General features: G+C 34.6%; 2 long non-coding RNA genes across 2 annotated transcripts; one reads left to right on the plus strand and one right to left on the minus strand.

The window, feature by feature from the left end:
- Nucleotides 1–9,649: 9,649 nt before the first annotated feature.
- Nucleotides 9,650–15,453, plus strand: LOC107897749 (uncharacterized). Its single transcript, XR_001684268.2, has 3 exons — nt 9,650–10,058; nt 10,205–11,129; nt 11,218–15,453. It is a non-coding gene; the product is annotated as an uncharacterized lncRNA (long non-coding RNA).
- A 10,052-nt stretch (nt 15,454–25,505) lies between these two features.
- Nucleotides 25,506–26,662, minus strand: LOC107897750 (uncharacterized). Its single transcript, XR_001684269.2, has 2 exons — nt 26,329–26,662; nt 25,506–26,030 (listed from the first exon to the last, which is right to left on the minus strand). It is a non-coding gene; the product is annotated as an uncharacterized lncRNA (long non-coding RNA).
- Between the last annotated feature and the right edge of the window lie 45,427 nt (nt 26,663–72,089).

The raw sequence follows: 72,089 nt of genomic DNA on the forward strand, positions 1-72,089 counted from the left end.
AACTTCGAAATGGCATGTATAGGACTACCCTTTTGTTGTGGGTCATGGACCCTTTGGACTTGTATAATTTTGGATAGCCATGCGAAAATGGCTTATATATGTTTGAGTATAATGTTATAATCATTTGGTATGGATATGGTTATTGAGAGGTGTGGATATGCTTAACAAGAATTGGCCATGGGAATGGTTAATCACTATCATAAATTGTGCTATTTATGCTAAAAGGGCTAGTTGAATCATGGAAACTATGAAATAGGTAAAGTCTACCTTAAAGGCAGATGCTGACAGCAGCAGTGATGTAGATTTGGAAAATCACTAAAAATAGTAGGAAGGGAATTAAATAGTGAATAAATTATGTAAACGAACCTTGATGAATCTATTTTGATAGGAAAGTAACGAAACGATCATATGGACAGTATGTTAAGAGATATTCAGGTTCTTGTAAGACAGGGCCAGAACGGTTTCTGGATTCCCTATTTCGACTTTGGAAATTCATTATAAATTAACCGGAGATAATTAGGAGTCATTCCATATATGTATAGATTCCTCTTTGAGTCTAGTTTCTATAGAAACAAACGACATCAGTATTGAAGCCCTGTACAGGGAGATATCCAAGTCGTAATGCGCAAAGGTCAGTGTAGTCGATCCCTGTAACATGGGAGACTTTGACTAATAAACTGTACTAATTGGCCCAACCAAAAATTCTATAAAAAAATATGTAGATGGGAATATGAGTCTAGTTTCAGGGAAAATTTACGGAACTGGATTCCGAGTTTCTGAACTCAAGATATGATTTTTTTAGCGACTAGTACGCAGAGTGGCAGTGTCTGGAAAATTTTTTTATAAGTGGTTTAAAGTTTGTTAACACCTCGTGTTCGACTCCGGTGACGGTCTCGGGTTCGGGGTGTTACAGACAATCTCAGATGAAGTGATCTAGCTAACCACATTTGTAACAAGCTTTACTATTTTTATTCCAGCATTCTCTGAAATGTCGTTTCCCACATTGCTGACACTCAGGTTCGTTGTCTTTCACACTGCCAACACTCGATACTGATGTAGCTTGAGCTTTAAAACCTGAGTATAGTTTTCTATGATCTCTATTCGAATATTCATTTGAAGCATGTGGGCGAGTGTACGACTCTCTAGATTTCCTTGCTGATGATTGATATGGCTTACTCACTAATCGTTTTTCTCGAGTCTCTAACTTCTGAATCCGCCTTTCTCTTTTCTTTGCTAAGATCCTCAGCTTTACAATCCCTTTCAACCAGAGCGACAAATTATTTTAACTCTAAAATTCTGACTAGTAGTTTTATATCTTCAACCCATCAACGAATCGCTTGCACATTATTTCTTCAGTAGACACATACTCTCGGCGTACTTGCTTAACCAAACAAATTCTCTTTCATACTCGGTGACAGTCATACGGCACTACTTTAACTCTAGAAACTCTTTATACTTTTTATCAAAAAATCGCTGACTTATATATTTCTTTTAAAACTCCGTCTGAATAAATTCCCAGGTCACTCGTTCTCTCAGAACCATAGATATCAGTGTGTTCCACCATTGATATGCGGTGTCTCTCAGCAAGGATACATCACATTTAATACATTAATCAGGTGTATAGGACAATTCATTGAATACTCGAATCATATTTTTAAGCCAGAACTCAGTTCTCTCAGTATCATCATAAACAGTAGCCCAGAACTCTTGAGCCCTAAGATTACGTATCTTATCTACTGGTGGTTTGTTCAATCGTATCAGATCTACAACTTGAGGAACAATAGGGATTTGTTGAGGAATAGGTAAGGGTAGGGGTTGTTGAACAGTTGGATTCATCCGGACATATTGTGTGAACCATTCGTTTATCAATTGGAAAAAGGCTTCTTTAGACTCACCTCCGTGACTACTCGACATGGGTCTAGAATCAGATGGCACCGTTCCTTGAGTGAGAGCGGGTGCATTACTCTCTATGTCATCAGCTACAGCTCGTTCGGGATCTATTACTATACGAAAACACAATTTAAGCTGTTAGGAATAATCACACTATCGCAGAGTACATATATATGACATGTATAGCTAGACTCTCACACACGCTACGTTGGCCCTAGATTCGACTAAATCGTAGCTCTAATATCAATAAAATATAACACCCCTAACCCTTACCCGTTGCCGAAGTAGGGTTACAAGGTATTACCGATCAATTCACAATGTAAGGCATACATTTATCAACCATAAAGCATTCATTCTCATAAATCATTCAACAAACTCACATTGTCCCTTATAAGGGCCTACGAGGCCTTAAACATGCTTTAGAAATGGTTCAGGACTAAACTGATATCATACAGAATTTTGAAATCTTAATAAAATTTTAACCATACAAGGGTCACATGCCCGTGTGAATAGGCCATGTGCCTCACACGGCTCCAGACACACCCGTGTCTCAGGCCATGTGGAAATAGGGCAAACATACTTACTTGCATCACATAGCCAAAGAGAAGCCCGTGTGTCAAACCATGTGAAAACTGGAGAGTATACTGACTTATACAACATGGCCAAGTCACATGCCCGTGTGCTAGGCCGTGTGCTAATTAGGGGGTATATTGACTTGTACCACACGGCCAATCACACGTCCATGTGTGAGATCGTGTAGAGCATACTAACTTCATTTTAATAACAACATCAGGGGGCACACGACCGTGTAACAAGACCGTGTGTCACACATGGCTGAGACACACGCTTGTGTCTCTGCCCGTGTGGACAAAAATAGGCCATTTCCAAGGCCAATTTTCCATCCCAACTCATGTTCACCTAAACAACCAAAATGGTACCATTTCATCAATAAATTAGGTAGCCAAAAACATCAACCAAATGCACAATTCATATCATTATAATCTCATCTATACCAAAACTCAATAAACTCAATTCACTATCATTTACTTAGCCAATTACACGCCAAAACAATACCAAACAATACGGATCATTTACCATAATTCAGATAACCATTTGAACAACTATGAAACCTTAACCACATTCCTACAAAACATATCAAAATAAGCCATTACTCATGGCTATATATTTACATACCAAACCATGTACATGTACAAGCCATTTCTAAAAGCTAAACACACATCAATATTAACATCATTTACAAGCCAACTTTCATGGCTATAATCAAAACCAAAATACCACATCTAGCGTATACATGCCATATACCAAAGATGTTTAACTCAAAAGTACCAACTAAAATGTTTGATAGTGCGATGATGTTCCCGACAACTCCTGGATCCGAGCTAGCCTTGATTCACTATACAACATAGAAAAATCACACAAAGTAAGCTCGTAGCTTAGTAAGCTCGTATGTAAATAACTTAATTCATCAAATAAATGTAAATCTGTAACGCTCTAAATTTTATTAAATCATTTCTGTAGGTATTTGACGAATGTGTATCTACTTCAGTGGTTAAGTGTCTTAGGAGGTGATTGAGAGGTCCCAAGTTCAAGCCTTAGCTTAGGGAAAATTTTGGTATTTTGATGAATAAAGCCTTACTCTTGTTCAGTGGGCTTAAGTTAAAAGCTGGTAGGATTATATCAGAATGGGTCTGCTGGTCTAGTGGTTAAGTGGCAAGGGAGTATGCCTGAGAACCCAAGTTCTAGTCATGGGTGTGGCATTAATTTTACTGTTAAGTCATGCGGACATTTTAGTTGGACTAAAACACTCAAGGGGGTAGGGTTTATCAGATGTTTTCTTTTCTTTCCTTTTTTTTTGTTCACTACTATTTCTTCATTCCCCCTAAAACCCCTTTGCTGTCGGAATCCTTTTCTTTTTCCCCTTCCCTTTGTTTTTCTTTTTTCGATAAGCTTGGGCGCATTACTAGCGGTTCTATCATTTCGGTAAGTATCACCTTAATTATGTTTCGTGATTTCCTTTAGAGATTATTTAAGAGGGATTTTGCTTGTTGTTTAGGGAATATCCAAGGCTTTGTAGATCAGTAACCGAGTTCTAAACAGTAAGGAAACACCATTCTTCATTAAAGGTAAGTAGATCTTTCTTTTGGGATTTGGCAATTCTTAAGGATGTCAATTTAAGTGATTGATTTTGGGCTTGGTATTATCGATGTTAGGCTTTGGGGTTCTCATGGTTGGATTAGCGGTGAAAATGAACCTGGTGTGTACTTCAATTACGCAGAAAATGAGTTTCGACAAAAGCTGAAAAGTGGCCTGTCGACGCCACAGGGCGTGTGGTAGCCTGCCTCGTGAGACACAGGCATGCCACTGATGAGCCAGGCCGTACGCGCGCCACACAGGCACGACGAACACGGGCGTGTGATGGATTGTAGGCCGTGTGCGAGGCACATGGGTAGGGCACACGGGCTTGTGAGCCCAATTTTGCTGATTTGTTCTATAAGGTTGCACGGCTCACCTAAGTCGACTGTGACCTGACTGTAGGGGCGGCAAGCGTTACTTAGTCCCTATACTCTGATTGGTTATTGAAAAGTATGATATTATAAGCATGTGTATCTGTCTGATTCTGTAAATCTGCTTTGACATGATGTTGATAAGATATGTTTATGATGCATTGCATAGGGTTAGGATTGTTGTGAAGAGAAGGAAGTCTGAGAGGCGATTAGCCTATTATCTGGCAGCTAAGCTACACACTTATGATATGTGCTGCGATACGGTACTTTATAGTGTGTAGGGTTGGATGGGTCGATTATATCCCCATATACAGTGTGCAAGGATAGGTGGGTCGATTTTATCCCCACATGGTGTGTTGGGTTGGATGGAGATGGTGTGCAGGGTTGGTGGGCATGTTTTCTGATATCTGATATGTTATGCATGTGATATATGTATGGTTAAGGTCGAATAACTGTAATCTATTATCTACTTGTATGCATGCTGTTTGTGGAGATGTACACACTGAGTTTGCGAAAACTCACCCCTTTGTTTATTTTATCTATCAGGTAATCCTCAGTAGTAGACGGATCGGTGCGACGGAGGCTCGATGGTGACCACTGGTAGACATTTAATGATTTTATGAGTAACCTTTATTTTTTTCCTGCCTTACCTTAAAAGTTATTTTTGGGATTGATTATGTATTCGGACTTGAACTGTGTATTATTTGGGGATTTTAAATTGATAAATTATTGATTTAAGAATTAATGACGTTTTATCTTCCGCGTTTATGAAATGTTTCCACTTGATATTTGGAATAGGGATTTCACGACTTAAGTAATGATAACAAACTGGAAAACTTTTCAACTCGCTAAGGTTTTTCTAAAAAGCACTCACATGTAACGTCGCTAGATTCGGCCATAGCGTCTAGGCTGGGTTTAAGGGTGTTACAAAATCAATAAATTTCACATTAACTACAAACCTTTCTCATGTCTTAAAACATGATTAAATACCATCTCATTGAACTTTCTCTATTTAATACTCGAATAGTTTCTGTACTAACCTTTTTCTTAACCACATCATTTGTTTACCCGTTGGACCATTCGGAATAGAAATTGAATACTCAATAGTCTCATACGATAAGTACCTATACCATGGCCCGTAGCCAAATCAAGGTAACTTATCCGAAAAACAATTATCATGGTCCGAAGCCAAATCATCCGATATGCATGCCCCGAAGCCAAATCGGTATAATTTGCACCCGAAGTGCTAATATCATGGCCCGAAGCCAACTCAACTTATCATCTAATAACAAGACACATGTAACCAAATCTATTCCTAAAGTTCAACTAGGACTTTACACTTTTCGTTTCTATCATCGAATGCATTCGTAGAGTCGTTTTCATAATTCTAACATAATCCATAATCTCATAATCACAGTTTATACAATATCAAATCTTTTAACATACTTTTATAATGAAATTACCACATACGAGCTTACCTCGAGTATGAAAATGGCGAAATGAGTCAGTTACTCAATAATCTTGCCTTTCCCTGGATGTAATTTTGGATTCCTCTTTTCTTGATCTAAATATATTCAAAATTAACTTATTCAATCTCATATTCTTTCAATTTAATCCAAAACATACATTTTGGCCTTTTTACACTTTAGCCGCTAAATTTTCGCATTTAATCAGTTTAGCACCTATTTCACAAATACACAAAATTCACATAATTTCATTAAACCCAAGCTTGGCCAAATTACACATAGGTCCCTAACAACCCAAAACTTTCATTTATTTCACATTTTAACCACTCAATTTGCATATTTCACAATTTAATCCCTATTTGGCATTTTCATCAAAAATCACTTTGCAAAACATGAAACTCTATCATCAAGCTTTCATATTTCATCTTCAAATACCAAAGAATGCATAAACTCATCAATGGAAACTCTTAAAATCTTTAACAGTTTCAAAATTAAAGGTACAGGCTAGCTAGATTAAACTGCAACGATTACAAAAACATAAAAATCATAAAAAAAACATATCAAAAATCGTACCTTAATTGCTTGAATTTGCCTAGCTAAATGAAAAACCCTATCTTAGCTTCTTCTTCTTTTAATTTTCGATGCCTGAAGATGAGAATGAAGCTTTAATTAGCTTTGTTTTATTTATTTTAACCTTTAATAACCAAATTACTAAACTAGCCTTATTATAAATCATTTAATATCATCTATTTAATGTCCATATAAGTCCACTAACATTTAAAATGGCCTAATTACCATTTAAGGCCATCATATTTAAAAGCCAAAGCTATTTGACAACTTTAACAAGTAGAATGCAACTTTTACATTTTACGCGATTTAGTCATTTTTCTCAAATTGAACAATTAAACAATAAAATTAGCTCACGAAATTTTCACACATACATGCTATCATGTTGTAAATACCAAAAATAATATTAAAATAATTTTGCAACATCATATTTGTGGTTCTAAAACCACTGTTCTGTTTTAGCTAAAACTGGGCTATTACAAAAGGCTTTTATCCTATTGTGGTAAATACGTTCTTCTTAAAGTTGTTTTACAATCCTTACCCACTTATGCTCTCTCAATTTTTCTTATCACCAGGAGCATGATTGATGAGTTGATCTCGAGAATGAGAAGCTATTAGTGGGCTCACAAGAATAAATGTTGCGGATAGGCGATGATGGCATATGATGCCTTGTGTATGCCAAAAGGTATGGGTGGCCTTGGATTCAGAGATCTAAGGTTTTTCAACATTGCGTTGCTCAGGAGATAAGTGTGGTGGCTCGTAAACCATAGAGATACCTTATGCTACCATGTTATTAGCTCTAAATACTTCCCAAATTGTGATGTGTTCCACCCGAAGATAATTGACTAACCTTCTTATTCATGGACGAGCATTATGACTACGACTAAAGCCCTTGAGGTTGGTTTCAGTTGGCAGGTTAGGGACGACAAGAAAGCAAGGATCAGATTGGATAGATGGGGTTTTAAAGGTCTCGACGATGACTCCTTGAAGGATCTTAGTAGCGGGATTTAGGAGAGGGTTGTTCGCAACTTGTAGGAACCTAATAATAGTGTGTGGGGTAGAGCCCGTGTGCGAAAGCTATATGGTGACTTCTTGGGTGATCAGATTTGTACTCTATTGATTATTCGAGATGGGCCGTTGGATAGGGCCATATGGTTCCATAACAGGACCGACTATTACTGTACAAAATCCGGTTACTCTTGACTTATCCTTAATAAGATTGGGTGTGGTCTGGATCATCTATATTGGCGTACTATTTGGAAACTCCACATCCTCCCCAAGAACCGCATATTTACGTGGTGGGTTGGTCACAATTTACTCCTGATTAATGTTAGAATTTCCTCGGTTTATCAAGGCTTTAATCACGAGTGCTTGAGATGTGGGATGGAGAAAAAATAACCATTCATGCCATTAAAGATTGCTCTAAGGCTCGTGAAATTCTTTCCCTTGGTGGGCTCGATGGTAGGTTGCTCGACTATGAGTTTGAAAGGTGCATCGATTGGTTGAAGGAGGCGACTCAGCTCATGGACAAAAAAGCTTTTGAGGAATTCATAACGGTTTTGTGGAATGTGTGAAATAGATGAAATAATTCTATTTTTCGTGGCAATGAGGAAGATGCAAAGGTTGTTTGGGAGTCGGCTAAAACTCTAGGGGATGATTTTAGGATTCACAACCTCATCAATGCTCTAATGATTCCTAAGACCCCTAAGATCCATAAGTGGGAAAAGCCTTCTTTGAATTTTGTCAAAATTAATGTCAATGCGGTGATTGTTGATACATCAATCGAAATATGGGTGATAGCCCTTGATAGTGACAGTTTTGTGTTAGGCCATCTTTCGGAGTATAGGGAGAGTCGGATGAAAGTGGATTGGGTAGAGGTTGATGCGTGGATTAATTGGGCCTATAATAATAATGTTGTGAGGGCTATCTTTGAAACCGATTGTGAAAGCTTAGTAAATCGCATTAAAAAACATCATGAAGACATCACTATTTTTGGCTATCAGTTAAAAGAGATTGTTGGACTTCTTTACTGAAGCTAAGATTAATTGGATTGATCATACAAGTAATAGAGTCACGGATAGTCTTAGTAAGCTAGCTTTGAACAAACAATGTACTCTTTCCTTTAGTATGGAGTATCCTTATGATATCCATGAGCTTGTAATGATTGATTCATATTAATTTGAGGTAATGGCCTTTATGCCCTTTTATTGTAAAAAATAAGTTTAAATATAATAATAATAATAATAACAATTAATAAATCCTTAAAATATAAAAGTTTTAATAATATTTTTTTTTGTCTTGTGCGCTAACTTGACATCTCCTTCTACTTACATAGAAAATGATTAATTACATGCCAAATTATATAAAAGCTCATGTCCAAAAGTAATTAAAATATAGAGTAAAATATATCGATTAAGTGAATTATAATCTATTTATTATATTTTGATAATTAGTTTTCATCATATAATATATATCATATTTTGTACAAAGATACTTTAAACAATATTGCACTATTACTTAAATTATGATTCAACTATGTCTATTCATAAAATATTATTTACATTAAATATGTTATATATTTTTTATCTTTTATTTAAAAATTAAATGTGTATACCACATGCAATGCATGTGAAGAAGAAGACTAGTATATATAAAAACACGAATTTAAAAAATATTTGAATTGATAAGAATGTTTTTTATTATTTATTATATTACTAAATTAACATTATATAAAAAAATAAGTTTTTATTTTTTAAAATTATAGAGTTTTTATTCAACTAATAGTTGAGTTGAAGTTGAATTCAACATATTAATAATAAGTAATATTAAATAATTGTTAATAATATATATCATTTAATTATTGTTACAATTATACAATAATTAAAATTCAGATTTATCAATATAAATAATATTCAACACTTAAACATTTTTAAACAAATAACATCTAAATAATATCACTAAAAATAGAGATTATTAGCATTGGTAAGTTTGAAGTATCTAAAAAACAATGAAGTATTAAAGTATTAGTTATTCGAAAGGTAAATTTCAAGTCATATTCAAATGATAATGTCAATAAATGATTGTTTAAATTAATGATGAAGTAAAATTATTATATTCTTTCATCATACATTTATTTTTATTTTTTTGCAAATAGATACTGATATCCATTTAAAACAGCACAAGGCTCAAAGTGGTTAGACACAATAAAGAGAAACAAAGATGAATAGACAGAAAAATTAAATAAAACAAACAAAACAACACACCGAAAAAACCAAAACCATTAACTCAAACCACTCTTCACCACAAATGAATCGCCGCCAAGAATATCATCCAAAAAACAATTCATCTTCCCTAAAACAAATTTGAAACCACAACGCCGAGCAAGGAAGAAAACTTTTAAATCCAACCATGAAGATTCAAAAGAACCTTCTCCATCTTCAAAGTGAGCAAAGACCTAACAACCGATCTGGACCCAAGTCATCCAATCCTCAACTATCGCCTTCTTTACTATTTCCAGAGGTGAAAAATCCCAAACGCAAAGAATCTTTCGTCGTCGCCCTTCGACCACCAGAAGATGTGCCGCCCGATTAGCTACCCTTGGCACAAAATGGTAAGATACTTTATCAAACTGTCTTTCAAGTACACTGATACTGGTACTTTATCAAACTGTCTTTCAAGTACACGGATACTGTTAATAATCGGCCCCAAAAGAGATCGATCTTCTCCTCCTGAATGAAGCTTTTTAATTGTTGTCAGAGAATCCCCTTCCAATAGAATCCTACAAAAACCCATTTCCTCTACAAAGATCAGCGCCATTTCATAAGCACGAGCTTCAGCAATAAAAGCATCAACCACATCACCATATGGGTAAGTGCAAGCACGTAGAAAAACCCTCTTATTATTTCTTACTAGAACAGCTGCATAAGAAATTCTAGATTCTTTTAGAAATGAGGCTTCAAAATTCAATTTAAACGTACCACCATCAGGAGGACGCCATAAATGCTGTCTCATAGGAATAGAAACAGATTTTAGGTTCGATTAACACAAGGCGATATCCTGGCAATAGCCTCGAATAAATCCTAGGAGATCCTACATAGAAAACTTTGAACTTTCATGAATCAATTTATTTCTCCAATGCCATAATGCCCATAGTGATATAATAAGAATCTATCGATTAGGAACATCTGCTGCAAACAAGTTTTTAACAAATTTGTCTTTGAAATTTGAGGTATTCTCGAGTGGATAGACCCTGATGTTGAGAGAGGTCCATAACTACTTTAAGACACCACAATTCCACAGTAAATGGTCAGAATCCTCCAAATCTGCTTTACAGAGAGGTCAGACACCATCCACAGTCAATCGTCGTTTGAGAAGATTGTTATAGTAAGGCACAAAATTGTTGAAGAGTCGCCACATGTTTATCTTAATTTTAGCAGGAATATGTAAAGCCTAGAGCATTTTGTAGAAATCACTCTATTTATCACTTATGAGCGAATGTTGCCCGTTATTTTGTACTTGATTTGTAATCAAAACATGATACCCATTCTTCACAGTGTATTCCCCAGTAATCTCATGTTTCCAGATCAATAAATCATTCGACCTGTGGCGAGAGATCAAAATGGAGAAGATACGGTCTGCTTGATCTTTGTCAAACAAATGGCAGACTACTCCCTTGTTCCAGGTATTAGTTTCAGCATCGATCAATTGATTCACTGAACTTCAGGATGTATTAACACATTGCACTGATAGTCGGTTTTTCCCATGCCCAGGCAACCAAGGATCATTCCAAATGTTCATACTTTCCCCATTACCAATACGCCATATCAACCCATCAGCAATCAATGCTCGAGCACTGCACAGACTTCTCCAGGTAAACAAAAGGTAAGAACCTACTTTTGCTGAGAAAATATCTGTGAACGGAAAATAACGGGCTTTCAAAACCTTCAATAATAGACAATTAGGATGGAAAAAATACGCCAGACTTACTTAGCTAATAAGGCTCGATTAAATAAAAACAAATCCCTAAAACCCATCCCCCCAGCACACTTGGGTTTACATAAATCACTCCAATTACTCCAATGAATCCCTCTTGATGTTTTATTGTTTGACCACTAGAATTTATTTAAAAGGCCCTCAATTTTATGACATAGCATTTTTGGTAAGGCAAAGCATAGCATTTTTGGTAAGGCAAAGCATTATATAATATAAACAGGGATAGCTTGTAGGACCGACATAATAAAAACTTCTTTACCTCCCATAGAGAATTAATGCAAGTTCCAGCCTTCAATTCTCTTCCTAAAACGATCTAAATAATGTGCAAAAGCCCAATTTTTCTTCCTTCCGACCATCATAGGCAGGCCCAAGTACTTCTCCAGGTTTGTAGCAAGCCGGACACCCAAAATGCCAGTAATTGCTTTCCGAACGTTCGACTCTACAGTAGCACCAAAATAAATAAGTGATTTATCAAAATTTACCCTTTTGGCCCAAAGCCTACTCATACTCCGCGGTAAGATTGCACATTATATTAGCTCCCTCTTCTGATGCATCCCCAAATAGAATACTATTATTCGCAAAAAATAAATGGTTAATAGAAAATCTTTCTCTACCAATAAGAGCACCCCACATGAAATTCTTCTGCTTAACATCCTGAAGCAATGTGGAGAAACCCTCTACACAAATCAAGAATAGATAAGGGCTAAGCGGATCCCCTTGCCTCAAACCTCTCGAAAGTGAAAACCACACATTCTTTTCCCCATTAAGCCCCACCGAATAAGAGACTGAACAAACACACTGCATGATGAGAACAATCCAGTCAGTGTGAAAGCCCAAACAATTTATCATTCCAGCCAAAAAATCCCACTCAACACGATCGTACACTTTACTCATGTCGAGTTTAAGCACAAAATTTCCTTTTCTACCTTTTTTCTTCATTTTAAGAGAATGTAAAACCTCGTAAGCACTCAACACATTATCCGAAATATTTTTTCCTAGAATAAAATCCCCTTGAGTTTCATTAACACACTCCCCCAAAATGGGACTCATGCGTTCCACCAATACTTTCGTAGTTACCTTGTAAATTATATTACGAAGACTTATAGGTCAGAATTGTGTGAGGTTTTTGGGTTTATCAACTTTAGGGATTAAGATAATGTGGGTTTTATTGATTTCCCCCATTTCAGTTTCTCCTTTCAAGATTGACAAACAGTACTTGGAGATTTCAAAGTCAACAATATGCCAACATTTCTAATAAAAACTGCTGGAAATCCATCAATACCCGGAGCCTTTAAAGGTGCCATTGCCATGATAGCATGCTTAATATCAACCTCTAAAAAAGGACGAAGCAATTTCTCATTCATGCTATGTGAAATCTGCTTCTCTACCAAGCCCAACAGTCGCTCGTCATGACCAGAATTAGAAGCCGAAAACAAATTCTCAAAAAATCTCAAAGCAAGCTGAAGCATTCCCACATTCGATGAGACCCAATGACCATTTTCTTCTTCCAAGCCCATAATCCTACTTCGTTGAAAATGCTAAACCGTAATTTTATGAAAATAGTTGGTGTTTCTATCTCCATTTTGCAACCAATTGGCATGAGCCCGTTGCCCCCAGAAAATTTCTTCTTTGTCAATCTCCAAATTAATGCCAATTTGGGCCTCAATGATTTCGACAAGAACCTCATCAGAAGGATCCTGGTCATAAACTTCATGTAAACGCTCTTCAAAATCCTTATGAATTGTTTTTTGATCCCAACTCCTAGACCGACTCCACTGCTGAAAACGTTTCCCCAAAAGCATAAACTTATTTGGGACAGTTTCAGTTATATCTTCCCAACTCCTTTGTACCATAGCCTCAAAATCATGTTCTAGACACCATTTCACTTTAAAACGGAAACTTCTGTTCCTAGAACGCTGAAACTCACCACCCCGCCCACTTGTGTCCAACAGAATCGGGCAATGATCCAAAAATGAGTGACTCAAATGCTCCAAATGGTAACTAGGAAAAAGAGACATCCAATCTCGAGTCGCTATTCCCCTGTCCAGATGTTCCCGAATATTGGTAGCCAAAACACGACCGTGCTCCCATGTAAACCACCCACCAAAAAATCCCAAATCAATAAGCCCACAGTCCTCCAACACTTCTCGAAAATCAACATTTGACGTTCTCAACGAAGTCGGCCACCCTGCTTTTCAAAAGAATGCATAATCTCATTGAAGTCCCCAACCACAATCCAAGGCAACATTTGGTCATTCCCCAACTGACAAAGTAACTCCCATGATATTGCTCTATTTCATTCATCTAGATTCCCATAAAACCCCATAAGACGCCAAACTTCACCGCAAGCATTATCATGAACCTCAACGTCAATATGAAAAGAAGAATAACTCTGAAGCCAAATCAAGGAATTTTGTTTCCAACCTAACGATAGACTACCTTTAGATCCCGACGCACCAACATTAATACCATTTGCAAGTCCACACTTCATTCACACCAACTCCATCTTCTTTGAACTTAATTTTGTCTCTATAAGAAACAAAATCTGGGGATTAATGGCTCGTAATTTATTTTTGAGCCTACTAACAGTCTGCGGTCTCCCCAAGCCGTAGGCGTTCTAGCTTATGATTTTCATTACAGAGCCACCGCTAAAATCATTGAGTCTTCTTCAGCAACATCCCCTACGACATGAGTTGAATCCCCCACTAACCTTTGTCGTTTCTTTCCTTCCAAAGAAACTAAGGGATCATTTTCTTCGGTCAACACCCCATCCATGGGCCCACTATCATTTTCAAACCCAATTAATTCCATACTATTATTATTTCGCCAGGTATTCTTATCTACTTTAAAAGAAATATTTTGTCCAGATTTTAAAGAGATAAGATTAGATTTATCCAATTGATTCCCCATCACCCTCCTTAAATTACACCCAGCATCAAGTTCTCTCCCTCGAATTTGGGTCGTGGGATTTCTTGCCAAAACTGCAGTATGGCATTCTAAACCGTCAGGTTCTTGAAGCCACCTACTCACCATAGGATTCCGCTGATGCCCCACCACTCGTAATGAAATGTCCCAACCAAAAATTATTTTTGATGGATCCAGGCTGGTACGAAAAGGACAAAAACTCTTTCTGTGTCCCAGTCTACCGCAAATAAAGCAAAAGAGGCTCAATTTTTCATACTGGAAACAAGCATAAACTGTACCTTCCTTATCGATTTGAATCTTCTTTTTCCTTTGCAATTGGAGAGACATATCCAACCTAACTCGAATACGCATAAATTTATTAATCCCTATAGTTGGAATAGAGGTGTCGTACTCAAGAAACTGTCCCAAAAACTCTCCAAACTGTATTGCATTGTTTCCGTCATCAACCCTAGTGGCAAGTCGTGTATTTAAACCCAAAATTCAGTTAACAATAAAGGAACAACAGCTGGATCTTCCCCCTGTTAGATTCTACGAAGAATAATCAGATGATTATTGAAAACCCATGGTGTCCCCGAAAGCACCCGATGAATGTCCACTTCATGAAAAAATTAGAAAAGAAACATTTTTTCCCCAAGATTCGAAATGAAAATTCCCTCAATGGGATGCCAAAGATAAACTATAGTATTGCGCAAGGAAGGGAAGTGGATGATACTGTCAGTCAAGCATCACCCCACTAAACAAAATTGATAACTCCGATGCACTGACGAAATTTCCCCATGGAATGCCTCCTCCTCTTCGTCAAGAAGATTAAGATAGCTAAACCCTCTTCCATCACACAGAAAAAACCTAGAGAAAAAGCTCCAGTCCCAGACAAAACAGTAACACAAAATTGAAGACTCAGAAAAAGAGAAACTAAAACGAAAGATTCACCATGTCAAAAGACAGACTTTTTTAATTTAACCATGCAAATTTAATGCTTTGACCTCACAAAATTTTTAAGCATATACAACTATTTACATTATTTCATCACACATTTATTTAATTTATTATACATATTATACTAAATTTATTTTAAACTTACCTTCATTTTAATTTATTAGGCAAAAGTTTTCCTTTACAATTATACATTCTTACTAATTTTAATTTACTTTATGCTATTTTTCTAATTACTATTATAATTTTAATTTTAATTTTATAAAAATCTCCATTTTACAATAATAAATTATTATTTATTGTTATAATTTATAGTTGTTTTATATAATTTACAACTTCAAAGTAATTAATTACATCATAAGTCCAATGTTGATTGAAGCTGATGACGAGAATGATATATTAAAGAAAAAGATGACAAGAATAACATTAAAGTAGAAGATTAGAATAAAAATTATTTAAATATATTTTTAAAATTATTAGTATTTATTTTAATTTATTAGGAAGTTTAAGTTTTTCAATTTTTCTAAATATGCCTTTATCATAATTGGGGAGTTGAAGATTTTTAAATTGCTATTAATTTATTTCATATTTTTATAATACAATTAGATGATTTAGTAATCTCAATAGTTGTTTAACTTATGAAAATAAATTATTATGAAATTAGAAAATATATTGTGCTAATCTCATCCGAATTAGATAAGTTGATTTTGAGAGCAAAATTCATAATGATTAATTTAATTATATTTGATATAATTTGAATTTACTTTATAATTAATGACACTGTTATTTAATTTTAAATTAGAAAAAATTTAAAATATAAAAATGCTAAAGATAGTTTTTAATATAAAAACTAAAAGATAGAATTTAATATTTCAACATTAAATTTAAAATTTTATAGTTAATTTGATAAATTTAATACATTAAAATCATACTTAATTTAATCTATTACTAGTCTAAACTTTCAAATTAAATTAAAATCTAATCTCAATTCTCAAAATATTTTTGCTTTATTTTGGAATTTAATATTTAAAAATATTTAAATAAATTTTCAAGATAGAGTTGTTGTTTTACTATTATTGAAATTCATAATAAGTGTTAAAGTAATCAATATATAATAATACTTGGTGGGACAAGTTTTGGAATTTGTCGATTGAAGCGTCCATTTTAATCAATCATTGCACTAGACATGAAACTTGTCTTATTTGTTGGCATGTTTGACCAAAAATATTTTGATGATTTGTTAGTCTCTTTTTGAGGATTTTATACAGCTAATCTCGTGTTTATCATTAAAGAAGAGATTAAATCAAGTAAGATTACTTTTCAAGGATTCTTATGTGTGTTGAAACCGTAAAACAAATTCTAATATAAACTTAAAACTGTAAACCAAGATCTATCATGTCAAATCATCAATAATAAATCAAGAACAAAACTAAATGCGAAAGCGTAACTTAATTAATTGATTTCCTGAAATCTATAGATCTTAGGGTTTTAATCTTCCAAATTAGCACACAAGTAATCTAGAGAAGTTGGCTCTGTCTTTTCTAAAGATGAGATATTAGAAAAGTTACCTTGTTGTGTAATTTGAGGACCATAACCCTAATATATATAACTTTGGCACATTAGCTCTCATTCCTAATTAGCCCATCATTATTTAGAAATTGATTAGAACTTCATTACTAGAGTATCTACACATATTTGACCTATACTTTATTTAATAATTAAAGCCCAAAAAACCATAACCAAATTAGATCACTTTTAATTTGGGCTAACCTATTATAATAGTAAATAATAACATGTAATTACCCTTATTATATATGTGATGTTCATATTTTCCAATAATCTCCCACTTGAACCACATATATATACTAATTACTCTATAATTACATGTCATTATATAACCTTATGAGCTCAAAATTTTCCTTTCATATCGTAACTAAATCCATCAATGATCACGTATAATGACATAGATCAAGTATGGATGTGTAGTATGGGAATTACATGCAATATGATCTAAACATGTCTATTTCCAACTGGTCTTCCTCAAACCTTAGTGAGATCAAACCTTACTAAAACCAGAGTGTGTATAAACCAAATAAACTTTATTTCAGTAAAAAATAAACTTAATATCTGTAAACTGAAATAACTAAAAATATGTCTATAACATAAAACATTTAAAAGTACAAACTCTCACTAAAACTAAATATCCTTAAATGATATTACACCCATATGAGCAATGTGCTCGTGAAAAACCTTAGGTATAGTCCCTTAGTAAGCGGATCTGCAATCATGGAATTTGTCTTAATATGCTTTATAGGCACCTAAACACTCTAAACTTTTACTGTAACAACCAGAAACTTAAAGTCTATGTGTTTTAACTTTGATGTGCTCCTGTTACTATTGGAATAAAATATTGCAATTTGTTTTTCACAATTTGCACATTAGTGACAAAAACTTGTATCCATATTTCATCAAAATCAGAGTTTGTATACTTGATGATCTCTAACTGATTAGACCTTCGATATGTGAGCATGTAATCTTTTGTTCTTTGAAAATACCTTATAACCTTCTTGGATGCTATCCAATGGTCCAAACTAGGGTTGCTTAAAATATCTGCCTAATATCCCAACATTGTACACAATATTCCAATGTATACAAACCTGAACATACATTAGACTTCCTACTGCTAAAATGTAAAAAATCTTATACATTTTTGTAATCTCAAAATCATTCTTAGTGCATTGATTGAGACTATACTTATTATTGATAAGCAGTATGTCATTAACATATAAAACCAAATATAGAACCTTACTCCCACTAAACTTATGGTATATACAATTATTGACAAAATTAATCTCTAAACCGAATAAGATAATCATTTGGTAAAATTTGTAATACTATTAACAAGAAGTTTGCTTAAGCCCATAAATGAAGTTATTTAATTTGCAAATCATTAACTTTGCATAATCGGACACAAAGTTTTCTAGTTGCACCATATACATGTATGATCAATGTTACCATTGAGAAACCATTAACTTAATATTCATCTAATGCAGTTTAAGGTCAAAATATTCCACTAAAGCTATTATAACTCTTTCTCTAGTGGACCTTTTTAATGGCATTTGTACTTGAGGTTATTGAGTTTTTTTTTGAAACAATTACCTCATCTTGAATAGGGAGTTTTTTAACATTGTTTTATTGAGGTTCTGGATTAACATCTTGATTAATGATAGGTATAAGAACCAGAACATCGTCAAAAGTGATAGCAGGAATTAAGTTAGAATTCAATTCCTCCTTAAAAGCAATGTCTGTAACTTTATTTCTCCCTCTAAACTCAACATCCTCAAAAAATGTTATAGTTCTCGTCTCAAAAATATTCCTTATTGTGGGATCATAAAACTCATAGCCCTTAGATCACTCAAAATAACCAATAAAATAATTGTTCACTATTTTGGAGTCTAATTTCTTCTCATGTGGCTTATAAGGCTTTCCTTAAGTGGACATCCCTAAATGTGAAAGTGTTTTGGACTAGGTTTTCGACCTATCCAAAGCTCATAAGGTGTTTTTTCAACTGCTTTAATGGGTACTCTATTCAGAATGTAAGTTGTTGTCTTTAGAGGCACTGGCCAAATGAGCACTTTCACACTTATCATGTTTCAACCTTTCTTCCTTTTACACACAATAAGAAATGAACTCATTTAGAGTCCATTTCTCCTATTGATAGATGTAACCGATTTTAGATTGGTTAAACTGTGCAAGAAGCGATACAAAAACCATAAGAAAAAGCAATTCCTCAGAAAGCTCGATCTTAAGTGCCTTAAGTCTTGAGGCAGCATGAAACATCTCCATAATGTACTCACCCATATTTCCTTGACCCTTATACTTCATAGACATCAAAGAATTCAAAAATGATGTCATATCAACCTTATTTATTTAGCAAAATGTTTCTCAATTTCGTCAAGGAAACACTTGGCCTAAGTAATCTTTTCAGATTATGTGCCCCTAAAGGCTTTTGGAATATTGTGTTTCATGATCATTAGACTCATGCAATTTGAACGATCCCACCTCAAAATCCCTTTTAACATTAGGGGTGTTTTCCGCAGTGAGAGATGCATATTGGCTTTCCCTTAGTGCAAGGTCTATGTCCATACAACCAAACACTATAAGTAAGTGCCTTTTTCAATCCTTAAAATTAGTCCCATTAAGCATGGGTATAGAATTTATATTAGAAAATATTGTGGCAGTAGAAGATGAACTAGCTAATACAGAACAAAAACAAATAAAAATAAGCTCACATCAATATTCATAAGTAAACAATAAATTTAAGATAATGACTAATCTCATCTCAAGATACCAAACACAACATTAATATCAAGTCTTTGGACAGTAATATTAACAGCAAACGGTACTCTTATTGCAACAATCAAACATTATCAATAAATTATGGCAAACAATGAATTAATCTTTGGACTAACTTATTGTTCACATAAATTACCTTATAATTGTCACATATTTATCCCCACTGATGTTGTTAAAATTCTGTCAAATATTAACTTACCTTTGGGTCAATTAATAAACGCATGAATCACAAAAATATATAATCATCTTGATATTTTAAATAAACTAATCTACGCAAAAGAGGTCACTGGCGGAATTTTATTTCAATTAATTTATTTAAAATATTAGACATCTTTAATTAAAACCTAAAGCCAAAATTTGGATTAATTTTTTCATAATATTTCTCTTAATTTCATCTTTCAATCAAATTAAAAGATAATGGTATATATATATGTATATATATATGTATATTTATCCCAAAACAACATACAATGATGTTGGCAAATACAAAAATAGTTGAATAGATCATAAACCATAAATAACCCCACATAAGACTTCAAATTTAAACCAAAATAATTTAAATAAAGGTAAACATCATCTCAAGATATCGGACACTCTATTAATATTTTATCTTTGGTAAAAATATTAACTTGTAAGTGATATATTGGTGTAATAATCAAACATTGACAATAAGAACATGTCGAACCATAAATTTTTTTTTGGTCCAATTTATTGCTCATATGTAAAACCAAATAATTGTCACATGTTTATTACATAGTTGCACATGTAATATCATTAACCTTCATTTGGGCCGATCAATATTAATATAACTTAAGTTACATACACACAACCTTTTATATTTTTAAAACAAAATAATTTCAATAAGAGAGATCACTTTAGCAACTTATTATTTCAATTAAGTTATTTTAATATATATAAATATACCAATATTCAAATTTAAAATTTACCCAATAGTCAAAGGTCAAAACTATTTTTTTTATTGCACTATAGTTTCCGAAATAACTCCAAATAAGAATGTCTTAATAGTGCAATTAAAAAACCGAAAACCTTAATTTTTGACTGATTTTTTTATTCCAAAACCATATATGTCAAAGCCAAACAAAAAATAATATAGTGATTCAATGCCAACTAATTAACATGCAAATGTATTCATAATTTTAGCATAGATAAAATACCAAAGTAATTCACGCATATACTATGTAAATCCAAAATTGTATTCATATGAATCAGAGATCCAAATGAATGCTTGAAAGAAAAAATTCAATTCAATATATCTCAAAAATAAAATCAAAATAGTTGACATACCCCATAATTCATACCATAGACCATATCAACATAATTTAACTAAATATTAGAAATAATAATATGTCAAACCTAAATATTATTCAACCAAGCTTAAAACCAAAAAATATATATTTATATATTGGCAACATAGATAATTGAAATTCATCGACTAATATTGATAAATTTAAAATAAGCAATTATGCACAAAAAAAATCAAAATAAGTAGCACAATTGATAAAATTCAACAACAACTATGATAAAAAAACATTAAACATGAAATATTAATTCACCATTTAAGAGCCAATCTTAATCAACATTGTATTGAATTCTCCCCAAATACTCAAAAGAAAAATTACAACAGATTCTGATGCATTTTCCTCAAAATAAGCGTGTGAAAACATCAACCATATTCATACATAAACCAATCAAACATGCTTATATTATTTATATATGTATATATAATCGAAACACATACATATATATATCGAAACATATTTTATGAACTAAGCATGTCATTCATTGAATCAAACAAAAAATTGCTAAAGAGAAAAAAAAAATACGAGACTGCAGAAATTTCAATTGTGCACTCTGTGACCTTTACCCAAAAAAAAATTATTGAAATTGTATGAACAGCACAAAATCTTAAATTTTTAATTTTAGTTGGATTTTATAAGGACTGAAATTTATATAAAATAATTATATGCAGAAACTAAAAATAATCATTTATATATATAAAATTCAATTATAAATATAATTCATTATGAATAAAAACAAAAGATGATAATTCTATATATTTCAACCACAATCTTGAACAAAAATTTTAATATAGAAAAAAAATCCCACAAATCATAACATAAATAATTTCATACAAAAAAATCCTTTTAATAAACTTTAAAAAGAAATTTAATAAGATCCTTTTAAAGTCTTAAAAATCCCTAACTAATAATCCATATTTTTCAATTATGAATTATAACCATCTTATATATACATTAACTATTAACACTAAATCAATTAATTAAAAAATAAAAAATTAAAACCCTAAAAATTAAATCTCTAAAATCTGAACAACAAATTAATTCAAAAAATAATAGAATCAATTCATTTCAAAAATAAAAATTTAATCAATTCCATGATGAGGCTCAAATGCCACTTGTTGAAACCGTAAAACAAAATCTGATATAAACTTAAAACTGTAAGCCAAGATCTATCATGTCAAATCATCAAGAATAAATCAAGAACAAAACTAGATGCGAAAGCTTACCTTAATTCATCGATTTCTTGAAATCTACGGATCTTGGGATATTGATCTTCCAAATTAGCACACAAGTAATCTAGAGTAGTTGGCTCACTCTTTTCTAAAGATGAGATACTAAAAAAGTTACCTTGTTGTGTAATTCGGAGACCATAACCCTAATATATATAACTTTGGCACGTTAGCTCTAATTCCTAATTAGCCCATCATTATTTAGAAATTGATTAGAACTTAATTACTAAAGTATCTACACATATTTTACCCATATTTTATTTAATAATTAAAGCCCAATAAACCATAACCAAATTAGATCACTTTTAATTTGAGCCTATTATGATAGTAAATAATATGTAATTACTCTTATTATATATGTGCTGTCCATATTTTCCAACAATGTGATCTACTTATCTTGTATGTTGAGACATGTTATCCAAGAAGATATGGACTAACTTTATAATCTTTTGTAGCCTTATATTAAGGATAATTTATTTGATGTGATTTTGGCATATCAAGATGGATTGAAGTTTGCCTTGTGAAGATGGATGTGTGCTTTAAATATGGATGGCTTGATCAACAATGATAGAGGTTTGACTGTTGAAGCAAGTTATGTTGAATGAGTTGAGTGGCACTCAGTAGTGCCCACTGCAAACTGCCACTAAAGCAATGAAGTTACTTGTCATAATTGACTTGGCAATTTAATGAAGCAAAATCTTTGGACTAGTGAATATACTGGTATCTTGAAGATACTATGGTACATCTATGAAAAACAATATGTGGCTATTGAAGATTGGATCGGATTTGAGTGAATCAATTCAACCCATGTTATGTGGAGATTTGTTCGAGGTTGTGCTAGTGATTTTAAGAGACCGTATCTTCATCATATTATGATTTTATTATTTTGTAGCCTTTGCATCAAAAGCTCAGTTGAATGCATTGTTTTTCATAGGATTCTGTGCCACATGCTTGATTTGTATATGGTAGTGGGCTATGGGCCGTACCTTTCTCACTTTACTTTGATGATGATGACTAGCCGAGCAACAAAAAGGCCTCCAATCATCACTGGACTCCATTTCTGGATTTCCTTAATGCTGTATTCCATTTCTTTCTTTTCATGCACTGATCCAGCATAAACACTCTGCATTTAAACTGCCCACCATTTTGGAATTTCTATATTAAGAATATTATTATTTTAAAAAATCTTGTTAAGCCTTTTTTTCATAAATTTTAAAATAAAATCTTTATTTTTATCATAAAATAAAATATTAATTAAATTTAGTTCAGCTCAGATAATTATAGTTTTTAATTTATCAACTTAAATGAATAAATTGATTATTACATGAATCAAAAATTTTAAAAATAGTAAGAACTAAACTGAAACAACAGCCAAATACTAAAATTCAAACCAATTTTCGCTGTCCTCTCACTCATCCATAATTGTTGCTGCTAGCTCATCTGAGTTCTCACTCATCTATCCACAAACATGATGTATACGTTTTATGCAAGTTTTTTCTAATTATTTTCAAATAAATCCAGTTTTTGTCATGTTCATAGTTTGTTTTGCATTATTTTGATTAAATTTTATATTGTAACTAGTAGTACATATATTTTTATTTATTTTATATTTTTTAATTTATATATATCATGAATTTCTAATTGCATTCTATTTGTACTAATGAAACTTTAAAATAAATAAATTGGAACAACAGAACATTTGGTTGTCAGAAGAAGAATTAGATAATTCTTTTTTCTTTCTTTTGCGAATAAAAACGGTAAAGTTTCTAATTTTATTTTCATTTTTATAATAATACAAATTATTTTTTTTATACTACGAGCTTCTTTTTATAAAAATGTTTTGTTAATTTTTCTTTTCAATTTTAGATTTTCATTTTTTTATCAAATCAAATCATGTTTAGATAAGTTGTTGGAAATATTGAAGTTACATTCTTTGTTAGGACAATTTTTTGGACCACCTGTTAGAATACTATGTTCAAAAATATCTGTTTGGATAGACTTTTTGGACAATAGTTGGACATCTATTTAGGATAGCATAAGTGCGGTATGTTTGTTTGCATTATTGACTTGGTTAATCTTGGTTAGTTTTCTATTTGCAAATGATTTTTGGATTAAATCACTAAATTATTTTTACTTGGCCGGTAGGTTGTATTTTGGATAGGAGTGGTTATTGAATGCAAACATCATCTTTATCCTTGTCTTTATCTTACTTGAAGGCTAAGCTTATTTGAATTTGTTTGGATATGAAAAAATTTATGGGGGAATAATTATTGGAGATAATTCAAAAGATAAATTCAACTTTAAATTAAGAGTTTTAAGGTTATTAAAAAGCTATAGAAGAGCTCCAGTATCAACCTATAAAAAGGATGCAGATTGCTACACATTGTGATGTGATTTTGGAGTGTCTCTTTTGATTATTGTGTTGAGTTTTCTTGTTGTTTTCTTCAACACTCTTATAAGCATTCTATTAAAGAGTAAACTTTGATTGTAAGTGAGATTTTTGGGATGAGTGATTTGAATCAAATCATTAACTGAAGAAGACTCTGTAGAGTAAGATTTGTAACCTCTTCAATCCGGCCTAGACGTTAGGCCAAAATTCGGGAGATTACATCGGCCACCAGAATGGCCCAATATGTCATCGAAGTTTATAATATAGTCATTTTAAAATATTTGTTTATTTTTTCTTAGAAGAAAACTGAGCTTATTTTTAGAAATTTCATGAGTTAATAAAACCCGATTAAGTAAAACATTTTTTTTCCTTAGTAATGATGATCACTTTTGAAAACTTAGTTAATCTCCAATTTATTTATTAATCAAAATTTATTCATAATCTAGCAGTGGAAAAGTGATATTCGACCGAGTCTCAAATAAGTAAAATCAAAATGGTTTTAAGCTAAATTAATTCTAAGTCCACGTTTCATTATCCTAAATTCATATTAAATACCATGAATGCTAAATAAACCCAAAATAGAAGTCTCATGCCACAATTTAAATAAAGCAATATAGTTCCCAAATTAACATAAATTGCAAATAATAAATAAAAACTACTTTTATAGTAAAAAGATCAATTCAAGCTGAATTTGCGTCTTAACCAAGTGGGTTATCTATAAAGATGGAAATAAAATAGAGGAGTGAGCTATAAAGCTCAGTGCGAGTTCAATAACAAAAAAACCAGTGCAAAAAGTGGACAAATCATATAGATTATCAACTCATAGAATAAATCACAATTGGATAGCAATACAAAATATCAGAAGTGTAGAACAACTCATCATCATAATATCTCAATGTTCATAGTCATGTAAATGTTTATGAATTCAATGTAATTTCAATTTATTAGAATAGGTTCTATCCAACTCCGCTACACTTCATAGTAGGAGTTCCCTAGAAGTCCTCTACCTTTACACCACTATGTGGATGAACCACTAAACGTTGCAAATGAACTGCTAGTATGATGTGGATAAACCACTATTCGGTGCAAACAAGCTGCAAATATGGTATGGATTAACCACTAAATAGTGCAAACAAGCTGCTAACACTTCCTTCTTCATATCGTCCCACCCATGCAATACAACATAATATGCTATAACAGATTAGTACGAAAACTTTAGCATGCTTATAACAAGTGTTACAAGCCCAATTTGCCCGGCCCGTTCTATAACCCCTAAGCCCAATCTAAAACTAGATCTAGCCCACTACCCAATTACAAGCCCATTCCCAACATTTTCAGAAAACAAAAAAACCTAACCCCTATTGCCTATTCGACGCCGAACCTAGCCCCGAGATTCTGTCACCGCCACTGGTGGCCACCTGCTCCATCGCCAACTACTCCTGCAGAGAAAAGACAAGGATTAAATACGAAAACAGTGAAGAAAACAAGGAATGTTGTAAAAATTTGGCTATATAAAAGCCTAAGAGATCGAAAGCAAGGGTTTTTTTTTCCCTTTTGGCAACACAAAAATTTGTATTACACAGACACTGAAATACAAAACAGTAGTCAAAATCAAATTGAAGGAAAAAAGGTGATTTGTGAATGCTCTTACTCTTCTTTCTTTGAATCTGTTCCTTTTTTATATTTTGTATATACTATAGCATAACACAAATATAAGAAAAAGAAAAGAAGTCATACCTTGCGATTAAGCCGTCGATTCCCTTTTGCTTCGTTAAAATCAGAGTTAGAAGAGGAAAATTCGAGGCCGACAAAATAATATAGTCGAGGCTTGTGAACGCCAATCGCCGTTCCTAGCGACGGGCTGTCATTTTTAAGAGGAGAACCATCTGAATCGGCTGAGGAAGACGAAACGGAGAGGCTGGGGCTGCTTTTTTTGTTTCGGCCGAATGAATGGAAAAAGGGGTGTTGTTTTTTGACATATTTTAAGTGGCCAAATGAGGTTTTAGGGTTTCTTAACCTAGAGCATAAAACGGCACCGTTTAGGGCCTGTTCCAGTGGCTCCAAAACGGTGCCGTATGAGCCTAACCCATGCCCGACCCGATTCAACCGAATGGCCCCAAGACCCGCGTGTTTAAGTGTAAAAGGGGATATTTTCGTTTGGATCCTTCCCCTTTTGCGTGAGCATTCAATTTGTGCCTCGCTTATTTTGTTCCGTTTTTTAATTTGGCTTTGTTGTTCGTGTATGTTTGCAATTGGGTCCTAGCCTTAACGCGGCGTTTTGGGGCATGGGAAATTTCCAGATTTAATCCCCATGAATTCTTACGCTTGACACATTCGTCCCTATTGTCTTTCCGATAAACTCTTTCATTTACAGATTATCCCTCTTATTTTAAATTTATTTTAATTAAGTCCGTAATCTATATAGCTTATTTTTTTTAAGAATTCGTTTAAGCCTTTTGTGTGTTGATATTACTTTATTTTATTTTGCAAAAATATGTATTGTTCCAACCTCTTCACGTTATATTATTCTAATATTTTGTATAATACTCCATTTAAATACTTTATACATTTATATATACGTTAGTTTAATAGAACTTTCCATTTAACAAATATTCATTCATGATATTATATAGGTGTTGAGATACTTTAATAATTCCACTTTTTTCATGAAATCACCATTTTAAAATTCTTTTATATCAAAGTATTTTGATGTTTTATACAACATTTTGTTTATATATTTTTATACACATTTATGTATATATATTAATTTAGTTGAGCCTTCTACTTGGAAGTACTTGTATTTTAAAATTAATCTAGGTATATTATTTAATTTATTTTAATTATTTCGCTTTGTGTTTATGTGTATAATTACTTTTAAATTTGTTATTTTAATATTTTTATATAATGTCTCATCTAAATATCTTTGTGTATATCTATACATATATTATTTCAATGGCTAAATTGTCGTTCTAAAACTCGTTTTTTATGCTTTTAAAATTATTGTTTTGAAATTCTTCATATTGTATTATTGTAATATATATTATAGAGTATCTCATTCAAACACCTTTTTATATGTATTTGTACATATATGACAAAATTAATTTGGTTATGTATGCATTTCCCTTTTACTTTATTCTAAATTTATTTATATATATACATATATACGATTTGTAAATCTAATATGTTCTTCAAAATATATTTCATTGTATATTTTTACCATCTTTGCATATTTTATACATAAATTAAATTCTCCTTTATTGAATACAAATTGTCAATCTTAAAACTAATACTCTTTAACACTTTGTATATTACCCAACTTAAAAATATTCATTCCATAACACATGTTTTAATAATTGCATATATATCTCTAGTTTATTTTTACAAATAATTTCAGATTCAACAATTCATAAATTAGATGTTCATCCTTTTAAATTTATCTTTTATATATTTTAATTGTCATTTTGTTTTGCATACTTTGCGCTTGATTGTGTGGTATTAGGTTATGCATATTATTGTTGTATATTATTTTCGTTTCGTATTATCATTATATAGGTTATTCTTCATTCATGCTTAGGAAATTGATAATATTTTTAGATTGGTGGAATTCGATATCTTGTTAGTTGATTAAACGACTTATCTTATCTCCATTCATCCATCATAACATCTTATATGTGTATATTATCCCGTGTTTTTATTTCCTTTCCGGCCTACAAATATCACTTTATAATTTCTAATTCTTTAAAACTAATTATTCCCTTTTATTTCAAGTTAAATTAGCGTATTTCAAGCTGGTTTTATAATTATTTGTTTAAAAATTCCTTAAAACGGAGGTGATGTTCGATGTTCGGCAATTCGGGGAATCGTGCCCTACCGTGCTGGGTTGCAATTTCTCATTTGCTCAAAATAATCGAACGTCTCTTTAGAATTTCATTCATGTTTTCTAAAAACTTTCTAAGGCGAGGCAATGTTCAACGTTCGGAAATTCGAGGAATCATGCCCTACTGTGCTGGGTTTCGATTTTTCGTTGGACTAAATAGTTGAGCATCCTTTTGAAATTTCCAAATTATAAATTTTTGGAAGTTAAAATCTATCGCGTTTTCAAGGGTATAAAGGATCGCATCCTACCGTACTGGATGTGGTGCTATATTCCTCTGAAACAAGAAGATTTTGATGACCAATTCGGGTTATGCAAATGTGATCAAAAGGAACCTCATTTCAAAAACATTTTAAATCTTAGACCCAAGGACAGTTATTTAATCGTATGGTACCAATTTTGGGGCAAAATGAGGGTGCTAATCCTTCCTCATACGTAACTGATTCCCGAGCCTATTTTCTCAAAATTTCGTAGACCAAAATTATTGTTTTCGTAAGCTAGAATGTTTTATTAAAACTATCAAATTTCTAGGTGATCCAATCACACCTAAACAAAAAAAGATTGGTGGCGACTCCATTTTTCGCTTTCCAAAAAGTCGATCCACCATTTTTTAAATCGAAATAAAAAATGGTTCCGACAGCTTGGCGATTCCACTGGGGAATTCAATAAGAGAGTCAAGCCATAAAATTGATTATTTGCTGTCCTTTGGTCAATGAATTGAAAATTTGTTTTGAAAATCATGATTTCTTTAATCGCATTGTATGATTGTTATGGTTTGGGTCTTGTAGGATAACATTGCATTACATTGCATGACTGCTGTGGTCACACCTTCTAAGTGGGAGTAAGAAACTACGCTTTCGTGAGATTTTCAACTCCACATGGGCTAGTGGACTACTTCCGGGATACATCCGTACCTATGATTTCGTGAGATTTTCATCTCCGCATGGTCATAGGGAAATGTATTCCCCTGAACTGAACTCTATCCATATGAACCTATAATGGGTGAGGATCGAGGAATCTGCTGGTTCGGGTACCCTTACTCTAGAACTAAACCACATATAGAGAACCCTAAGAGCCTTCTTTAGGTGGAGCTAGGTTAAACTATAGTGGTCGCCCATATAAATATGCTTTGATTATCTTTATTTTGCTTGTATTTTATTATTAACACTTGATACTGACTTGTCTTGTTTTGATTGTATTTTGCATGACATTGCATATTAAAGGAGGTATTGATTTATATTCGATTACTAAGTTAGAAAGTTTAACATGGAGAATGAATTTCTTAGTAAAGTTGAGGATAATGCGGCCGTCTGCGCATGGTCAGAAAAGTTACAATCAGAAAAAGGGGATAGCTTGACAGAAGGATATACATCAGAGTTACAAGAATTCACTTACGTCAATGTAGCACAGAATGAGTTGCAAGAGTTGAGAGACATCTGGGCTCGTTGGGATGAAGAAACCAAATAGTTATTCTATCAAAGCTATGGTGATATATCTCACTTGTTAGATATTAAGGTGAACAAGCACCTGTTCCGAGTTATGGTTCAATTTTGGAATTCTGCTTACAAGTGTTTCACTTTTAGGGAAGTGGATTTATTGCCTATCGTTGAGGAACATACTACCTACTCAGGTGTCCAAAAGTGCAAGTTAAAAAAGCTTATGCCAAGGTTTTTAATGGTCAAACCTTCACGAAGAAATTGATGAATATTTTAGGGATGAGCGAGCCTTGGGTCACCGCTCGGATTCAAAAAAGGGAGATAATAAATGTATCCCTTGGGAGAATTTGATAGATTTGGTTTTAACACATCCAGATGAGAGAAAGAGGGTCGATATCTTCACCTTAAGCATCTATGGATTGGTAATTTTTCCTAAGGCTTCAAGGCACGTGGATGAGGCAGTCACTGACTTATTCGATCGTCTTGAGAAGGAAATCACACCGGTGCCGGCAATATTGGCAGAGACATTCAGATCCTTGAGCACATGTCGGAAGACGGGTGGGGGACGGTTTATTGGATATGCACAACTGTTGATGGTGTGGTTTCATGGGCACTTTTGGAAAGTGGACAAGGTTTCTTATTGGGTCTTTGCAGAAGGTTATTTCTCGTTGAAAGAGGAAGCAGCCATATAAAGGAGAGATGATATCTCGGAGGAGAAGTGGATGGAAATTCTTCAAAACCTTAAAGAGGAGGATATCGAGTGGAGAGCATATTGGATGGTTCCAGATGAGATCATGTATCGGTGCGGTAACTTTGATTGGGTGCCATTGTTAGGAATTTGGGGAGCTACCGGGTACACCCCATTACTTGCATTGAGACAATATAAATCGAGGCAATTTGTACCCACGACCTACGAACTTGCTCAGTTTGAATTCTCTTTTAAAGGTGCCCACTATAAAAAGAAAGTTCGGGAGCTATCTGATGCTTGGAAGCAAACTCGTTGGATGAAGAGGTTAGCTATCAGTTCCATGGTGACACCTGAGTATGATGGATGGTTTAAGAAGAGGGTTAATGATAATGTTCCTAGGCCAAGTTTAGAGAATACTCGGCCTATGGTAGAACAATTATGAGTCTCCCCGTCAGAGTTGGAAATGATAAAACAAGACTTCGAGAATAAGAGTTCAGAGCTTGGGAAAAAGATCGAACAATTGGAGGAAGAGAAGATGCACCTAAGATTAAACGCTGATGTCCAAAGGTCAGAGGCTGAAAAGTGGAGAAGGGGGAAAGCTAAGGCCGAATAGGATCTAAATAGTTTAAAGACTGATTACAAGAAGTTATGCCTGTCTATAAGGACTGCGGGGTTAGGTAAGACTTCCGAATAATGGCGCCATGAAATTCGAGAAGAAAAGACCAAGGCCGACCGATGGGAAAGGAAATCCAAAAGGCTCAGGCATGAAATGAAGATCTAGAGAAGAGTCTGTCAGAAAGCAGAAATGAGTGAGGTGAATTAAAGGCTAGAGTGGCAGAACTCGAGAAGTCTCTTCATCAATACCGAAACCGCAACACCGCAATGGAATTGAGGGTAAGCTTGAGCAAGATAGAAGAAATGGAAGGAAAAATAGAAGAATTAGAAACATCACTGCAGAACTATGAGATGCAGATTCAGTTTTTCGAGGCAAATGAGGACCGTTGGAAAGAGCAGCTTCACCATGCGCATGATCAATTCAGAAATAGAGATTACATTATGGGAGAAGCCATATCCCAGATTCGAGGAGGTAGCTAATTACTTGCAAGCTTTGGCAGTACAAGCGGACATACTGGCAGTGAAATACGAGTTGGAGTCAGATCGGGGGCAGAGCTAGCCTCATTATTTAAGAAAATTAAGGCTTGAGCATTAGGGCGAAGTTTTATTTGTAACTCAATTTTATGTAAAGACTTTTATTTTCTGGTCAAGTTTTCTAAATGGAATTAAATCAAAATTGATGCCTCCTTTGCATTCATGCATTTGCATTACATTACTTCGTATGCATTAAAGGCCATAAAAAGATTCTAATTAATTAAAAATGTTTCAGTAATCTGGAAACCAACGAAAATCTCTCAAGTACACATCCTTACAGTACAAGAAGAAAAACTCAAGCAATGGATAAAAAATTAGAAAGACTGGAACAAATGCAGAAAGAGATGCAGGAGTAGATGCAAGCACAAGTACAAGAACAGTTAGCTAAAATCCAGCAAGAAATGAGGGATCAAATGCTGGAATCGCAAAGAAGTATGATGGAAGAGCTAACCTGACTACTGACTAGTAGGACGGATAAAGGAAAGGGTCCTATGACCAATGTGGGAAATATAATGAAGATTCCCTTTACCCCCTGGTTTTAATTCGGCAAACGCTCAAATGCAATATGAGAGGCCAGCCGTTACTGAGGATCCTCTCTACCCCCTGGTTTCACTCTGATGAGTACTCAATTGCCACCCGAACTGCACATGCGAAGGCCGTCTGTGACAATCAGGCCCCAACAAGGCTGATACCTCGATACCGATGAACTATTAGGCTAGTTCAAGTTCTAATCCGGGGGATAACCCAACTAACCCCGGTGTCCCCGATCTTAATGATGTAGTAGAGGCAGAAAAGACAATGGTAGAGCTTCCGAAAGAACTCGAAGAACGGTATAGATGGTTGGAAGAAAAAATTAAAGAAATAGAAAAAGCTGACTATCGTAGTGGAATTGATGCTAAGGAGTTAAGTTTAGTTCTGGACTTGGTGTTTCCCCCCAAGTTCAAAACGCCAGAATTTGAAAAATACAATGGAACTAGCTGTCCAGAGGCTCACATCACTATGTTTTGTCGAAGAATGGCAGGAAACATTTACAATGATCAACTGTTGATCTACTGCTTTCAGGATAGTTTGGTTGGGTCTGCGGCTAAATGGTACAACCAACTAAGCCGTGCTCAAATCCATTCATGGAAAGACTTAGCACAAGCTTTCATGAAGCAATACCGCCACGCGACAAACATAGCACCCGATCGAATCACGTTACAAAACATGGAGAAGAAACAAAATGAAAGTTTCAGGCAGTACGCCCAAAGATGGAGAGAGGTGGCGACGCAAGTCCAACCACCTCTTTTGGAGAAAGAAACGACTATGCTCTTTATCAACACTCTGAAAGCTCCATTTATCAACCACATGCTGGGGAGTGCTACTAAGAGCTTCTCGGACATAGTAATATCAAGAGAGATGATAGAGAACGTGATAAGATGCGGGAAGATTGAAATAGGAGAAAATGCCAAGAAATCAGCTCCAAGGAGGAAAGAAAACGAGGTGAACAACGTGAGTGTATACAATAAAAGTTATAACAAGCCAGTTACCGTAAGCCAACCGAGGACGGTGACTACCAGCCATCAGGGCTCCGCAAGACAAGATTCCAACTCAATGCCTAACACGGAAAGAGTCTAGTTTACGCCTATCCCGATATCCTACAAGGAATTATATCAGAGCTTATTTGATGCCCATGTGGTGTCACCTTTCTACTTGAAACCTTTACAACCCCCATTCCCAAAATGGTACGACATAAATGCCCAGTGTGAGTACCACGCAGGGATAACGGGGCACTCGATTGAGAATTGTACCGTGTTCAAAAAGTTAGTGGAAAAACTCATCGAAATGGGTGTGATAAAGTTTGGTGACTCACCAGGTCCCAATGTGGCAGGAAATTCGTTACCCGACCATGCTAATAAAGGGGTAAACGCGATAGTCAAAAGTGGAAGCAAAAGAATCAAGATGGATATATCAGAGGTAAAAACCCCACTTAAACAGGTTTGGGGAAAGATGGTGGAAGGGGGTTTATTCACACGACATCTAAGGGAAAGGCCCAGAGAAGCGAGAAGGTACTACGAGTTTCATACTGATGAAGGCCATGACATCCAAGAGTGCAACAAGTTTAGGTCCATAGTGCAAAATCTAATGGACAAAAAGGAGATGGAATTTTATGAAGAAACCAGAGGATCAGAGGAAGAAGAGGTTTACGCTTCAGAGGAGGGAACGACAGAAAGGGTCTAAAGAGTTAATTATCCTGTAGTGATCATTTCACGACCCAGGAACAATGAAGTAGGAGTACAACTGGTGCCGAGAGTCATAATCCAAAAACCGATATCCTTCCCATACAAGGATAGCAAAAAGGTTCCTTGAAATTATGACTGCAACGTGACAATCTTAAGGGGGAAAGCCCGACAAGTGCTTCACAGGAGAACCAAGATATAGGTTTCTATACACGCAGTGGGAGACGTTATGATCCTGCGAGTACAAAAAATGAAATCGTTAAAGAAAAGGCCCCAATGGTTGAGCAAAGGAAGGAGAACACAGTCAGGTTTGAATCTCCAGTCAATGAGTCGGTAACCGAGAATGAAGCTAGGGTATTTCTAAAATTTTTAAAGCATAGTGAGTATAGCGTCATTGAACAGCTACGCAAGCAACCGGCTCGTATCTCGGTGCTAGCCTTACTTTTCAGCTCGAAAACGCATCGGAATGCGTTAATGAAAGTGCTGAATGAGACTTATGTCGCGAATGACATCTCTGTTAACAAACTGGATCGTCTGGTCAACAACATCAATACTGATAATTTTATTTTCTTTAACGATGATGAAATACCACCGGGAGGTATGGGGTCTACAAAGGCTCTGCACATTACCGCATGTTGCAAGGGATTCACATTACCGGGGGTATTGATTGATAATGGATCGGCACTGAACGTCCTACGTCTATCCATGTTAAATAGGTTGCCCGTGGATAGTTCCCATATGAAAACATGCCAAAGTATGGTGAGGGCGTTCGATGGTACCGAAAGGAAAGTATTGGGGAGGATCGAAATACCCCTTTTAATCGGCCCTAGCACGTACGAGATAGATTTCTTGGTAATGGACATCAGACCCTCTTATAATTGCTTGTTGGGAAGGCCCTGGATTCACTCAGCGGGGGCAGTGCCTTCATCATTACATCAAAAGCTCAAATTTTTAATGGAAGGTCGATTGGTGACCATAAATGCGAAAGAAGATATCATTGCATCCGTTACCAGCAATGCACTATATGTGGTGACAGATGATGAAGCCATAGAGTGTTCTTTTCGGTCATTAGAATTTGTAAATGCGACCTTTTTTGTCGAAGGAAATAAGATCCCGACACCCAGAATCTCTAAAACTACAAGAATGGGCTTACAACTGACGGTTGGGAAATGAGCTTTGCCAGGGAAAGGGCTTGGAAGAAGCCTACAAGGGAGGGTTGAAGCACCTATGCTCATGGAAAAATGAGATCGCTTTGGCTTAGGATTCAAGCCAGATGCAAAATAGAAGAAAAAAGAGCAAGAGAAGAAACAAGAAAGGAGAAGAGCGCGTTTAAGCGGGGAAGAGGTTAAGTGGGAGCCGATGACCTTTCCTCACATAGCCAGAACATTCGTGTCTGGAGGAATTATTCACGTTGAAGGAATATCGACAAGGAAAGGATCCACCAAAAAAATGTTGGAAAACTTAAGCATTAATGCCACATACGAAGAAGGAACTGGAGTTGAAGATTTGTCAGGCATTCGCCCTTATGAGCCGGGAAGTGTTCTGAATAATTGGACTATTGAAGAGATTCCTGTAGTCTTTAGAACTAACACAGAGTAATGCCCAAAACACACCTATTACTCCAGGCCTAGGAGTAATAAGTGTCCTTTTGTGAAATAGACTTGTGTTCAAAATCGTTATTTCAATGAAATGCATCCTTTTGTCTTATCTCGTGCAAATATTCTTTTATTCTTTCATTCATAATCACACTATACACATCATTGTTCTTAGATTCTTTTGTTCTTTGTATCTTCTTTCACATCTACAACAGGTCTCCAGATATCAACCATATGAACGACGTTGCTACTAACTCAGAGTCTCCTTTTGATCGAGATATGTGTTTAGAGGGATCTCAGGACTTTGAAGATGACAAAGACTGTAACTTACCCCCTGATTTGTTAAGGATGGTAGAACAAGAAGAGAAACAGATTTTACCTCACAAAGAGTCAGTAGAAGTCATGAATTTGGGAGATAAACAAGAAAAGAAAGAAGTAAAGATCGGAGCTGGTATTACCATAGAGACAAAGCGGGACCATATTGAGTTACTCCAAGAGTTCAAGGATGTCTTTGCATGGTCATATCAAGATATGCCTGGGCTAAGTACTGATATTATGGCACACAGACTTCCCATTAAAGAAGAATACAAGCCAGTTCAACAGAAGCTCCGAAGGATGAGGCCAGATGTTTTGTTGAAAATAAAAGAGGAGGTCAAGAAACAATTCGATGCTGGTTTCTTACAAGTGGTTAAGTACTCGGAATGGGTAGCCAATATCGTCCCTGCCCCTAAAAAAGATGGAAATGTATAGATATGTATAGACTACAGGGATCCGAACAAAGCCAGCCCGAAGGATAATTTCCTGTTGCCTCATATTGACACCTTAGTGGACAAAACGACAGGTTACTCATTGTTCCCCTTCATGGATGGTTTCTCAGGGTGCAATCAGATCAAGATGCATTCCGAAGACATGAATAAAACCACCTTTGTAACTATGCGGGGAACCTTTTGCTATAAGGTGATGCCTTTCGGATTGAAAAATGCGGGGGCAACATATCAGGGAGCCATGGTAACCCTATTCCATGATATGATGCATAAAGAAATTGAAGTCTATGTTGACGACATGATTGCTGAATCCCGTACAGAAGAAGAGCATGTACAAGTCTTGAGGAAATTATTTTTGAGGTTGAGGAAGTTCCAGCTGAAACTCAATCCAGTAAAATGTACTTTTGGGGCCAGGTCAGGGAAACTGTTAGGATTCGTAGTCAGTGAAAAAGGAATCGAGATTGACCCAGATAAAGTCAAAGCTATACAAGAGTTACCTCCGTCGCGTACTCAAAAGAAAGTTCAGGGATTCCTAGGGAGATTAAATTACATCGCTCGGCTCATTTCACAACTAACCGAGAAATGTGACCTCATATTTCGCCTCCTTAAGAAGCACAGCCCTGGTGTTTGGGATACTGAGTGCCAGAAGACTTTTGACAAGGTTAAACAAAATTTGTCTAATGCTCCAGTGTTGACACCACCTAATCTAGATAGGCCACTGATACTGTATTTGACAGTATTTGAAAATTCTATGGGATGTGTACTTGGCCAACACGATGAGTCAGGAAGGAAAGAAAGAGCGATATATTATCTCAGTAAGAAGTTCACCAAGTGTGAGACGAGATACTCACCAATTGAAAAGTTGTGTTGCGCATTAATTTGGACAACCCGAAGGCTGAGACAATACATGTTGTACCACACAACTTGGTTGATTTCTAAATTAGATCCTCTGAAGTACTTGATGGAATCAACTACTTTAAATGGAAGAATGGCCCGATGGCAAATTTTACTTTCCGAATTTGATATCATCTATGCAAATCAGAAAGATGTAAAAGGGAGTGCAATAGCAGATTTTCTAGCCAGTAGAGCTCTCGAAGATTATGAACCTTTAAACTTTGATTTCCCAAATGAAGATCTAATGTATGTGGCAACCACTGAAGAAGACCCTCAAGAAGGTCATCTTTGGAAACTCTAAACTTCGACGGAGCATCAAATGCTGTGGGTAATAGAATTGGGGCAGTCTTGGTATCCCTAGACGAAGATCATTATCCCTTCACTAGTAAATTAGATTTTGGCTGCACGAACAATATGGCGGAATACGAAGCGTGCATTATGGGCATCCGTGCAGCCATAGAATGCAAGATTAAAGCACTAGAAGTATGTGGAGACTCTGCGTTAGTGATTTATCAACTCAAAGGTGAATGGGAGACGAGAGATCCCAAATTGATAAATTACAGAAATCTGGTCCTTGAACTGATTAAAGAATTTGATGATATCATCTTCTTCTATCTCCCTCGAGAAGAAAATCAGATGGCCGTCGCCCTGGCAACTTTGGCCTCTATGATCAAGGTGAACAAACAAGAAGATGTGAAACCGATCCAAATGAGTATTTACGAAGCTCCAGCTCATTGTTACAACTTCGAAGAAGAAGCAGAAAATAATGACAACCCTTGGTATCACGATATCCTACGGTATGTGAAGAATCGTGAGTACCCCGACCGAGCTACTAAAAATGATAAAAGAACGTTGAAAAGGCTGGCCGGCAACTATGTCTTGGACGGGGAGATCCTATACAAAAGAAGGAAGGATCAGGTACTGTTAAGATGTGTAGACGCTATTGAGGCCAAGAAAATCTTAGAAGAAGTTCATGAGGGCGTCTGTGGGACACACGCTAACGGCTTCACAATGGCTATGCAAATTATGAGATTTGGTTATTATTGGTCCACCATGGAAGAAGACTGTATTAACTATGCAAAAAGATGTCATAAGTGCCAAATCTATGGAGACAAGATTAATGTGCCTCCTTCACCTCTGCATGTTATGACTTCTCCATGGCCTTTTTCGATGTAGGGCATGGATGTGATCGGGCCAATTTCACCAAAAGCTTCAAATGGGCATCGATTCATCTTTGTGGTTATAGATTATTTCACCAAGTGGGTGGAGGCCGCTTCATATGCTAATGTATCAAAATCAGCAGTTAGCAAGTTCCTAAAGAGAGAGATTATCTGTCGATATGGAATGCCAGAAAAGATCATATCTGACAATACATTGAATTTAAACAACAGTACAATAGCAGAGGTCTGCAGTCAGTTCAAGATCAGACACCACAACTCGTCGCCGTATCGCCCGAAAATGAATGGTGCAGTCGAAGCAGCCAATAAGAACATCAAGAAGATTGTAGGAAAGATGACTGAAACTTACAAAGATTGGCATGAGAAACTACCGTTCGCCCTCTATGCTTATCGAACATCCATCAGGACCTCTACTGGGGCAACTCCTTTCTCATTGGTCTATGGAATGGAGGCGGTTTTACCCATCGAGGTTGAGATTCCTTCCTTCAGAGTTTTGGCAGAAGTAAAGCTGGATAAGGCAGAATGGATCCAGTCTCGATATGATCAGTTGAATTTGATCGAAGAAAAGAGGCTAAAGGCAATCCGTCGTGGTCAAATGTACCAAAAATGGATGATGCGAGCCTACAACAAAAAGGTTCTTCCTAGAGAATTCCACGAAGGAGAAAAATATTTTGCCTATACAAAAGGACTTCAGAGGAAAATAGATGCCAAATTGGGAAGGACCTTATGTGGTGAAGAAAGCATTTTCTAGAGGAGCATTGATATTAACCGAAATGGATGGCAAGACTTTACCCAATCCTGTGAATTTAGATTCGGTTAAGAAATACTTTGCCTAAAAAAAAGGGAGAGGCCAAGGTGAAAACTCACAAAGGGCACCTTGAGACTAAAGGGATTTTGAATTGAAAACCCGTAAAAGGGTGATTCAAACTTGGATCAGAGGTTAGGCCTGCGGTATTCTTGTAATACCTGAATTAGCAAGGAGGAGAGATGTTACATATTGGGGCATCAACAAGAGTACTTTAGATCCCCTAAACACATATTAGGCTAAAAAAAAGAGTCTTCAAGAAGTTCATACGGGGAAGTTCATGCTGCAATATTTGGGGCACCTATCTTCCTTTTGTTTATTTTGTCTTCCAGCAATGTTTATGTTTTGTGATTAATCTATTCCTGTCCAAATTTTGTTTCTAATAAATTTTAGTTCTATGCATTGTTACGATTATTCTCAAGCATTTTTGCACTGAAATAACGACTAATGGACTAATGACACTTTTACAAAAGGAGTTCTGCTTATTACTCTGAAAGTTTCTAAATAATACAGGAACCTGAAACAGGACTATTATTTAGAACTAACCAAACCTAAGAATCAAAAATATTTGAGAAAGTAGAGTTAAACTGGGACTACCACTTCGAATTTTTCGTCCAAAATCTAAGATGAACAAGAAGACAGGATACAGTTCCAGCGACAGAACCTTGATGAACAAAAAGCATTAGCAACCCAAACATTAAAAAGGGATCATTCTCATAACATACCGCACTTATGCATTTATAGATAATTCATGACATACCTAGTTAAAGGCATTCTAATTCATTTCGATCATAGCATCCTAATTATTTGGCATAAGCATAGGTATTTGCAGCAGATTCTACAGATCATACCCCTAGAGGATGGTGTAGCAATGTCTGAAAATTACAGATCTTGTCTCCCTAAGCAGTAGTGGAACAGATCAAAGACGGTGAGCCTTAACCCCCTAAGCAGTAGGGTAACAGGCTAAATTACCAATCACTTTTCCCTGAAATGGTGTTGGAGCGGCTCGAAGACACCAACAGATCTCCTTGAAGTTTCAGTAGAGTAGATCAACACAAGTCTTATCTCACTGAAGTTGCAGTGGAGCAGACTAAAGATAGCAAATTTTATTTCCCTGAAGTTGCAGTGGAGCAAATTGAAGCTATAAACCACAAATCTCATCTCCTTGAAGTTTCAGTGGAGTAGATCAACACAAGTCTTATCTCTCTGAAGTTGCAATGGAGCAGACTAAAGAAAGCAAATCTTATTTCCCTGAAGTTGCAGTGGAACAAATTGAAGCTATAAACCACAGATATCATCTCTCTGAAGTTGCAATAGAGTAGATCAACACAAGTCTTATCTCACTGAAGTTGCAGTGGAGCAGACTAAAGATAGCAAATCTTATTTCCCTAAAGTTGCAGTGGAACAGATTGAAGCTATAAACCACAGATCTCATCTCTCTGAAGTTACAGTAGGGTAGATCAACACAAGTCTTATCTCCCTAAAGTTGCAGTGGAGCAGACTAAAGATAGCAAATCTTATTTCCTTGAAGTTGCAGTGGAACAGATTGAAGCTATAAACCACAGATCTCATCTCTATGATGTTGCAGTAGAGTATATCACCACAAGTCTTATCTCCTTGAAGTTGCAGTGGAGCAGACTAAAGGTCGCAAATCTTATTTCCCTGAAGTTGTAGTGGAACAGATTGAAGCTATAAACCATAGATCTCATCTCTCTAAAGTTGCAGTAGAGTAGATCAACACAGGTCATATCTCCCTGAAGTTGCAGTGAAGCAGACTAATGATGCAGTAGAGCAGATCAACACAAACCTTATCTCCCTGAAGTCGCAGTGGAGCAGACTAAAGATAGCAAATCTTATCTCCATGAAGTTGCATTGGAACAGATTGAAGCTATAAATCACAGATCTCATCTCTCTGAAGTTGTAGTAGAGCAGATCAAAACAAAACCTATCTTCTTGAAGTTGCAGAGGAGCGATAGAGCAGAGCAAAGCGACAAGATACAGTAGGCTACTTGAAAATGGGAGAGGCACCAGAAAGTCAAGGCTTGGCGGGACCAGGCAAAATTGGACTTTCTTAAAAGTCTTTACTCTGTTCTCATTACATGACAACGAGCAAAGAGGGGCAGCTGTTACAAGCCCAATTTGCTCGGCCCGTTCTATAACCCCTAAGCCCAATCTAAAACTAGACCTAGCCCATTACCCAATTACAAGCCCAATCCTAACATTTTCAGAAAACAAAAAAAACCTAACCCCTAATGCCTATTCAGCGCTCAACCAAGCCCCGAGACTCTGTCACCACCACTGGTGGCCAGTTGCTCCACCGCCAACTACTCCTGCAGAGAAAAGACAAGGATTAAATGCGAAAACAGTGAAGAAAACAAGGAATGTTGTAAAAAATTGGCTATATAAAACCCTAAGATATCTAAAGCAAGGGAGTTTTTTTTTCCCTTTTGGCAACATAAAAATTTTTACTACACAGACACTGAAATACAAAACAGTAATCAAAATCAAATTGAAGGAAAAAAGGTGATTTGTGAATGCTCTTACTCTTATTTCTTTGAATCTGTTCCTTTTTTATATTTTGTATATACTATAGCATAACACAAATATAAGAAAAAGAAAAGAAGTCATACCTTGCGATTAGGCCGTCGATTCCCTTTTGCTTCGTTAAAATCGGAGTTAGAAGAGGAAAATCTGAGGCCAATGAAATAATATAATCGAGGCTTGTGAACGCCGGTCGCCGTTCCTAGCGGCGGGCTGTCGTTTTTTGGAGGAAAACCATCTGAATCGGCTGAGGAAGACGAAACGGAGAGGCTGGGGCTGCTTTTTTTGTTTCGGCCGAATGAATAGAAAAGGGGGCTGTTGTTTTTTGACATATTTTAAGTGGCCAAATGAGGTTTTAGGGTTTCTTAACCTAGAGCATAAAACGACACCGTTTAGGGCCTGTTCTTGTGGCTCCAAAATGGTGCCATATGAGCCTAACCCATGCCCAACCCGATTCAACCGGATGGCCCCAAGACCTACGTGTTTAAGCGTAAAAGGGGATATTTTCATTTGGGTCCTTCCCCTTTTGCTTGAGCATTCAATTTGTGCCTCGCTTATTTTGTTCCGTTTTTTAATTTGGCTTTGTAGTTCGTGTATGTTTGCAATTGGGTCCTAGCCTTAACGCGGCGTTTTGGGGCATGGAAAATTTCCAGATTTAATCCCCGTGAATTCGCACGCGTGACGCATTCGTCCCTATTGTCTTTCCGATAAACTCTTTCATTTACATATTATCCCTCTTATTTTAAATTTATTTTAATTAAGTCCATAATCTATATAGCTTATTTTTTTTAAAAATTCGTTTAAGCCTTTTGTGTGTTGATATTACTTTATTTTATTTTGCAAAAATATGTATTGTTCCAACCTCTTCACGTTATATTATTCTAATATTTTGTATAATACTCCAATTAAATACTTTATACATTTATATATACGTTAGTTTAATAGAACTTTCCATTTAACAAATAGTCATTCATGATATTATATAGGTGTTGAGATACTTTAATAATTCCACTTTTTTCATGAAATCACCATTTTAAAATTCTTTTATATCATAGTATTTTGATGTTTTATACAACATTTTGTTTATATATTTTTATACACATTTATGTATATATATTAATTTAGTTGAGCCTTCTACTTGGAAGTACTTGTATTTTAAAATTAATCTAGGTATATTATTTAATTTATTTTAATTATTTCGCTTTGTGTTCATGTGTATAATTACTTTTAAATTTGTTATTTAAATTTTTTATATAATGTCTCATCTAAATATCTTTGTGTATATCTGTACATATATTATTTCAATGGCTAAATTGTCGTTCTAAAACTCGTTTTTTATGCTTTTAAAATTATTGTTTTGAAATTCTTCATATTGTATTATTGTAATATATATTATAGAGTATCTCATTCAAACACCTTTTTATATGTATTTGTACGTATATGACAAAATTAATTTGGTTATGTATGCATTTCCCTTTTACTTTATTCTAAATTTATTTATATATATATATACATATATACGATTTGTAAATCCAATATGTTCTTCAAAATATATTTCATTGTATATTTTTGCCATCTTTGCATATTTTATACATAAATTAAATTCTCCTTTATTGAATACAAAACGTCATGCTTATAACAGATCATAACAATAGTGATAAACTTGCTTAACATGTGTCATGCAATCAGTAACATATTGGTATGAAGAACATTATCAATTCATCAAAATTACAATGGTAGTAAACAAGTAATATTCTCATATCTAGCATATACAATAATAATTCAGTCAATCAGATTATTGATTCCAACATTATTCTTATTAATAGGGACTTAATTATATGAAACAGAGCACTAAAACAATTTGGGTACTATTTAGGGACTAAACTGATCAATTCACATACTTCTGGGTAAAAATATAAATTTTGTAAAATAGGGGTCACATGGTTGTGTGTGGAAGGGTTACACATTTGTGTGGCAAATGCAAAAATAACCTACAGGGGAGACACAACTGTGTGGCAGGCCATGTGGAAGGCTATAGGCCGCGTGGTTCACGAGCTACACTAGGGTTTCTAGGGCACATGGCTGTGTGGTCTACCTATGATGCCCTAATCCTAGGCACGGTTTGCCTCGGTTTGCTTGTAAAAAAGTACACACTTTTCACCAAAAGCCTGAACAACGTCTCTTGTGTTCAAATCTGATCTGATATACCTAAAACATGTCCTTCAAATGACATATTCGCATGAATTAACAATTATTTTCAAGATTTAATGAGATTAATGAAAAGATTATGCAAGAATCGCACAAGATCGGAAAATATTTATTAGCTTGAATGAAGAACTAGCCTCGGATAAAAGTACTACGAAATTTCAGGATTTAATCATAAGGATTAAGATGTACTTACCATTTTTTTTGCAAAAATTAAGGATGCTACTTGATGATGACTCTAACACCGTTAAGAATTCAAGAAATGAGGTTGATTTGATACGAGAAAGAAAATAATCAATAGTTCAAGGATGGAATTATGCTACAATTATAAGAGAAAAGATGAGGAAAAGAAAAGAGGAAGAAAATAAATAGAGTATGAAGAGGGATTCTACTAAAATTGTGAAAAAGATTCTTATTCTAATTCAAATATGAGTCAGAAAGACTAAATAGCTAGGGCTTGTAAACCCTATGGGTGGCAAGAATAACTTTCCCAAAATTTTGGTGAAATTAAAAGGAAAATGGGAGGGTAAGGGTGTGGTTCAAACTTGGGTTTGAATGGGGGAATAGGCGTGTTAACCATTGGGTTGCTACCCATTTTTCATTCATTTTGTTCTCTAAATAATATTTGTTTGTGTGACTTTTATCCTAGGTTGTTGAAAATTAAAAAGAAAGGAAATAGGAGGAGTGGAGTGTGAACCTAGGATTGCTAATTAGGGAAGCTAACACTTAATCATTAAACCTAAAACTTATTTTTTATCTATTCTTTACAACTACTGTTAGAATTAAGTGACTCGAATCCTTATTTAAGTAAAATACAGTGGTAAAATAAAATAAAAGAAGAATCCATATAGAATTACACTTCTTTTATTTTATTTTAGAGTAAGGTTTTTTAAACTTATTAAATTCTATCTATTTGATATTGATTAGAATAAGGTGTTTCAGTCTTACTAGAATATAGCTTTACAAGCCTATAAATAGACATAGTCTATTCCTTTTGTATTAAGATTCAAATTTTTTGACATAGTGAATTTTCTTCTCCTCCGACCATGGTTTTTTCCTGAAAGGGTTTCCACGTAAAATTTGTGTGTTCTTTATTTTATTTTTTATTTTATTTTATTTTTTTCACAAATTGGTATCTGAGCTTCCGGGTTGTTCATCTCGATCACTGTAATGGCGTCTTTAAAGTATGAAATTCCGCTGTTGGATCGCAACACCAGATTTGCGTTGTGGCAAATTAAGATGCAAGGAGTTCTTGCACAGATGGATCTGGAGGATGCCCTGGTAGGGATAGATAAGATGTCTTCGACATTAACAGATGAAGAGAAGAAGCGTAAGGATCGAAAGGCGTTAACACAATTACATCTGTATTTGTCCAACGAAGTTCTGCAGGATATGATGAAAGAGAAAATTGTCGCTGCATTATGGAAGAGGCTAGAACAATTATGTATGTTGAAAACTCTAACAAGCAAGTTGCATATGGAGCAGCGTCTTTATACTCATCGTTTGGAGGAAGATGCGTCTGTACACGAACACTTAACAGTGTTTAAAGAAATTCTCTCAAACTTAGAGGCCATGGAGGTTCAATATGATAAGGAAGATCTAGGGTTGATTCTACTTTGTTTGTTGCCCCCGTCTTATTCAACTTTTAAAGACACGATTTTATATAGCCGCGAGTCTCTCACAGTTGATGAGGTTTATGATTCTTTGACCTCGTATGATAAGATGAAGCATCTTGTGGTTAAACTCGACTCTCAGAGAGAGGGTCTCATTGTTCATGGGAGACAAGATCGAAATGCTGATGATGATCGTGGAAGGGTACAGGAACGGAATCCTCACGGTAAATCTAAGGGTAGATCAAAGTCTTCAAACAGAGGTAAAACTTGTAACTTTTGCAAGAAGAAAGGGCACATTAAATCTGAGTGCTATAAGCTACAAAATAAGATTAAAAGGGAGGCTGCGAATCAAAAGGGAAAACAACCAGAAAATTTCGGTGAAGCTGATGTTGTAGAAGACTACAACGATGGTGAACTTCTAGTCGCTTCTGTCAATGATTCTAAAGTAAGCGAGGAGTGGATACTTGATTCAGGCTGCACCTTCAACATGAGTCCCAATCGAGATTGGTTTACAACTTAAGAAACAGTGTCTGAAGGTGTTGTTTTGATAGGAAATAATGCTTCGTGTAAAATCGCAAGTGTTGGAACAATTAAAGTTAAGATGTTTGATGAAGTTGTTAGAACACTTAGTGACGTACGACTTGTTCCAAAATTGAAAAAAAATTTAATTTCGTTGAGTACTCTTGATTCAAAAGGGTACAAATACACAGCTGAAAGTGGGGTTTTAAAGATTTCCAAAGGGTCATTTGTTGTGATGAAAGGGCAGAGAAAGATTGCCAAGTTATATGTTTTGCAGGGTTTTACTGTTACTGGTGATGCAGCTGTCGCTTCCTCTTCCTTGTCAGATGATGATATTATTAAACTTTGGCATATGCGCCTAGGGCATATGAGTGAGAATGGCATGGCAGAATTGAGCAAAAGAGGACTTCTTGATGGGCAAGAAATTTGCATACTAAATTTTTGTGAGCACTGTGTTTTTGGGAAGCAAAAGAGAGTTCGATTCACTAAAGGAATCCATAACACGAAGGGAACGTTGGAGTATATTCATTCTGATCTATGGAGGTCATCCAGAGTGCCTTCGAGAGGTGGAACTAATTATATGCTAACCTTTATTGATGATTTTTCCAGAAAAGTTTGGGCGTTCTTTCTGATGCAGAAAAACGATGTGTTTTCCGCATTTAAATCTTGAAAAAATATGATTGAAAAATAGATAAGAAAATAGATAAAATACCTCCGCACAGACAATGGCTTTAAGTTCTGTTCTGATGAGTTTAATAGATTGTGCAAGTTAGAAGGGATTGTGAGACACTTGACAGTTCGCCATACTCCACAGCAAAATGGCGTTGCAGAACGAATGAACAGAACAATTATGGAGAAAGTTCGATGTATTTTGTCAAATGCCAACTTACCAAAGCCATTTTGGGCAGAAGCTGCCTTTACTGCATGTTTTCTGATCAACCGATCTCCATCCGTTGCCATTGAGAAAAAGACTCCACAAGAGGTATGGTCTGGTAATCCTGCTAATTATTCTAATTTAAAGATTTTTGGGTGTCCTGCGTATACACATGTTGATAATGGAAAATTGGAACCGAGATTCATTAAATGTGTTTTTCTTGGTTATAAAACTGGTGTAAAAGGGTATAAATTATGGTGTCCTAAAAATAGAAAAGTTGTGATTAGCAGAGATGTTGTTTTTGATGAAATTGCTATGCTACCTAACTTATCTCTTAAAGACTCTTCCAATAAAGAAAATCAAAAGCAGGTGATCAGATTAATACAGAGTCAACTCCTTAAGCCAGAACAAAAATTGAGAATAGAGTTGCTTCTTCACCACAATACTCTATCGCCAAAAACAGAACTAGAAGAGAAATTAAACCTCTAAAGAAGTATGCCGAGGCTGATCTAGTTGCTTATGCTTTAAATGTGGCTGAAGATATAGATGCGAATCAAGAGCCATCTAATTATTCTGAGGAGGTTAGCTGTGAAGACTCAGAAAAGTGGATGTTTGCTATGCAAGAAGAGATGGAATCACTCCACAAAAATAGAACATGAGACCCTGTGAAACTTTCTAAAGGTAAAAAGGCTGTTCGTTGTAAATGGGTGTTTAAAAAGAAAAAAAGGGACTCTAGGAGTTGAAGAACCCAGATAAAAAGCAAGGCTTGTTGCAAAGGGTTACAGTCAAATTCCAAGAGTGGACTTCACAGATGTGTTCTCCCCAGTTGTTAAGCATAGTTCGATTCGAGCTTTGCTTGGTATTGTGGCTATGCATGATTTGGAGCTTGAGCAATTAGATGTAAAAACTGCATTTCTGCATGGAGAACTTGAGGAGGATATTTACATGCAACAACCAGAGGGTTTTATAGTCTCAGAAAAAGAGAACTATGCTTGCTTGCTGAAAAAGTCCCTTTACGATTTGAAACAGTCACCAACACAGTTGTACAAGAGGTTTGATTCCTTTATGACATCTCATGATTTCAAAAGAAGTAGTTTTGACAGTTGTGTTTACTTTAAGAAAAACAGTGATGGTTCTTTTGTGTATCTACTTCTTTATGTTGATGACATGTTGATAGCAGTAAAAGATAAAGGAGAGATAAGAAAGGTCAAAACCCAACTAAGTAAAGAATTTGAGATGAAAGATTTAGGGCTAGCAAAGAAGATACTTGGAATGGAGATTCTCTGAGATAGAAAAACAAGTAAATTGTACCTAAGTCAGAAGGGGTACATTGAGAAAGTTCTTTGCAGGTTCAATATGCAGAGTGCTAAGCATGTTAGTACTCCTTTAGCAGCCCATTTCAGACTTTCATCGGCTTTGTCTCCACAATCAGATGATGAGATTGAGTACATGTCACATGTTCCATACTCTAGTGCAATGGGATCTCTCATGTATGCTATGGTTTGTTCACGTTCAGATTTATCATATGCAGTTAGTGCAGTTAGCAGATACATGGCGAATCCTGGTAAAGAACACTGGAAAGCAGTTCAGTGGATTCTAAGATACTTACGAGGTACTACTGATGTTTGCTTACAGTTTGGAAGAACTAGAGATGGAGTCATTGGGTATGTTGATGCTGATTTTGCTGGAGACCTTGATAGAAGAATATCTCTCACAGGTTATGTCTTTACAATCGGAGGTTGTGTAATTAGTTGGAAAGCCACTTTACAAACTACAGTCGCTTTGTCGACCACTGAAACTGAGTATATGGCGATTACTGAGGCTTGTAAAGAAGCTATTTGGTTGAAAGGACTCTTTAGTGAATTCAATGAAAACCTTCAAATCAACACAGTATTTTGTGATAGTCAGAGTGCCATCTTTCTTACAAAAGATCAAATGTTTCATGAGAGAACAAAACATATTGATGTTCGATATCATTTTGTTCGTGATATTATTGCTCGTGGTGATATTGTTGTGAACAAAATTAGAACTCATGAAAATCCTGCAGATATGATGACTAAGTCACTTTCTGTAACCAAGTTTGAGCATTGCTTAGACTTGGTTGGTGTTCATTGTTGAAGTTAAACCCTTAAGGGGTTTTGTGGAAGAGGTGGAGAACTTGTTCGTTGAGAGTTCGCAATGAAGAACTTGTTCATTGAGAATTCGTGTCAAGGTGGAGATTGTTAGAATTAAGTGACTCGAATCCTTATTTAAGTAAAATACAGTGGTAAAATAAAATAAAAGATTAAATTCTATCTATTTGATATTGATTAGAATAAGGTGTTTCAGTCTTATTAGAATATGGCTTCACAAGCCTATAAATAGACATAATCTATTCCTCTTGTATTAAGATTCAAATTTTTCGACATATTGAATTTTCTTCTCCTCTACCCGTGGTTTTTTCCCAAAAAGGTTTTCACGTAAAATTTATGTGTTCTTTATTTTATTTTTATTTTATTTTATTTTTTTCACAACTACTACTTACATGTTAGGGTGTGACAAGATTGATAAATCTAAATTGTATTAACAAATAGAGTATATTAATTTTTTTATTTACTCTTCTTTTATAAATTGTTTATTCTAACTTCTGTCACAACATTAATTGGAATATCATTTTGGGACAGGGGCCAAATCTACTTATTCATTTTCAAATCAATTAAAACAAATTTGCATTAGATGGCGTTCTTTTTTTAAAAGATAAAAAATTATCTTACCAACTTCTATTGAAATGGAGCGGTAAACAGTGTTGTGACAACTTCCAATGCGGCGGAACAAAAGTTTAAGTTTAAATTCTGCTATTAAACATTGTAGTTTATGTAAATGGTTGCATTTAGTATCTCTAGTTTAATTTAATAAATTATAATAATTAAATTTGTTTGATTAAATTTTGTTATTAGTACGGTATTATGTGTAAAATTATAGATTTAGTTCACGTTCACCAATTGAATCATTCTTAGTGATTATATCTTTTTTAAATTTCAAAATTTTAGTTTTAATGCAAAGATAGTCGTTAAATCTATTAATTAATTTTTGGTGCATAATATATGAAAATAGCAAACGGACATAACATGACACCTCAAATTCTAAAAATAAATAGAATTTAACTTAATGAATTTAATAGTTATCATTTGGTTAGGACTAAAATTTTTTAAATTCTACAAGTACAAGGACTGAAAATAGCTAAATTAAAATATAGATACTAAATCTATAATTTACATAACGTACGGGTCTAATAGTAAAATTTTATCAAAATTAAAAGGCGTCAATTTTAGAACAAAATTCTTCTGCCTAATATTATGTCCCTACGCCAATATGTTTCTTACACCTGTATACACAAAAATTCTGGTAAATTAGATTAACGGTATGTAACCCCCCAAAATTTAGTTTCACACTAATTATTTTAATTAGATTCTCGGCCTAATTGGCATTATCTTCTCCAAACTACAGGTTGAAATAATGTAGACTTTTTTTTTTCTGTGTACACAATTATTTCATACTGCTAAAAATATTTGCTACACATCAACAATAAATTATTTGAAGGCGAATTTACTCTAAATAAAAAAATAGGGCCAAGTTAAATAAAAGGTATAAAGTTCATAGTTATATTTATTATTATGTCTAATATATAAAATATTAAAAGAAGCATTACAATTTTAATATAAAGATTAGTTTGCACCTTCATCTAACATATAATCAATTTATTTATTTTTAATAGAGAAGTTAAAATGTAATCTAAAGTATAGTATAAGGACTAATATTAGTGGCAAATCTAGAAAAATTATAGGAGGGGCCAGAATCGAATTATTAAATTTTGAGAGGTTAAAATATAATTTTATTATATATTAGTTTATAATTTCATCATTTTTAAAAAGAATTACATATTTTTTTATTTTAGGAACAAAATATAATTTTATCATATAAATTTGTAATTTAATAATCTATTAAGAGACAAAATTGTAATTTTCCATTTCTTTTACATTGTCCCCGATTACTATAGTACTTTTACCACCCAAAAGAGATTTAGGAAACATGTTCGAGGAAGAACACTATCACTACAATCCTCTTCATTTATATTACTCAAACTTTTGGTTGTACCTAAAATATGAATATATATTTTTTCAAAAATATAAATATATATTTTTTTCAAACTTTTTATTTTCCTTAAAATATGAGTATTTAATGCTTGTATCTGTCACATATTTCAACATAAATATATTATAATTCTTTTAATATATAAAAAAATTATATATATACACATATCTTTCACTCATCCTCTAATCTAAAAAAAAAATAGGAAAACCAACAATAGCTTAAACTAAAGTAAAAGAAAGAAAGAAAAAGCGAAAGGGACACATCATGAATCTAATTCATTAGCATTGAACATAAATGTAACCATGCGGGTCATTGACATCATGCATTCAATAACCTATAACTATATATAAATACTATATCTATCTATAAATGCAGGGCAAAGTCAGAAATGTTAGTGAGGGGGATATTTATATAAAATAAACAGTTTTAAATTAGGCTGGACTTTCGAAGTTACTTTCAATAAAGTATTTTTAAATTAGGAATAATATTAATCATCAAAATTTAGGAAAAATAAAATAATTAAATATTGAATTTGTATTAAATATTGTAAATATTTAAGTTTATACTTAATTAACAATTCGATACTATTTATATTTAGATATTGTAATTGTTTAACTTTATTTTTACCCAATTAATATTTAGATATTACTTTGTATTAATTTATCAACTTAAACAGAAAAAAGTTACTAAATTTATTATTAAAATTATAAATTCTATAAAAATAAAATAATATATATATTAATTACTTTTATTTTTAGACACTAATTATAAGATCAAAATAAAAATTTTAAAAACTCAAAAAGTCATAAATTAAATTTTACAAAAAATTATGGGAGAGTCGGGTTAAATTTGCCTTTGTATAAATGTAATTCTGCAAGTCATTGGCATTATCTTTTTTTGTTGACACGTGCCCCATTAAGATGATGCCAATCTCGCTTTGTTTTTATTTAAAAAAATGGTTGAACTTTAGTTTTGGTCTTCTATTATGTTTAAATTTGAAATTTGATTTCTATACTTTAACTTTTAACATAACTAGATTCCTATATTTTTAAAATGTTATTAATTAGTCAAAATAGTTATTATTGTGAACTTTCCATTAGAATATTATGTTGATACATATAATTTAAATTCACAGAGAGTCTTAGAAGATGAGGCATAGCTTTCTATTTCTTTTGAATTTGTCTTTTTTTTTAAACATTATAAGACAATGGTCAAATTTTATTTTTGTCCCTTATACTATGTTAAAACTTGAGATTTAATCTATATGCTTTAATTTTTTTTATATAATTTAGTTCCTTTACTTTTTTAATGTCATTAGTTAGTCCAAATAGTTAATGTTGTTGATTATCTCAATCAAAATGGTTATGTCAATTTTACTTAAGAACACTACTCCAACGAAAAAAAATATTTTATGATGACGAGTTTGAATGGGTGTTTTTAAGGAAAAAATCATAATCAGTCTTTCCAACATTATTTTTATTGATACATGACTACCAAGTGAATATATATTTGTTTTAATTTTAGAATGTCACACTAGTGACGATAACAACTGGACCTAAACTTTCAAATTTAAAAAGTAGAGAGGTTAAAATCCAAATGTGCAAAGTGTATGGAGACTTAGAACACATTTTAACATTCAAATTTTTACTCTATAATTGAAACAAAAACAATCCACCCAAATCAAACTGTGGATGGTGCCATACTTGTAACACCCCACACCCGTACCCCAAGCCGGGACGGAATGCGAGGCATTACCTAACTTGAACACATACATTCACACGTTTTTTAGTCAACAAAATTAGGTCAAATTTAAAACTTTTCCGATCTTTATCAAGAACTTCATAACAAAGGCCTACGAGGCTACAAACGTTCATTTAAAACCATTCAGGAATGATTCGGATCTTCCCACAAACTCTGAAAAGTATTACTAAACATAGGGGCACACGCTCGTGTTGGAGGGGCAACACACTCGTGTGACCAATTCGACATGGTCGTGCTGTTGGCCCATGTGGCTCACACGGCCTAAGCAATACAAGGACATGCCCGTGTCCTCCACCCGTGTGGAATAAATTCTAAATTCACACCTATAGGGGTTTTCACACGGCTTGGCACACGCCTGTGTCCCTAGCCCGCGTTCTTCACACGGCCTTGACACGTCCGTGTCCTTCACACGGCCTTGACATGCCCGTGTCCTAGCCCTTGTGCAAAAACCTAGACATTCTATTTCTGATGTCAGCAATTCTTAAAGATCACATGGCCAAGGCACACGCCTGTGTACTAGGCCATGCCCTTCACACAGTTGAGACACATGACCGTGCCTCTGCCTGTGTGTTTACTACCATGCATACTGACTTGCAAATTTTACATGTAAAGGACACATGGTCGGATCACACTCTCATATGGCGTACCGTGTGTCACACACGGCCTAGACACACGCCCGTGTGCCTACCCATGTGGATGAAACGAGGCTATTTAACAAACCTCTTTGTCACCCTTACATACATAACCTACATAAAATCACTCTATACCAATATAAGGGCACATCACATTGCCAAAATAGCCGCAATGGACAACATTTCATTTGTGCAATTTACTCATCCATGAAAATATCATCTTCTATTTATAAATATCAAAATGAGTATTGACCATTATCCAAGGCCTTATACGAAATGAAAGGTATTTATCCCAAGCCAACACATTAGGCTATTTCTCAATGACACAAAACATTAAAGTCTAGTCCTATACATGCCATACACAAAAACAAGAATTCTAACTATACCGAGTGCTCCAGATGATAGTGTGATTGTAACCTCCGACGTCAGTTGATCCTTGAGCTATTTAGGATACATTATAAGAAAATAGAAAAGAGAGGGAGTAAGCATAAAGCTTAGTAAGAAGTATGCAAATACATAGCAACAATTATACCATTCATCAACATGCTTTTAATATAAAATAGGTAGAAACACGACTTACTCATCATATATTATATATTGAACTTACATCTCAGACATACCGAATAGGTTCCTGTATCACTCACAACACGGTTATACTTTTCTCATAATCTTAAATCATAACTTTCACCATTGAACCATTCGGAACACTACCAGATATTCAATGAGCCTTAACATGGGGTAGGATGTCAATGCCATGTCCTGGACATGGTCTTACACTAGCTCAACTTGTAGCCGATGCATGTCCCAGACATGTCTTACACTGGCGTACATCTTGAGGTTGATGCATGTCCCAAACATGTCTTACACTAGCCCTCGTCTCAATGCCGATGCCATGTCCCAAACATGGTCTTAGACTAGCTCTCATAATGTGGCCGATGCATGTCCCAGACATGCCTTACATTAACTCACAATAGTCCATACGTTATGGCATGAATATCCGATTTATTTCTCATGGTTTATACGGGAATTCTACTTTCATAATTATCATCATGCATTCTCATTTCCACAATCAAGTCTTTCATGTTAAAATTAATTCAACACATATAATGACAATGTAGTTGTATTATTTGCATACAACTTACCTCTGGTTACAAAATATTGTATCTAGACGGTCTAATGGATTTGCTTGGCTTTCCCCTGGTCTAAGTTCGGAGTTTGAATTTCTTGATCTATAACTACAAAAATTCAAAAATTTAATCATTTTATCGATCTAGACACTCAATAATGTATACTTGGGAAAAATGACCATTTTGCCCCTAGACTTTTGCAAAATGACCATTTTTCCCCTAGGTCTAAAAATCGATTTTTATCAAATTTCCTCATATCAAAAGCCTAGCCGAACCCTTTATACTCTTATAGCAATCCAAAATTTCCACTATCTCACACATTTATGAACAAATTTCCAACTTATTCCAAATGGTCCCTATTATGGTTTTCATGAGAAAACCCTTCACAAAAGTCGTTTATTACACATATAATACTCATATTCTTCCATAAAATTTCAGAAAAATAAATATATACTTTCATGAAAAAACCCTAAACTCTCAACCATTATGCACAATAATCCCCTTAATAGAAAGCTTATGTTACAAGGGGTCCAAAAATACAAAAAATCATTAAGAAAAATCATCAAACTCACTTAATTGTAGAGAGACTAAATGGATGAAATTTTGAAGCTTTCAAACCTATAATATTGCTGAAAATTTTGGTGGAAGAAGGAAGAATGAAAGAAAAAGAAGATAGCTAGGCTTAGGCATTATTTTATTACACCTTATGTTATCAAATTACCTAATGTTGACTTTTCAACATTTTTGTCTCCCATGGCCGGCCAAGCTAACATATAAGGGTATTTTTTCCCTTTAAAGACCCCGAATTAATATTCTTAACAATTTAACACCCTTAGCTATCAATTTAAGACTTTTACACTTTATACGATTTAGTCCTTTTTCGCAATTGAGCTCACGAACGTCAAAATTAATTCACCAAAATTTTCATGCACTAATATAAACATGCTATGACTCCAAAATAATAATAAAATAATTTTTTGACTTTGAATTTGTGGCCCCGGGAACACTACTCCGACTAGCCCGAAAATCGGGCTGTTACAATACTAGTCCATAGATTATATAAAACCAACTCCTAAGGGAGTTTTTAAGAGTTAATAGCGGTGTTTTAGATAGTATGAAAAATCAATAAGGGTATTTTAGATAGTAGCAAAAATCAATAGGGATAATTTAGACATCATAACTTAATAACGGTAATTTAGGTATTTTGTAAAAATATTTATTCGATTAATTTATAAATTTATAAATTTTTTATTATATTTTAGTTTTTTTATTTGATGTATATCTATACCTATCTATATTTATATATATATATTATATAAAACCAGTCTTTTGGGAGTAATTATAACGCCCCAAAATTTTAGTTTCTGGAATCGTTAAAATTTGTTAAGTGAATTTATTTTGTTTAGTGGTTAAGTGTTGTGCTTATGTATGAGAGGTCTTGTGTTCAAATCCCTTTCTTTGAATTTTTTGTTATTTTTTCCCCTATGTCTATCTTTGAACATTTGATTTAAATTTAATTCTCGTGCAAGTATTGACAAGAATGATCCTGTTGGTTTAATGATAAGGTGTCAGCTTACCGTTTGGTTTTGTATTTGAATCCCTGCGTGTGCAAATGAGAATATTTTTTTCAAAATTTCTGTTTGTGCTGCCCATGTGGTAGAGTTTGAGTGGATATCGAATTCTTTGGGAATATGATAGGATTAGGTACCTGATTGATTTAGTGGGGGAGGGGGGTAGTTGATGTAAAATTCTTTTTGAAAATTCCTAATTTTTCCCCAAATTTCCCCTCTATTGACACGTTCTGAAATTTTCCCCTCACTCCTATTCCCTATATTTTGTCGTTTCAAATTCTTTCTTCTTCACATATTATTCTTTCTTTTATTGTTTCCAAATCCCCTGCTAGTGTAGCTGTGTGTGACTATAATGTCAGGTAAGGTTGTGAAATCTTATGGGTGATGGATTTTTGTTTTGAGTATTAAGTTTACATTGAGGAATTAGCCTTCAAGTGATTTTGGTATCTCATACAGTCTTAGGAGAAGTTCCTGAGACATTCGGTAACCCTTTAGTGATCTAGACATTGTTTAGGCTGCTGCATTAAAAGGGTAAGTGATTAAAGTCTAAATGAGGGCTGGTTTAGTTGTTTGGGCTAATCGTTTGGTATTTGTGATCGAATTAATGACTTGGATTTTGTATATCTTTGATGATTCTTATGTTTCAAATTGTTATGGTACTGGAATACTCATTCGTGTAATGGAAAACTTGAAAGACAGTGAATGATACGATGTCGAAAAACCTACTGTTGACGTCACATGGTCGTGTGGACCACATGGGTTGGGCCAATTTGGCCGTGTGGGCCACATGAGTGTGTGGGCCCATTTTCTGAAAATTTTGCTTAGTTCTGTATTGGTATGTGATTCGTATTTAGTTACTCCATAGGATTCATAGTGAACATTAGGACTCGAAAATATGACGTTTGATAGTATATTATTGTAAGTAATATGGACTTGGTTTATGAAATATGTTGACATGATCTATATTCTGATGATTCGGATATCATGATTTGATGTGAAAAGTATGCATGACATAAGCATATTTAATTTATGTTAGTATGTGCATGTGCATTGGGGTGGGATATGATGTGACAGAGGAAGTGTTGACAATTTAATTATCTATCTTATCTGGTGGTTTAAAACCACATATATTTGTTCTGGTGGCTCAGCCACATATATAAGTTTCTACCTGTTTACCGTATATTACTATCTGGCAGCTTGGCTACACTACTTCTGAAAGTGACATATGCTCACTTACTGGTGTGTAAGGTTAGATGGGTACTTGCTACCCTATTTAGTGTGTAGAGATTGATGGAGATGGTGTGTAGTGGACAGGGGTTGGGTTTAATTTTGCATCTGAATATGCATCTGTATCTGTTTATGAAAACGTATATGATTCTATATCCGGGCATGAATTTTGAACATTATCTATTAATTTATATGCATATGAATTTTTGTTTGAGATATGTTGCATACTGAGCTCATAAGCTCACTTTTTGTATGTTTTCCTCTTATGTAACAAGCAAACTTAAAACAGATCAGCATAGCAAGACCTCGATTTAAATTGATGTTTCCTTAATTTTGTTGAGTTTAAGAATTATTTTCAACAGGATTGTTTTATTTGGACTTTTTCGGGACTATTATTTTTTTTGGATTTTATTATTCATTTGAACTACTTTAACGTATTTTGAATATTTTATTTCAAACTACAATGCACTGAATTTTCAAAACCAAGTTACAATTTTGAAAACTCTAATTAACTTTTTCAAAAATCTGTTTAACTTAAAAATTCCAGTACAAAATTAAGTGATCCTATAAATGTTTTTTATAGAATTAAAAATAATTAACTGAATAAGGTATTTTCCCCTAAAAATTGGAAATATCATTATCAAGTATTATTTTGCAAATTTTTTTTTGAATTTTAAGTTTCTAATTTCCAAACGAACGTATGTAATTCCTCAGGATTCGACCATAACGTCTAGGACAGGTTGGGGTGTTACATTTGGTGGTATCAGAGCTGGGTTCAAAACTCGGGCTGCGATTTTTGGATTCAAATTTTTATGAAAAATGTTTAAAATATTTTGTATTTTTTAGTCATTCTGGTAAATGAGTTTGTGAAAAATTTCTAAGTCTCCGATGTCGATCTTGTAAGCACTTCTACTTTAGTTATACTTTGTATTTTAGAAAAACACTATAGTGTTAGAATTTCTCTGCTTTAGTTAAAAGCTGTGTTGATTTTGTAAAAAAACTTTTGATAAAATTTTAGACTTAGGGCTTTCGATAACAAAATTCAACTGATACATAAAATTCTGAAATTGTAGGTAACTTAATATAATGAGTGCACAAGGAACTCATGGATGAGGCACCCATGGGCACTAAAGAGGGGCTCATGCTGAGCCATCTTCTATGGGTAGCATACCCAATTTAAACACGAGTGAGACTATGGGGACACCAACTATTGAGACTATGTCTCAGGCTTAGACAGTTGGGGACAACATATTTTCCTAAGCCATGTTGAAAGTGTTAGAGAGGGTCGTTAGGACCCATACTATATCTTGTAGTCAAGGGCCGAAAACAGAACAACTTCGGTCTAATAGAGCTGAGCTATTTAGGGGAGTTGCTGGGGTCTCCTCAACTACGGCCGGATACTAGTTAGAGGCCACTAAAAGGATTATGAACAACTTAGACTGCACCCCCGAGCAAAAACTGAAGGGTGCAGTATCCTTGCTTCGTGATGAAGCATATCAGTGGTGGCAGATTATTGAGCAAGGCACCCAAATTCAGTGATTGAATTGGGATTTCTTTTGTAGCGTCTTCCAGAATAAGTATGTGAGGGCAAGATATATTGAGGCTTGTAGACACGAGTTTATTGGGTTGACTTAGGCCGATAAATCTGTGGTCGAGTATAACCCTAAGGTCAAGTGGTTTTAGAAATGAGGTATTAGGACGTCATTTCTATAAATCAAGCCATAAATATCTTTATAAATATTTATGGAGTGTCATTAAGGTGGTATTAAATTTTTGTTGAAAAATTTTAACGTTTCGATAGGTAATTAATTAAAAATGAGTGAATAATAAAATATGTAAAATTTTATCACTATTTGATTTGAGTGATTAAATGGTTAATTGAATAAAGGAAAAGAGACTTAAATGGTAATTAGACCATCCAAGGAGTTAGTGGACAATTATGGGCATGAAATTGGCGTTTTATTTATTTATTTATTAACCAAGGTTAAAATGGTAATTTGGTATATTAAAATAAAATAAAACAAAACCAAAATCCATAATCATCTTTTTTATGTTTCCTTCACTGAATTTGAAAGATGAAAAACTCCATGGAAGGTTTTGAAGCTTTGATTTTCACTTTGAAGCTGGCATGGTATGTCATTTTATCTACATTTTTAATGATTTTTATGTTTTTGAGATCGTTACAACTAGGTCCAGCTAGCTCGTACCTTCGATTTTGAATTTTTCCATTGATGAACCTTGTGATTTTAGATGTTAAATGATGAATTTGAAATATTAGTTGTTATTTAAAAGTATTTTATTAAGTGATTTTTGATAAATTTTACAAGCATTAAATTGTTAAAATAGTAAAAGTACAAGGGTTTGATGTGAAATTGTTGCATGAATGGAATGTATTGGATGCCATAAGTATTCAAATAGGCTCAATTTTGGGTAAAAATGGTTAATTTGCATGTTTTAGGCTTAGGGACTAAATTAAATAAAAGTAAAACTTTAGGGGTAATTTTGTAAAAATATAAAAAATGACTAAATTGCATAAAATACATTTTTTACTGTCCAAATTAACATATTGAATGAAATTATTAATTTAGATCAAGATTGGGTGGAAAATCGAGGAGAATAGAAAATTATCAAAATGCCCTTGTACTATGACTTTTTTGTAATTTAGCCAGGTAAGTTCGTAAGATTTATAAACACTTAAATGTCAGTTAAATTGATTGTTTAATGTGCTATTCTATTGTACATGAATTAATATATAGATGTTATTGTGTAATTTATTATGTCAAGAAATGATAGAAATTCAAAAACGTACGATAACTACCAAGCCCTGTTTGAACCTTAGTAATTCGTAGGATACAACTGACATGTCATTAGGGTTTACATGATTTGGGTGCTGGTCTTGAATGTCTTACCGATGGTTGAGGTCCGGCATGTGTTACGGATACTCAACAGCTCATGTGAGTAGGCCCGTTTTCATAGTTTGTGTGAGCATACTTATTCACAGCTCGTGTGAGCATATATGTACATGAATTGAAGGATTACGGTTATATGAGTTAGCACATTTTGTGTGAGTTATTCGAGTATCCAACGATATTCTATTCTGTCCAATGGGCATGAATTGGAAAGGAAACAGTAAATGTTCAATATGAGCAAATACATGTTTACATGAAATACATTGACATGATGAGATACATGGAAAGCATGTTATGTTATGAAGGATGTTATATCCAAATTGAATCATATTCAAGTATAATGATTATCCATGTTGAATTCATGTGAAATATGTTCAAGTATGCTAACATGTATTGTTGTTTGATGCTTAGGCATGTGCCAAGCTATTGGTTGGATTGTATTATGTTTACTTATAAGTTATACATTGAAATGGTAAGTACCCAAAATGGAAATATGCTTGTGTTCATGAAAGAATTGGTAAGGTTTAAATTATGTAATTTCTTATGAAATGGTTTATCATGTGGTTAATTCCAGAAGAGCTATGTTTAAATGCACTGGCTTATGGCTATGGTTGATGATACACTTTTGTCTTGTGTGTTAAGCATATGACACGGGTGTAGAAAGGTACTGAAATAGTAAGTTCATACTTGAAGTGTAAAATGATAAAAAAAAGAAATGATGAGTTAAATTGATGTTGTTGTTTAAGTTAAAAGAAAGTAAATGCAATGGAAGTAATGAAATGCAAATGAAAATAAGAACATTTAAAAGGGTTTAAAGTTTTATAAAATCTTACTATGTTAGGGATGATATGTATATGTGATGCTATGATTTTATTCACTTTGTGAGTTGTTGATTATGGTTTCATGAATCTTGCGGTATTGGTATAGGATTTTTTTATTTGTATAAATTTCATATTTGAAATTGATTGATATGACTAAAATTATGCGGGCTTACTAAGTATTCATTACGTATGTAGTTGTTTTTTCTTTACTTTTCAAATTATTGAAAGCTAGATCGAATTGGAAGCTTGTTGGAGATCCATCACACTATCCATCAATTATATCAGTAGATTTTGATGTCTTGGTTAATGTTATAATGGAATGTATACGTGGACTTATGATTAATGATTAGTTGAATGTCAATTGATAGTTTGACATGTTTAGGTCATTTTGGGTGATGAAGCCTTGGTACATTTGGTGCCTTGTTAACATGTGTTAATTTGATAATGTGTTAAAGATGTTTGAATGGCCAAAGTGATATATGATGAGTTGACCTCAACATGGTCAATATATGGTATGCTTTGGTAAGGCTTTGAATAGATGTGCATGGTTGAAATATGGTTTGTATACATGTTGATTGTTGAAATTGGCTAGATATGATTAGATTTGTGTCATTTAGATGGCCTTGATGGTTGGAATGGAAATGGTCATTTGAAGTTGTTTTTTGAATAACCAAATCGGTATGTTTGAATGTGATTTTGGCATGTGGTCAATTGTTGTATAACTTGGTATAAAATTAAACTATATATATGTATATATGGATAAGTTATGGTTAAATATGTATAAGTTAGATATATGTATATTTGGGATGCATGAAAACTATAGTTCAAATGATAAGTTCTAATGACAAGGTATAAGTTAAGCATGACATGTTTTAAAATGGTAGTAAGATGACCAATTATGCATATGTGTTGTTACGTTGAGTGCTTGCTTTGAGGTGCGTTTTGGGCATATTGGTTGTATGGATAAATACCATATTGACCTAGCTTTATTATGCATGTTTTAGGTATATTTTTGAATGCTTGAAATAGGTACAAGGGCTTGTATGTATGAGCATATTTTGGGTGAAAGAAATGGCTTGAAAATAGTCTGTCTCAACCATGTGTAACATATGGTCACACGACACGATCGTGTGTCCCTTGTAAGTTTTTAGAGGTTACATTTCGAGAGTTACACGACCTAGAACATGGGCGTGTAGCTTGACCACGTAAACCAAGTCAGAGAGTTACACGAGCACAGACATGGGCTGAGACACGACCGTCTGTCCCTACTTCGAATACCCTCACGGCCTGAGACACGAGCGTGTGTCTCAGTCATGTGAGTCACACGGCTTGGCCACACGGCTGTGTGACCCTTATAGTATGATTTTTTTATCTTTTGCATGAAGTTATAAATGTTTTCAATTTAGTCCTGAATCGTTTCTAAAGTGTTTCTAAGGCCTTGAGGGCTTAAAAAAGGGACATAATGCAAGTGTTTGCATAGACTATGATATGATTTATGAAATGTTTTAGAATGAATGTTTTTATGTTAAAAGTTTTCGATAATGCTTCGTAACCCTATTCCAGCAATAAATATGGGTTAAAGGTGTTACAGTGTTTTTGAAACTTTAGTGGAAAAGGCACAAATCACTGAGGAAATTAAACGCATAGAGCACGAAAAGAGGGATAAGGAGAGGGGCCAGAATAAAAATAAGATAGACTCGGGTTCTTCTAGTTTTGCTTAGTAGCCTAAGAAACGGGCCAAGTTTGATGGGCCTCCGCAGGTTGAGGTACTAGTTGTTATTGTTGGGATACAACTATATAGAGATTGTGGTAAACACCATCCGAATGAATGTTGGAGGAGGTTGGGAGCTTGTCTTTGATACGAGTCTATGGAACACCGCCTTAAGGATTGTAGTCTTCGGGTCGATCAAGTGTAAGCTCCAGCTTTAGGTTTGGTTCAGGCACAGAAAGCAGTTCAGCAGCCACTTAGGGGCCGTGGTCAGGCTAGGGGTGCTAATGGTATGGGTTGAGAGTAGAGAGCACTGAGCAGAGGTGTTAATCAGACCGAGGCAAGACAACCTACATTAGTATATGCGGCGAGGTGTCGCAAGGATAGAGATATTGTAACAGCCCGATTTGGAGCCTAGTCAGAATAGTAGTTTCAGGACCACAAATCCGAGTCAGAAAAATATTTAAATATTATTTTCTATGCTTATAGTATGTGAATTAAGATGTGTGAAAATTTTATTGTTTGTGTCGATTTGTGAAAAAAGACATAAATCGCAGAAAGTGTAAAAGTGGCCTTTTAATTGTTGAAGTGTTTAATTGCTATGTCTCTTTAAGTGAGGGGTCCTTATGTTGTTAATATGCCATTTACATGGTAAGTGGACATTAATGGCCTTAATGTTAATGTTTTATATGTTTATTAATCATGGATAAAATGGTAATTGATGTATTATTATGTATTAATTAAAACAAAACAAAAATATGGCCATTTTTTTCATCTTTTCATACCGAAAATAAAAGAAAAGAAAGGATTTTAAAGCTTTGCTCATTCAGCCATTGTCAAGCACAATTTAGGTATGTGTTTTGATCCGTTTTCGATGATTTCTATGTTTTTTTATTGTTGCTTAGTGTTCTATCTAGCCCATGTCTCAATTTCTGGAATTGATGATGATTTTGAGTTATACCATTGATGAAATTGTGATCTTTGTGATGTTATTTGGTGAAAAATGAAATATGTGTTTGATAAATATGTTTTGTCTTTGGATTTTTGATAAATTTGAGTACATTAGGCTAAATTGTGAAAATGATATTTGGAGGGACTAAAATGTGAAATAAATGAAATATATGGGCTTATATGAACTAAGGGAAAATTCGGCCAACCATGTGTATATGGAAATTTTGTATATTTTGTGATTTTTGTGATTAAGGACTAAAGTGTTAAAATGTGAAAATATGAGGGCTAATCGTAAAATGCCCTAAATATGTGTTCATGGATTGATTTGAATGAATGTGAGATTGAATAAGTTAAAATTGAATGTGTTTGGATCAAGAATCAAAGAAAACAGAATTGGATCGGGGGAAAACGAAAGTAGTTGAATAGCCATTCGTTTCCGTTCGTTCTCGTATGAGGTAAGTCGATATACAAATAAATGTGTTAAATTTAATTATTATTGTTTATATGATATTTGAATTGTGGTGAATGGATATGGGAGCTGAATATGTGAAATTCGAGAAAGTTTCGATAATGTGACAAAGTTCGAAAAGCCTTGTAAGAACCATAGAAATAGTTAGGATACATATGTCATGACATAGGATTCCGATATGAGATTTCGTGTATGGCTATGTATGGGACGTTGGGATCGATTTGAGATTTATGTGTAAGACCATGTCTGGGAGACCGACATCATATATGATTTCGTGTAAGACCCTGTCTAGGACAGTGGCATCGATATTTGATTACATGTAAGACCATGTCTGGGATGTTGGCATTGTATGAGCTTTTTGAGCTATCCAAGTATCCTTATTAATTTCTAACGGTTCAATCGGCATTCCAAGAAATGAATAACTATGTGAATGTATATCTGATTCAGGTACGTATGAAATGTATATGGAAATTGGCAACAAAGGTGAGTATGAATATGATCTTTTGATATGTGAGCTATATGAAAATGTGAAGTGTTTATAAGCAATTGATTATGAACAATTGAGCTATATGAGAAATATGATCTTACAATTGTGTTTTGCCATGAGTCATATGTATGAATTGATCTATAATTGTTTATGTGATAAGTGTATTTGTATATGGCTTACTAAGCTTTGGAAAGCTTACTTTGTGTGTTTTTCAATTGTTTTATAGATTATTGAAGCTACTGTGAGCTCGAGGATCATCAAGGATCGTCATCACACTATTGAATGATATTTTGGTACTTTTGATATTGTAAATATTAATATATGACATGTATAGGCTAATGATGTTATGATATGTGTTATGTGTATTTCTTGCCATGTGATATGGCAAGAATATGATTGAGACTATGGGATTTGTCTTGGTAGAGACTATGGGATTTGTCTTGGTGTAGACTATGTGATGGAAAAATGATATAATTGATGTATATATATATGGTTTTGTGTGAATGGCCATTTTGGTATGATTTGGTAGATGAAATGGTATGCTTTGATATGAAATTGAGTATGAAATTGATAGGTGATATTGTGGATTGAATTATGCATGTTTTAGGTATGGTTTTGATTGCCATTTCGTCATGAATTATGCTTTGGTTGATGCTTGTAGGGATGACCCTTTTTAGGGTGGCAAATTGGCTTTTCAAATGACCTATTTTTGTCTACACGGGCAGAAACATGGGCCTGTGTCTCAGCCGTGTGCGACACACGGTCATGTTACACAGCCGTGTGTCCCTTGGAGTACCCTTTTGAATTCAGTCAGTATACCCTACAAGTTTGACATGGTCTAGACACACAGGCGTGTCTACTTGCCGTGTGTGTCACACAGACTCACACACGGGCGTGTGACTGACCGTGTGACATAAGTTAGTATACCCCCTAAATGGCACATGGCCTAGCACACGGGCATGTGGTTGGCCATGTACCCCAAGTCAGTATGTATGCCCTGTTTTCACAGGGCCTGTGCCATGGGCGTGTCTAGTGGTCGTGTAAGGCACACGGCTTGTTCACACGGGCTGTGACCTATGATTTCATGAAATTTTTCTAAGTGTCTGAAAATTTTGTATGTGCTCGGTTTAGTCCCGACCCATTCCTAAAGCTTGTTTAAGGTCTCGTTGACATAAGAAAGGGACTTTGTGATGATGTTTGACTATTATGCTATAATGTGTGGATAATGTTTGTGAATTGATGATAAAATGTTCTGATATGTCTGGTAATACCTCTTAACCCTAGTCTTGTGACAGACATGACTTAGTGTTACAGATGTCACCGATGTGATAGCTGGTACATTTTTCATTCATTCTGTTCCTTATTTTGCATTGATAGATATTGGTTCAGCCTATTGATACATAGCTAGCACTGTTTCTGGTAACTTGGGGATTCTTACTGAGGATACTTCTAATGGCGTTTTTGTAATTAGCCTGTTGAGTCAGTCTGTACAAGTTAGTAAGGTGTATAAGCATTGTCCGCTAGAAATTTAAGGTGCTATGTTTTCGACTAATCTGATGGAGTTACTTTTCGATGAGTTTGATTTGATTCTGGGTATGAACTAACTTGTGGAGCATCGTGTCAGTTTGGATTGTGCTATTAAGAGAGTAACTCTGGGATTTGAGGATGATATGGAGATTTCTATGGTTGGTAAGCGTTGAGATTACCTCTCTCATGTAAGCTCCGCTCTAATGGCTGCTAAAAAGTTAATCCGAAAAAGATGTGAAGCGTTTCCGGCATATGTGATGATACGAGTTCTGTGGGATACTCTGTTGAGGATATTCGAATAATTAGAGAATTTTCAGACGTCTTTCTCAAGGAATTACTGGGATACCCCCGGATAGGGAGGTCAAGTTCAGTATTAAGATTTTGCTTGGGACAGCTCTGGTTTCCATTCCTCCTTACCATATGGCACCGAAGGAGTTGAAAGTACAACTTCAAGAACTTCTCAATAGAGGGTTCATCTGACCTAGTATGTCTCCATGAGGAGCACTAATTCTTTTTGTGAAAAAAAAGATGGTATTACGAGAATGTGTGTTGATTACCATTAGTTGAATAAATTGATGGTAAAGAATAAGTATCCATTTCCAAGGATCGATGATCTGTTTGATCAGTTTCGTGGGACATCAGTGTTCTCAAAAATTGATCTCCGTTCTAGGTATCATCAGTTAATGGTTAAAGAAGCTGATGTGTATAATATTACTTTTAGAACTCATTATGGGCATTACAAGTTCCTTGTCATGCTATTTGGTTTGACGAATGCTTCGGCTGTGTTCATAGATCTCATGAATAGGGTTTTCACCCGTAGTGATAAACTGCAAGTTATAAATATTTTGACCCCATGTTTAATGCATTTTAAGGATGATTTCTCATTAGAATTGGTGAATTCGATGCTCCTAATGCTTTAATTTCATGTTTTATACTTAAGAGACCATAGGAGAGTGAAAGGAATGAGAAACGGGTCAAAAACAGAGAAAATGGGCCAAAGTACGAAATCAACACGGCCTGGACCTCCTCACATGGGCAGACCACACGGCCGTGTCAATCTGGCATAATTGAACCACGATTCACAAGGGTATAGCACACGCGTGTGCCATTTTAATAGGCTCGAACAAGACCTGAAGTAATCACACACGGGCGTGTTACACGGGCGTGTTACACGGGCGTGTCCCTGCCGAGCCCAAGTTAAGTCCAATTCGGAAAAGGCAACTTTTGAGGGCTTCTAGGCATTCCAAAGCCTATAAATACACCCTAGAGGAGGAAGAAAAATGTGACAGAGAATAGGGGGTAAGAAATTACTCCAAGGAAGTTGATTGATCCATCCCAGAAGCCAGATTCATCATCAAGGCTGAAGATCTCTCCTCAATTTCCTTTCAGTAGTTTTGGGTTTTCTTTATGTTTTGTATTCATTATTCTTCTGAGATGTTTTCTTATTTAGTTATTAACTAAAACCCCTAAATACCTAAGGGGAATGAAACCTAAGATGAATCTTGATATTATTTTCTGAATTGTATGATAAATATTTAACTTGTTCTTAATTATGTGTTCTTAATTCTTGTTTTGATATCCCAGGACACTGATTCAAGACATGCTCTTATTCAGAGGAGAAATAGACCCTGTTTAGGAGTACTGTTGTCATAATTAAGCGGAGTTGATTGTGCGCCTAGAAATAGGGTGACAAGATTTTACCAGATTAGGGTGAAACCTAATAAGGGGATCCATAGATCGAGTTAATGCAACCCTAGAGTGTTAATTAGAGAAAAGTCTCAGTTATTCAATCTAGGGATTAGACATTATTAGTCTTGAATAGGGATAATAACATAACTTAGGGATCTCTACGGAATAGGTTGAATGAATAAATCGTCCGATTCGAAGCCAAAATAACAAGTAAAGTCTAGGTAGATTTTTCCTTAGGTATTGTCTTAAGTCAATCGATTTTTCCCAAAAGTAATTCCCCAATTCTTTTCTCTGTGTGTTCTTAGTTTAGATAATTAGTTAATTAAAACAAAACCCCATTATTTTTAGGCTAGATAATAAAAAAGACAGTCATTATAGTTCCTTTGGGTTCGACAATCCGGTCTTGCTAAAACTATACTACTGTTCGATAGGTACACTTGCCTAAATCGCAATAATAGTTAGTTTCAAGAACGATTAATTATAAATTTTTAAAACCTATCACGAAACCTTGCGATCAAGTTTTTGGCGCCGCTGTCAGGGAACTAAGATATTAGGAACGCTTAATTTTTATTACTTTAGCCATTTATTTTTCTTGCAATTTAATTTAATTTTATCATTATTATTATTTATTAACCTACTCTTTCTTTCTCTTGGCAGGTTTTCATAGTTTATGACTAGAAGAAACCCATGAGGGCCACTACTTTTTTATTAAGAAATTGATCGAACAACTCGTAAAAACCAAAGAGAAATAAGGCGAAGCTTAAGATACACAGAGAACGAGCAAGAAGACGATACTCAACCCGAACCGAAGAGATGGCTGAAAACCAAGGCAATCAGCTACCTCCTGCAATTGCAATTAATCAAAATCTTGCTCCACGCACTATGTATGATTATGCTAAACCTTCTTTATCAGGAACTGAATCTAGCATAGTTAGACCTGCTGTAGCTGTAAATACTTTTGAATTAAAACCTAACACTATTCAGATGATACAACAATTTGTTCAATTTGATGGTTTGCAGGAGTAAGATCCCAATGCTCACTAAACAAACTTTTTGGAATTTTACTATACATTTAAAATTAATGCCATTTCTGATGATGCCATTCATATTCGGTTATTCCCTTTTTCATTGAGGAACAAAGCTAAACAGTGGTTGAACTCGTTACCACGAGGGTTAATTATTACGTAGGAACAAATGACCGAAAATTTTGTACTAAAATATTTTCTGTCGGCTAAAATGGCTAAATTACGTAATGATATCTCTTCTTTTGTGCAGGTGGATTTAAAAACACTCTACGATGCATGGGAGAGATACAAGGACCTTTTGTGCCGTCACCATGGGTTACCCCATTGCCTCCAAGTACAAACATTTCACAATGGTCTAAATCCTTCGATTCAGCAAATGGTTGACGTAGCTGCTGACGAAACCATTAACAATAAAACACCAAAAGATGCCTATGAGTTTATAGAAGAGATGTCACTGAATAACTATCAGTGGCAAGTCATGAGGACAAAGCCAATGAAAACAGCCGGCGTTTATAACGTCGATTCGGTCACCATGCTCTCTAATCAGGTAGAACTCTTAAATAAAAAGATTAATGCTTTTTTTAATTCTTCATAGGTTCACCCAATAATGCAGTGCGAAACAAGTAGCGGTGGAACAAACCATTCGAAATACCAACCTTATGGCCACAACATGGATAACGAGCAATTAAATTACATGGGTAATAATCCTCAACCTCAAAACAATCCATACAGTAACACTTATAATGCAGGTTGGAGGAACCACCCCAATTTCTCGTGAGGCGGTCAAGGAAATCAAAGACCACAACATCCTCCGGGTTACCAACAACCACCCTACCAACAGGAAAAGAAGCCAAACCTTGAAGAGATGATCTCAAAGTTTATATCAGTGTCAGAAACCCATTTTCAGAACACCGAGGCAGCACTTAAGAATCAACAAGCATCGATCCAAGGGCTCGAAACTCAGATAAGCCAGCTATCCAAACTGATCTCGGAAAGACCACTAGGAAATTTACTTAGTAACACCAAATCCAGAGAGCATGTCAAAGTAGTTACACTAAGGAGTGGGAAAGTGTTAGCGGAATCTGAAAAGAAGTTAGTGCAAGAGGCCGTGGAAAGTGAAAGGAGGGATGAAAAACTCGAAAATAGTGACAAACCAGTGCCGGAGGAATATAAACCACCAGTTTCATATCCAGCAAAATTAAAAAAAGATCACATTGATGCATAATTCGATAAGTTTCTTGAACTTTTTAAGCAATTACATATCAATTTACCTTTTGTTGAAGCCATCTCGCAGATGCCTACCTACGCAAAATTTTTGAAGGAGCTTCTAACAAATAAAAGGAAGTTCGAGGACTTATCTATAGTAGAACTCAACGAGGAGTGCTCAGTCATAATCCAAAACAGGCTGCCAACCAAACTGAAAGATCCAGGAAGTTTTACTATCCCTTGCTTAATTGGTAGTCAGAATGTTGAAAAAGCACTAGCTGATTTAGACACTAGTATTAATTTGATGCCATATAAAATGTTCAAACAACTTGGTCTTGGGGAACCTAAACCTACTAGGATGAGTATTCAATTAGCCATAGATCTGTTAAATATCCTAAGGGTATTATAGAAGACGTACTCGTAAAAGTAGATAAATTTATATTCCCTATTGATTTTGTTGTGCTTGACATGGATGAAGATGTAGAAGTACCCCTAATTTTAGGGCGCCCATTCCTAGCCACTGCTAGAGCTATGATCGATGTGGGAGACAGTAAATTGGTACTTAGAGTAGGTGACGAGGAGATTATCTTTAAAATTTATGACGCTATGAGATTCTCTACGGAACAGAATGATTCATGTTATTTCATTGACTCTGTTGATCATATTACTCAAGACTCTTTTCAGGAAATTGTACAAGAGGAGATGACGGAACCGTATCCAGCTCAAGGCGAGGAGACAGGTGAGGAACCTAATGACCATTTGTCAATACCAGTAGAATATGGGGGCATTAAGATAAATGATGAACTTAAGCAAAAACCCTCTATTGAGAAGCCTCTCAAACTGATACTTAAACAATTACCAAACCACTTAGAATACGCATTCCTTGGAAATAATTCTACATTACCAGTTATTATTGCTTCTAATTTGCAACCCAAGGAGAAAGAGGAATTAATCCAAGTATTAAAAGAACATAAAAAGGCCATAGCTTGGAAAATTTATGACATTAAAGGAATCAACCCTTCTTTTTGCACCCACAAAATTTTGATGGAAGATGAATACAAACCATGTGTGCAAGCTCAAAGACGTCTGAACCCCAACATGAAAAAAGTTGTAAAAGCCGAGGTAATTAAACTTCTGGATGCTGGAATTATTTATCCTATTTCTGACAGTTCTTGGGTAAGTCCAGTGCAGGTTGTCCCCAAGAAATGAGGTATGACGGTTGTGATTAATGAGAAGAATGAATTAATCCCAACAAGAACAGTCAGAGGGTGGAGAGTTTGCATAGACTACAGAAAACTGAATGATGCCACAAGTAAAGATCACTTTCCCTTGCCATTCATTGACCAAATATTGGAAAGATTATCTGAACACATGTATTACTTCTTTCTAGACGGACTCTCTGGTTACTTCCAAATCCCAATAGCTCCTGAAGATCAAGAGAAGACGACATTCACATGCCCATATGGTAAGTTCGCTTATCGTAGAATGCCTTTTGGATTATGTAATGCTCCTGCCACTTTTCAGCGCTGTATGATGGCCATATTCGACGAACTCGTGGAAGATATCATGGAAGTCTTCATGGATGATTTTTCGGTATTCGGTAACTCTTTCCATCTCTGCCTTAAAAATTTAAAACGAGTTTTAATAAGATGTGAGGAAACAAACCTCGTGCTTAACTGGGTGAAATGTCACTTCATGGTTCAGGAAGGTATTGTATTAGGGCATAAAATTTCTAGTAAAGGGATTGAGGTGGATAAATCTAAAATAGAAACAATCAAAAAATTACCACCCCCTAGTTCGGTTAAGGCTATAAGGAGTTTTTTAGGACATGCTAATTTTTATAGAAGATTTATTAAGGATTTTTCTAAAATAGCTAAGCCTTTGACTAAATTGCTAGAAAAAG

This window comes from Gossypium hirsutum, chromosome A10 (assembly GCF_007990345.1).
Source record: "Gossypium hirsutum isolate 1008001.06 chromosome A10, Gossypium_hirsutum_v2.1, whole genome shotgun sequence".
Lineage (NCBI taxonomy): Eukaryota > Viridiplantae > Streptophyta > Magnoliopsida > Malvales > Malvaceae > Gossypium > Gossypium hirsutum.